The sequence below is a fragment of the Camarhynchus parvulus genome, chromosome Z, assembly GCF_901933205.1.
Source record: "Camarhynchus parvulus chromosome Z, STF_HiC, whole genome shotgun sequence".
Classification (NCBI taxonomy): domain Eukaryota; kingdom Metazoa; phylum Chordata; class Aves; order Passeriformes; family Thraupidae; genus Camarhynchus; species Camarhynchus parvulus.
In genome coordinates, this window is record NC_044601.1 from 10587468 (window position 1) to 10659410 (window position 71943).

The following is a 71943-nucleotide window of genomic DNA, read 5'->3' on the forward strand; positions in this document are numbered from 1 at the left end:
CTAGATATCCCTAATACAATTACTACACCCACATAATTAGCATAATAAATATATAAGCCTGTCAAGATGATAGTCTAATCCACTTGCCACTCTGTTATTTTATAGTGAATTCCAAGTATTCTTGGCAGCTGTTTGAGTGTCAATCAGGCTAAAGAACTAACAACAGAAAAGCAATTGCTCTCAAAATAAAAAATAAAAATTGCTCTCAAGTACAAACCCTGCATAAAAGAAATTCTAGTCCCTTTTATCAGTAACCACTGGGTTTCATTTTGATCTCATAATAACTTTCCATCAGTGTGTGCAATAAAATTGAACAGTAGGTTCTTCTCTGCAGACTCCAGTGCTAACATCCATGGTGTCCAAGGGCTGATAGGAACTCCAATGGGAATTTCCATGCTTCTGAGTGCTGCTGAAAATTATTTCCCTCATCCAAACAGTACCACTGCTTCAAAGTGAGATGTCTCCAAATTTGAAGGCTCCAACCCCTTTTGCTGACCTTTTTTTCAGACCATGAGGCATGCAGACATGAGAGATTACAGATAAATCCAAAGAAAAACAAGATACAGACCCTCTTCTTCCTGCAGCTGGTAGTGGCTGAAGTGGTTACAACCACCTTGCTGCATGTAACTACTGCCTCCATGGTCACTGCCTAATATCTCACTGTCTAACTAGCTGATTAACCTGCACAGCTGCTCTTTACCATCATGACAAACAGTGCTGAACCTGCTTCAGTGTTAGTCCTCTGCACAATAAATTGAGAAAGCGTGGTAGCAGTTTCACAGCACAAGTAAACCCACAAATTATTTCTGTACCAGAAGAAACAATACTGCCAACAGGAGAAAGATAAAGCTCCAGAGTGCCTGTGGAATAAGATTGAGGGTGAATTAATGAGTTACTGCAAACTGGAATCTAAGTAGAGGTTCATCTGCTCCAGAGACGTGCCTGCAGTTGGTTCAGCCTTCACAAAAGGTCCACTGGTGTTCTCAATTTATTTGTGATACAGGGAAAGCCAGTGGGAGATCTGCATGGAGAAGTCAACTCAAAGGAAAATCTCACCCTAATGGCAAATAAACACTACAGCCTAGGATGCCTCCCATTAATTCATTTCTATTTCATGTCCACAACCAGTGGGAAAAGACTGCTTTTGAAGAATTTCTCAGGCATAGGTCACTTATTGTGAAATAAGTGTGAAATGCTGCCTTTCATTAAGGGTAAGGTCATATTACTGCTTGTCAGTGATGGTGCTAACTTCCCTTACCTCTCCATTACCAGCATGTGCTCTATTTGATCCCAAGCCCCTCCAGGCTGTGCTGCCCTTCTGGGGCTCTGCTACCTGTGTAACAACTCTTCCTAACCCCTACCAGCAGCTCAAAAGCTTGCCTCTCCCTTCCATCACCTCTGTTATCCAGACTGACAAGCATCTGCCTGGAGTACTGCCCTCTGCATGCCTCCTCTCAGTTCAACACAGACTAAAAAAGTTGCTTTTTACACCTTCAGGGCCTTGTTCAGGCCATTTCTGTCAGTGTTCTCTTGTTTTTGAAAAGCCTGTGCCCACCTCAAAAGATTTGAAACAGAATGTGCTACTTTCTCGCAAGCACTATTTCACCCCTTGCTTCCCTAAATAGTTCTTTGGGGCGAGATTCACCTTCACATCCTTTATCTGCCATCAGTCATAGAATCTGGGTAGGACTTGTAAAAATTATGGCAACGATAAGGCAGCCTGAATTGCACACGGATTTCTAAGACAGTGGGATGACCCAGGTAACAAGGAGGGTGTATGTACTCACTGCATGTTAGTGCAGAGGTTGAATTGACTTACCAAGAGCACTGACTCGAGTCTTTGCCTCAGTGTTTGCCATGAAAACCACAGAAACTCTTCCCAAAATAAGCAGACAAACCTGAGTACCATGCAACAGGGACTTCTTTTGTGGCTGGAGAGGCGACACGCACATAACCTGACATGACAACACATGTGCACACTGATACTGTTACAACAGGTTCTGTAACAATCAGGGTCCTTGAACCCAGAAGTGTGAACAGAGAGCAGTTCCTGGGAAATAGTGGACAACCAAAAAGAGCTGAGAGGGGCAAAGCCATGGCAGCACACAGCTGGAGCAAGTGCACCAGGGAAATCAAGTTACTTGGAAGCAAGAATCCAAAAGTAATCATTGTATGCATTTGCTACCAAAACATCTTTCTAAGTTTTTGGCTTCATTTCACATCTCTCTCAAATCAATCCAAGTTTTTTTCTCTTTGCACAGGAGAGGTTTGTATGCTGACTGAGTCAGCATATAAACTGTAGTAAATGAAGTTAGCTAACTGTGATGCTTCAGTCTGTACACAGGGCAATTACCCAAAATACTTCAGACACAGAATGAAAAAAAAATCACCAAGCACTGGCTGTCAAGGAGAAGCACTATGAAACTAAATGATGAGAGTGCTCTGGGGAAGAAATTCCAACCCTCAATTCTGCAACTGCAAGAAAGAACTGAAGAACCAAGCCCTGCCAGATTTTATGGAGCTGAATGAGCTGAGCTAGAGAGCTAGAGGAAATACCAAGAATCTGTTTATTTATTATATTCCCCATATAGTGAGTTGTCATAAGTTCTTGAACCACTCAGAGGAAAAAAAAAAAATCATGGCTTTTTTTATTCCCCCTCATTCTATTTCAAAATTCAAATAAATGGCCAGGAAAAAACCCTTATCCTTAGCTGTTTAACAGCCTCTGGAGTTGTTTCCCAATTATTCTGGGGCTTTTACAAGCAGAGCAAAACAGCCACTGTGCAAATGAACCCTTAGCCCTGGGCAGAACTGCTTCACACACTAACCAGCAAACACAGAAGTCAGAATGAGTAGTTTAACACGATCTGAGCAGAAAAGAGTAGTGAAACTGACACAACCCCTCAGCATGAGGTCCTTTAGTTTGCATGTGAAGCTCAGCACTTACATATCTGGACTGCTGAATGAAAAGTTTAAAAACCAAAAAAATCTCTTTTATCTTCAAAGTATAGACTTAGGTATCAGGCAGGAGTGAAAGTGAACAAGCAGCATATTTTAAGTTGTAACCACCTAAGCAAAAAATAGCAAGTGATTTTTTTTCCTCTCCTTCTCTCTCTCTTTTTTTTTTTTTAATGGCTCTCCATGCAGAGCAAGCAAGTTACTCTGTGCTGTCAAGAATGCTGGATTCCTACTAGCAACAGTCAGCGGTTTCTTTTTAGTTGCGAAAGCGGCAGGAGACTCTGGCTGTCTGTGTGTCAGAGCATGAGCAGGATGCAGGCAGAAGCAGCACCTCCAGCCCTGTGTGTATGTGTTGCATGTCCCCATCCCCTCATTCCTGCAGGGAAAGGGGTCTCCCTCTTTCCCTCTGCCTGGCAATGCCGTCTGCTGGCCGTGCTGCTGGGAGGAAACGGTGAGGAAGTCAAGCCTAATGCAAAAAAAAAAAAGAGTTAGAAGATGGTTCTTATTATAAACATCAAGCTGACAATGTGGCAGGCTAGAAATTCTCTGGCCATTACACAATGCTAGGAAATCTGGAGTTTAACTGCCATGAAGTCAGCCTGACATAAGTATCCCCTTCTGCAGAAAGACAGCCTGTATACAAAGAAAATGCCCTGGGAGATCCCACACCTGCAGATGGAAGAGGTTACAAGGTGCAGGGAAAGGGTCTCTTTACCAACACAGCTGGCTCAACTTTAAAGTTTATTTGTGGCAGGCCTCCTCCTGTATTACCTAAGGAGCACCAGGGCAAACACAGGTTAATAACCCATCAAAGGCACGCATTAACTGCTCAAACACTGAATTGCAAACTACCAAACTCACCATGAGCCAGCAGCGTGCACTCACAGCCCAGAAAGCCAAATGAATCCTGGGCTGCATCCAAAGCAGTGTGGGCAGCAGGTCAAAGGAGGCAATTCTGCCTCTCTCCTCCTCCTGTGAGACCCTCACCTGCAGCTCTGCATCCAGCTCTTGGTCCTCAGTGTTAGAAGGACATGGAACTGCTGGAGCAAGTCCAGAGGAGGCCACCAAGTTCATCAGGAGCACCTTCCCTGTGAAGTCAGGTTGAGAAAGTTGGGGCTGTTCACCCTGGAGAAGTTTCCAGTACCTGAAGGAGCCTACAGGGAAGGGACACTTTGTTGGGAAGTGTAGTGGTAGGACAAGGAGGGATAGGTACAAACTGAAAGGGGGGATGTCCCGATCCGACCCAGGGGGGTACAGATGGCGGGGTTGATTTTTAGGTGCAAAAATAACCAAAAAGGCACAGAGGATTTACGGCAACAAATCAGATACAGTTTTATTGAAAATCACAACAGAATGGCGTTGGTGAATGGGGGGAACCGGAGAGAAGAGGAAAAGACAAGGAAAAAGAGGGAGGAAGGAAAAGGATATGGGTTATAGCTACCAAAACCGTGGTCTTGCTTCTCACGGTCCAGCCGTCAGAAGTCCAACAGGGTACCAGGTCTTGGGGAGATCTCGAGGGGACGGCTGTTCTGGGACCTTAATTATACTGTTGTTCGTTGGGGGAAGGGAATCAATTTCACAACCGAAATCATGAAAAGGGGGGAAGAGCACAGAACTCGGGGTACAGATACACAGAGTAACCAGCAGAAACCATTGTTTTCGTGCTTCAGTGCTCGCGCTTCAGTTCTGGGCAACCTCACCCCTCCCAACAGCACCGTTCTCTTTCCCCACCACCGAGCTAGTGGGGGGCAAGTTTTGGCAGTTCAGTCCCAGTCTTTATAAGAAGGTACGAGGGGGTCTGGTGGTACAGGGTCTTCTTGTCTTGATCCTTCGATGAAGAAGCCCGCATCTTTGTTTATTTGTCACGATGGTTGAAAGCAGGCCAGGGGGGGGTCTCCTTGTTGGAAAGGGGCCATTTGCACAGTCCAAAGCCAGCCAGGCCGAGAGGTGGGGAGTCCAGATCCATTGTTCAGAATCAGGGGCAGAATGTCCCATGAAGTCGACAGGTAACTACCTATGGAGACAGGTAGCTAAGAGGCACATAACTTCTCCACCCTGCACTGGCTCAACAGTTTTTTCGGTGGTCTTTTTGGCAATCGTGAGGCAGAAAAATGCCGGATTTCGGACAGACTCTCACACGACCCCGTGACTCACGATTGTCTTGAGGGATCTTCATTGGCAGAACTCTGGAGTGCTGCTGGTGATCGGAACTCGTCGCATTTCGGTAGCATAACCCGGAAGAAATAAAGATGTCAGGAAAGAAGAGGGGAAAAATAAAGAGAGAAGGAAGAAAAAGAGAGAGAAAGGGAAACAATAAACAAACATAATTAATAGTGATTATCATAACAATTGTCACAAATGGTTGATTAATATTATAACAATTTCAAAATGATTTCAAAAAATAGTTGATTAATTTAAACATTATCATTTGTATATCATTTGTATAATCAATTTAACAATTTTCAAAAAATGATTAATTGATTATAACAATATTATCAATTTAGAAATGTATCACAAATAATCAGAACAAGAACAACAAACAAATATAACAGTTTCAAAAGATGATTAATTAATTATGACAATATCATTTATAATTTTAGAAACATAGCAAACAAATCATAAGTATTAATTCTTAAGATTATTTTCTAAACAATTTACTACAGATCAAAAAATAATTGTAACAAAGTCACATTCAAGAATCAGAATTGCTCTAAAGTATATGTGATTAATTCATAACTGCTTTGTATCAGCTGTTTTGGGGATGTCCACTGCGTAGAGGACATCAGCTAGGCTATGGGCATTGATTATAGTCGTCAATCTCTTTAGCTTTCTCATCATGTTCCAGTTCATCACAAGTAGGGCTGCTGAAAAGATAAAACTAAATGCAATCAGAATCAAAAGGACAACAATGGGATGACACATACTGTTCAGGACACCTGTGGCAGTAGGGGACCACCCAAATAGGCTATCCCACCAACTGTGCCTGGCATCTTGTTTTACCCTCTCCATGACTCGGTGTATTTGTCCCACATCATGATGAACAGTCACCAGAGTCTTCTGTCCGCTTTCCTTGATCTTCTCGAGGATTTCAATCAGGTCCTGATGTAGCAGTAGTTGTCTTACCAGGGTTAGGTTCATCCCAATAGGAGTAGGCATCAGTTTGTGAAGCAGTGTGTAGTTGGATTGCAATAGGTAGTGAGAAGTGACTGGAACTCCATAAGAGAAATCACATCCTGAAATCTTAGTAAAGTTACAAGCACAGAAATTTAAGTGATGCTTTGTATCTACTACAACATCGTCTACAAGCACAGCAAAATGACAGATATTTTGCAATTGTCTTGAGCTATTATTGCATTGTTTTTACAGATGAACTCTTGTTGTTCTCGGGCAATACAAAATTCCAAATTAGCAGTTTGCCATTTCTTAATAATTTGATGGGCCCATTCTCTATGTTCAGAAAGATAGAGAATAGCTCCATCGTAACTCAGTTTTACTATTATAACAGGGAAAACTAAATGTACAGAAGCATTGTGTACAGTTAAAACAAAAGTAGTGGCTGTGTTTGAAACAGGGTCATAGGTAAAGTTCACCAGGTTCCACCAGGATTGGAATTCTCTTTCAAAGTCAGTGGCACTGTCCCAGACTATTTTCTGAATTTCTGTGGGGAAAGTGCCTTCCTACCAAATTGTGATCGTTTATGTTTACTTTCTCTCAATTTAGGAATATGTTTGATAGCAGCCACTGGTGTGTTCACAAAAGCCGATAAGAATGACGGCAGTGGTTGCTGTAATTTGATCAAATCTTTAATTGTGGCAGCCAATTTATTCAAGTTCAGTTAATTTACATGTTATGTGTAATATCATCACCTGGTGTTACCAGAAAGGGAAGGGAAAACATTATTTCTGTTGCCCATCTCTAGTGTTATCTTGGTTTATCAGGTCTTCGTGTCCCTCGGAGTTCTTCTGTAAAAGCAAACACAACAGACTCTGCCAAGAAGAGGCAGAAAGGGTTAGAACAGTGGAATTGTCAGAGAGGTTTTGAACAGCAGTGGTACTTCTCCTATAGTGACAGGAGGTCCACCAAAAACAGGTTGCCCAGTGTAATGTGATGGGTTCTTGAAATCATCTGGTCTCTGTAGTGAAGAAATTATGCTTGGGGCTGTTGGGCAAAAACCAGTGATTTTGGGGCACTCATTTACCCCCCATCTATAGTAAGAGGTGTTAGAAGTCCATTTAATCTTTTCACCTTCTGCCCAATCCTGCACTCCTTTGACAGGAAAGTGAGAAATATTATCAGATTGAATTTCCTGTGGTTTTAGGAAAATCCCAAACCATCCTTGCATTGCTTTAACAGTGTTATCTCCTGCAGCTCTTTTAAAAGCATCGGCCTGGACTGGCCCAAATATGAACATAGCATAGGACTTGGTGTAAATACAGACAAGAAAATAATTTTGTCCCTCACTTTGGAAAATACACCAAACAGTTAACAGTTCCTCAACCTGAGCACTGTCTTCTCCCTTTCTGTTAGCAGAAGCGGGGGAGAGAGGAGGGGTTGCTTTGATCACAGAGACAGGTTTGTTTTGGCTGCTACCCAAGGTCCCAGTTTCTTGGATCGTCCAGTTCTCTTCCACCTCCCTGAGAGCCAAGCCAACAACAAACAACTGTTCCCAGACACTGCACCTTTTCTCAGTATCTTTAAAACCATGGGAATAAAAACCAACAGGCTTTGTCAGACCCTCAGGACTCCACAGCCAAATGTGTACTGGAGGCCGTGAGGAGGTAAATCCCCACTCCACCTGAAAGGGATCTGTAGCATGGATAGGGTCCTGTGCTTGTTGTGCTGTCACTTCAAAAATCAGCAATTGCAATGTTTTCTTCTGGGAAGAAGTCCAATCCCATTTTATTCTTTTCCTCAGCAAGTCAGAAAGGGGAACAAAAGGGTCATTCTGGTAACTAGGAAGTTTATCTGGTCTTTCTACAGGAGACATAGCTACTATGGTTTTCTGAAGGAGAATTGCTGTAGGTTTAAGTGTTTCTGAAAGCCCTTGAGTTAAAGAGATAATTTCAGGCTTTACAGGTGATTTCATTGGTGACTCAAAACTAGGAATTAATTTCTTTTCATGAATTATTTGCAGGCAACCGGCTTTGTGAATGTTTTCCTGGAGTTGGTCAGGGGTACTGACCAAAGCGTCTCTCCTTTCCAAGGGGTTAAGCCCCTCTGCCGAATGAGCTGTGTGCTGGGTTAGGGACCATGGGATGCGCCTGTCTGCTGCTGTTAAGAACACCCCATGTCCCCAAAGCCCACCGGCTTCTTGTTCTGACAAAAGAATCTGATCTCTCCCAGTGAGAGACAGTTGGCATACGTATTCTGTTTCAGATTTTTGGGGGAGAAGCCCGTACTGCTTTGCAAGTTTTGTTATTTCGGTAGCAGTGTACGGGATTTCTTCAGTGGTTTTGTGCGGGTTAAGATCTTCATTATTGATATAGCTGCATTCTGTTTTAATTAGAGGTTTCATGTTATTACAGCAGTGTTTCCCGCAATTTTTCATCAGAGTTAATTCCTTTTGAGGGCAATTTTGATTAATGTGAGGAGTTTCTTTCTCCTCTGTTTCTTTTGAGGAATCTGCATTCTGTGAGTTTTAACATGTTCCTCTCTTAAAGCAGCCCGTAACAAATTGTTTACTTTTCTTTCTTCATCCAATTGTTTTTGCAAAACTTCAACTAGGTTTTGGAGGGAGTCTATGATAGCATTTTCCCCACTTTTTCGCTTAAAGCGAGTTTCTATGGCGGCAGTGAGGCAGGCTCCCAGAACTGAGCAAAGAATGTTCTTATTTTTGCCCATTTTGAATTTTGATTCATGTTGCAGAGAACATACTCTATCAATGACACTTTCCAGATTAAACCAATTGTTCTCCGCCCAAGTTTCTCCGCCAGGTGACGGCTTTGCATTGTATTTAGCAAGCAACGAGTAAAAGTCACCTTTTACTTTCGGATTTAGATGTTCACTCATTTTGTACAAAGGGACTAGGAGTTATACCAGAGAGTTGCTCTGCAAGCTTAAATTACACAATGATATAGATTTTCAGTGTCCCCTTCGTCTCTCTGGATACACACACACACAAATGTTTCCTTTTTGAGGGGTTCAGTACTTACAACAGGGAAAAAGCTACTCAGCCAGCGCTGTGCCACCCCTCATCCCCGTGTGTAAGTGGAGGGACGATTTTGTCTAGAAGACACTGTTCGGTTTCTCAGGTCTGTCCCTCCCTTTCTAGACAACTCAGTTTTACACAAATACAGCAGTACAGTTTACTCAGTCTCAAAAAAAAAACAAAACAAAACAGCAGTTCAATTTTACTCAGTTTCACAAAAAATACAGCAGTTCAGTTTTACTCAGTTTCACAAAAATACAGCAGTTCAGTGTTACTCAGTTCCAGCAGTCCAGTGTACTCAGTGTCAGTAATCCAGTATACTTAGTTCATTCAGTTACCCCTGTTTTGCACCAAAAAATCTTTTGTGACAATTCCGTAGCCTAAATGCCCAATCGAGCTTGAGATTTGCCTTTTTAGGTGTGTGTAGTTTGCGAGAGACAGCCTCTCCTGTTACAGACTTCACAGACCCTGCAAATCTCTTTGGCTACTGGAATCCTGTCCGTGACGCCAATTATGTCCCGATCCGACCCAGGGGGGTACAGATGGCGGGGTTGATTTTTAGGTGCAAAATAACCAAAAAGGCACAGAGGATTTACGGCAACAAATCAGATACAGTTTTATTGAAAATCACAGCAGAATGGCGTTGGTGAAAGGGGGGAACCGGAGAGAAGAGGAAAAGACAAGGAAAAAGAGGGAGGAAGGAAAAGGGATATGGGTTATAGCTACCAAAACCGTGGTCTTGCTTCTCGCGGTCCAGCCATCAGAAGTTCAGCAGGGTACCAGGTCTTGGGGAGATCTCGAAGGGACAGCTGTTCTGGGACCCTAATTATACCGTTGTTTGTTGGGGGAAGGGAATCAATTTCACAACCGAAATCACGAAAAGGGGGGAAGAGCACAGAACTCGGGGTACAGGTACACAGAGTTATCAGCAGGAACCATTGTTTTCGTGCTTCAGTGCTCGCGCTTCAGTTCTGGGCAATTTTCCCCCCTCCCAACAGCACAGCTCTCCCTCCCCACCACCGAGCTGGGGGGGGCAAGTTTTGGTAATTCAGTCCCAGTCTTTATAAGAAGGTACAAGGGGGTCTGGTGATACAGGGTCTTCTTGTCTTGATCCTTCGATGAAGAAGCCCGCATCTCTGTTTATTTGTCACGATGGTTGAAGGCAGGCCAGGGGGGTCTCCTTGTTGGAAAGGGGCCATATGCACAGTCCAAAGCCAGCCAGGCCGAGAGGTGGGGAGTCCAGATCCATTGTTTGGAATCAGGGGGCAGAATGTCCCATGAAGTTGATAGGTAACTACCTATGGAGACAGGTAGCTAAGAGACACATAACTTCTCCACCCTGCACTGGCTCAACAGTTTTTTCGGTGGTCTTTTTGGCAATCGTGAGGCAGAAAAATGCAGGATTTCGGACAGACTCTCACAGGGGAGATTTAGAAAATCTCCCCTTTTTAGGGGAATCACCCCTATTTATCCCAAATTTAGGTTGGATATAGGGAAGAAATTCTTTATGTGAGGATGGTGAGACACTGGAACAGGTTACCCTGGGGGAGGCTGTGGATGCCCCAACACCCGGTGGTGTTCAAGGACAGGTTGGTTAAAGCAACCTTGAGTGATCTGGTTTAGTGGGAGGTGTCGCTGCCCATGGCAGAGGGATTGGGATTAGATAGTCTTTAATATTCCACAAAACCAGAACTGGTGGAACTGAGGTGCTATAAACCCACAAGTGTGTATCAATAAACTTGTGTAACAACTTACAAGTGGTGTGTCCTGTGCCACTCATTTCCAGGACATTGAGAGGCAGGAGCGTGTCCAGAGAAGGGAACAGAGCTGGGGAAGGCAATGGAGCCCCAGGAGAGGCTGAGGGAGCTGGGAAGGGTCAGCCTGGAGCAAAGGAGGCTCAGGGGAACCCTTGTGGCTCCCCACAGCTCCTGCCAGGAGGGGACAGCCAGGGGGGTCGGGCTGTGCTCCCAGGGAACAGGGACAGGAGCAGAGGGAATGGCCTCAGGCTGAGCCGGGGGGTTTAATTTGGATATTAGGAAGAATTTTTTCGCAGAAACGGTGAAAAGCATTGGAACAGGCTGTCCAGGGAGGTGGTGGAGTCAGCATCCTTAGAGGGATTTAAAAGATGTGTAGATGTGGCTCCTGGGGACATGGTTTAGTGCTGATCTCAAAGGTCTTTTCCAAACTAAATGATTCCCTGATTCCCTGAAATTTCTCATGAATTCACATAACTCCTGAACCCAGTGACTTTTAGTCATGGAGTCCTTGATACCCCAGGAATGGCAATTAAATATAAAGAAGTTAGCAAGGCAGGGATTTCTCCCAGCTGCTGTGTGCACTGAAAGGTGCAATTTGGAAGATTTGTGTTTCAGTAACATTATACATCGTGTTTCTCAGTCTGGGCAAGCCTTTAGCATTCTCACCACACCACCACAGAAATTCCACATTCTGAGGAGAAGAAAAGCCTCAGAAAGCTCCTGACCAACAGCCTCAGGCTGGGCCGGGGGGGGGGGGTGTAATTTGGATATTACGAAGAATTTTTTCACAGAAATGGTGAAAAGCATTGGGACAGGCTGTCCGGGAAGGTGATGGAGTAATCTTCCCTGGCCGGGCCAGAGGAGATTTAGCTGGATACGAGGAAAAATTTCTTCACAGCGTGACTGGGCATTGGAACGGGATGCCCAGGGAGACTGCAGAGTCACTGCCCCGGAGGTGCTCAGGCAACGACTGGACGCGTCACTCAGCGCCACGGCCTGGCTGACACGCTGCTGTCCGCTCACAGGCCGGACTCGCAGACCTTTTCCGCCCGCAATCGCTCCGTTCCTTCTCCCTCTCCATATATATAAATAGATATTTTTGTATTTCTGCGTCTCTGCCCGCGCCCCTCCTCCCGCTCCCCCCGCCCGCGCCTGCGTCGTGCCGGGCGCCTGAGGCGGCGCATGCGCGTCCCACCCTCCCTCCGAGCCCGGCACCGCCTCCCTCCTCCTCCTCCCTTTCCCGGCCTGTTCCCCGCCACCTCTTCCCGGGGAAGGGACGAGGGCGGCCGGAGTGCGGCACGTACCCGCCGCCATGCAGATCACGCTGAAGACGCTGCAGCAGCAAACCTTCCGCATCGACATCGACCCCGAGGAGACGGTGCGGCCATTCCCGGGCTCCCTCCCCGCCCCCGCCATTTCCTTCCCCCCTTCCCCCCCATCCCAGCCACCATTGCCGGGACGCGGCCGTGGACAGGGATGCGGGGATCTGTGCCCTCCCCCCCCGGGAAAAGGGAGGGACGGACTCCTGTGGTGGTGGCTGGAGATTCAGTGAGGCGTTAGGGCCGCGGGGGTGGTGCGGTGTCCGCCCGGGATGATTTTGGGGGATTTAGGGCCGCGGGGAGGGGGTGAGCTCAGGCGGGGGTGATGAGGGATCCCCTTTTCCTTAGGATGCTGGTGGGTAGGAGTGACTTCCCATCGCCGAAGGAAAGGGGCTGCCGTGGTCAAACCTCCGGCGGAAGGACTTTTTTCCCCCCTTGTTTTTGAGGAGAACGCCGCGGAGGTGGGAGGGGGAATAGCTCCGAGGTGGAAAGGGGAAACAGCCCGGGAGGTGGGAGGGAGAATAAATATCTCACGTAGTCCTGGGGAGGAGAAAGCGCTTTAGGAAGGAAAAGTTTTTCCTTTCGGGAAGCGGGGTGCCGTGGGTTAGCAGTCAGTGGGGCGCAGGTTTATAATGGGAGCGCTGGGAGAGGGGATATTGCGGGAGCATCCGTCTCCCGGGGTGGGGCTGGGAGTCCAGCAGGAGGAAAACGTGGTGGTCCTTCCCATCCTTCCATGGATTCCCGCAAGGGAAAGGACGGGAGGGTTGTGGGGCTTTTCTGCCAGGGCAGGAGCGTGATCTGGAGAGGGGCTGGTGTTTGCTGCCAGGTACATCGCTGTGTGCCCGGGCAGGTGTGTGGGGCTGGGAGGTTTTTATTGTTTGGCTTCATGGGGCAAGCGGCAGTGATTAATCAGTCTGTACTTAGGAGGGGAGGGAGTGCAGCAGAGACTCGGCTGACCATCTTGCGGTGTGTGATGGGGTTCACAGCAGCCTCCTTCCCCCTCTCTGGCACCTTTGGATGCTGTGAGCGAGCAGGAGACATGTTTTGCTTCCAGGTGAATGTTTTCTTCTGGCACACAGGAGCCCGCTGGAAAATCCTCAGGGAAATGCAGTAGGAAGGGCCCTAAGTGAGTTGGTAGGGTTGGAAGTTGCCTTGTCACTTGCCTGAGCAGAGGCAGTTGTTTAGATAGCCAAGTCCAGACACACTCGTGGCCTTGGTTTGAAAGATCTGGGGAGGCTGGCAGCTTTCCTTTCCAGCCACCTTTCCTGTGACAGGTGGGCAGTGAAGCTCTAGAAACTATGTATCTACTTTTAAAAGGCTGTTGGTTCACACTCTTCCATCTTAAGAAAAATAAAGGGTGACAGTTGAAAGTTGGGCTAAGAGCTCATTTGGGTTGCCATTGGAATGAGGGACATGGCAAATGCCCTAGGAGAAGCAGGGGTCAGAAACCTTAAAATAATTAAAACATAAGTCTTTGCTGTTACTGAGAAAACTCTCTTTTCTTTGTTTTTTTTTTTTTTTTTTTTTTTTCCCCTTCTTGCTCTCTGCATTCAGTAAGGTCCTGGGAAGTAAATTCAAGGAGAGGACTGAAGGAATGTTGCCAGTCAAAGCCCTCACCAGTTTATGAGACAGCAGAATGCAATGACTGGAAGTTGGATTGTGGGAAAATGAGACTGCGCCCTCTGTTTATAAATGTAGCTGCTACAGTAGCTCAAAATAAAAATGTTCCTCATGAGCATAATTTCAGCTTTTGGCCAGGAATGGGTGGTAAGACAGAAGAAATCTGGTAGAATTTGAGGAGAACTTTGTTTTAAAGAGGACAGGAGAGAGACTTGATCTTATTAATTATTAGCTGTAGAAGTGAAAAATGTTTTTAAATTTCCATGGCACACTTTTTAGAAAATTACTAAGAAATTACTGTTGGAAATACTAAAAATCGTAGAACTTAGTAAAGAGAAGTTCAGCTTTGAGCCTTCAGTTACAAACTGAGTCTTAAAATCAGAAAACACTTTGAAATACGCTATGTTGAGCAAGTGCCTCACACGTGTGTGCTTTGAAGTTCTCAGTCAGATTTTTTTGGAATACACGGATTTTAGCTGAAAGTGCGCTGGTTTCTTAGATTAATTTCCTGAGACCTTGAAACGTGTTTCATGGAGTTTGGGAAACATTACTTTTAGTCTTTGGACCATGTGTGTGTTTCTCAGATGTAGGCTTGTTTACTTGGATTTCTGCCCTGTGCTGTGACAAGGCCAAAATTCACACAGCTGCGATAGGCTCGGGAAACCTGTTGCTCCAAAGCTATGTTCTGGTTCTGTAAAATTGCTTTTGTTTTCCTAACAATTTCTCCCCTTACTCTCAATACCCAGTTAATCTGGAGAGACTTGATGTTACTGTGCAAGGCAGAAAGATTTAATGCTTGTAACTGAGAGCTGTCATTGATAGGAATATTTAAACCAACCTCCAGCAATAATTTGAGGCAACACACTTCCCAATAACTAATTAGCCTTGCTAATTAGCTCTGTGCACAAGCAAATGGTCTTTTTTTTTTCCTATTAAATCACACAGTTGAATTTTAAACTTGCCTTCTTTAGTGTGACTAGTTTTGGTTTGGTTGTGTTTTAAAACATTGGCCAACTGAGTATTTTGAGTGAGTGAAAACTCTACTTGAAGCTATTACCTTGCTTGGCAAAGATACTCTCAGGTACCCTGACTGACTAAAGAAGATGAAAATATTTAGCTTCAGGCCCTATTATTAGGGAAGGCCTGTTATCAAATTAAATTTTTGCAAGCCTGGCTGTTTTTCCTTAGGTTTTGTGATGTGCCCATCAAGCTCCAGACAGGGGTGGTTTTCCCATTGTGGCCATTCTGGAGTTCCGAGTGGGGCCACTCAGGGCTTGACATTTACATTTAACCAGGGTAAATGAAAGCATGTATCCATCTGCACAGGCTGCTGCTTCTTTTTGTCTGCTCTCTGTGAGAAAGTAAACATGTTAAACATTGTGTTAGGAGCGAATAATAAGCGTTGTATGACACTGGTGCAGACCTGTGTGGCCACATCTCTTGTCTGAGGTGACACTCTAGGCTTTTAAATGTGGCATTTCTTTTGTAGTTATCACTATGTAGACACAAGACAGGGTTTTAAAAATCTCCAACAAACATTCTTAACTTGGAAAGCGAAACACCGGGTAAAAGTTAAGTCTGTCCCGTTTTGTTTTCAGCTCCCCCCTGCACTGTTAACCTAAAAACCTGATTGTCAAAATGCAGAGAAGTGCAAGGAATATTCAGGATGTCAGCAGTCTTTTGGCTGCAGTCTGTGTGTCACATAATATGGGCTTTCACATTTCACTGTTCCACCGCAGCACTTGAACACCCAGGCAAAGCCAGCTTGCTTAACACCGTGTCAGCAGAACACTCAGCTGTGGAAGTCTGAGCTTCTGCCGTGTTCTGGTGTGTCCTCAGTATGTGTGTGCTTTATGTGGAGGTTTCGGGATGCTAACGTTACTGTGTCAGAAGAATTAACTTCGTAGCAGTTCTGGAAAAAATCAGGGACTGCTGCTGAGTGAAATGGTGAAACCTGACTCCTGGGCTTGTAACTTGTGAATGAGTGTGAACATGCCCTTAAAAACCTCCTTCCTACATGTGTTTTAGTTAATCCTACAGCAGTGGTAGGTAAGGGGATTGTTTTTGTATTTCCCTGGGAGTTTTATCATTTTATGGTTAGAGGAAAAGTGCTCAGTTCAAAATCCAGAGGTACCCTTTTAGGTTATGGATGTTTTTCAGGTCTTGGTATTCGTTTTTTAATTACTCTTTGGGTTGTACAGTAGGTATCTTTATCCTCTTCTGGAGAATTGTTTTGTTGTTCTTGCTTCTCTTTAGGATTTTATTGTTGTGTGTCTGTGTGCTGGCTCAGGCAGAGGAGGTGTGAATTTGAAGGGCTTGCACTTGCTGCTTGTGGTTTGATACATGACTCTGCAAAATTGTAACTTCAGAGATCACTAGAATAAAAGTAGCTCTATTTCCCCACTGTTTTCATATTTTCTTCGCAGACTGTAGCATTTTGGAATTTTGGTCTCTTACAATTTGTGATTGTTTAATTAACTATCTAGGGGCTTTTTGCTGCTGCTCTTTGGTGGATAGTCCTTTTTTCGGATTAGAGTTAGAATTTTCAGGCAAGGAGGTTGTTCTGATTCTTGGCTGAAGAAGGCTAGGCTTTCACAAGTTCAGGAATATTTTTCTGAAATTCTAGTGAGTGTTTTAGATAAAATTTCCAAAGAACTTTGGGCAGGATGACACATTTTTTTAAAATTTAATAAGGGAAAGGATAAGATAGCATAAATTACTTAATACAACTAAAATTATTTTATTCATATTGGAATATGTTTTTACATATTGCCCATTTTTCAAATGCTATGGCTCTGCCCATAATTTTTCAACTATCTTATTGAGAATGTTCTTATCCAGTTTAGCTGTCAGCAAAGAAAAGTTAGCTTTGTACTTTTAATAATTTGGCAGTATTGTGTGCTGTATTTCTCAAAATCTAAACTTCTTAAGGTGGCCAGTACACTGAGAAATTAAATATAGAGATTGTACACGCTTAAAGATGGTTCTATACATATATTTAAGGTGTATTTTGCAGTTATGACTGGAAAGCAAGGGTATCTGTCCTTGATATGGATACCAACAGGCTGGAAGGTGTTCCCTTTAAAAGTTGGTGGAGAGTACATTGTAATTAAAAATAACTAATATGAGCAGATGATCCTGCTGCAGGCCGGAGTCCCATTGCTGCCCTTGTGTGTAAATGTCTGTATTTACTGACAAACCTTTTGAAAACATTTTCTTTGAATTCCTGAAACACAGAAAAGGTTATCTGTAGGTGTGAGGTGGGGGAGTGTAAATTTAAAGCACTGAGGGGTACGGCCGGCAATATTTTCTCCCACCAAGGTTTGTGTCTTTGGTCAAGGTTCCTGTGGGTGGAGTGGGCTCAGTGAAACAAATCTCTCTTTATTTCACAAGACATGGTGATGTGCAGCATGTCTTACCTAGAGCCTGTGAGGATGGCTGTCCTCTGCGTGCTGCCCTGCAGGGAGCACCAAAGGAATGGGAAAAGGAGAGGGAAGGGCTTGCCGTGGCTGTGAGCACACAGACTTATTGTCTGCACACCACTCTGGTTCTCCTTCTCCTTGTCTTTCCCTGTGTTTTTGTGTCAGAGGCATGCAGTGTTGGAAAAGGGTTTTTTAAGTGTCTTTTTAGCATTGATGGAAATGGCTTGTCAGTTTTCTTTATACTCAAACAACTGTGGTCACTTTTAAACTTGTAAATCACTTTGTGGGGAATATGCCTACTGTAAAAATTGTCTGCCCAAATCTACAGGAGGATTTTTTTTTTGGTGCTAATTAACAAGACCATGCAAGAGTCACCACTCAGAATGTAAGCTTTATTCCTAAAACAAGGCTTTGTGGCTTCAGAGGTAGGACTGTCCATCTTGCTACTTTTCTTCAAGCTGCAGATAGCTGAAAGCCCTGCTTTAGGTTGACTTTTGTGTTCCTCTGCTAGTACAAAGCTGCTTTTAGTCACCTTTTTGCATCAGAGAACTGGCCCCGGTGTCTCCTCTTTCAGGCAGGGCATACATCAATTTTGAAATGCAGGGCAGAAGTGTGTGGAGGCCTGGAGGCCAGCATTGAGATCAGAAATTATTTCTCTTGATCTCTGGTCAGTGCATAACGATTACTAGACTTATGAATTTCACTTGTGTGTAGATGAGCTCAATTTTGTAGAGGAAATTAGAAAGGTAGAGGTAATTGCAGAGAAAGTAAATGTCAGGGCTAAATTTGGATTTTTACCTCGACAATTCCAGATTATTTTTCTTCAGAGGATGCTGCTTCTTTTTTTTGTACGCAAACTTCAGCAGCAGTAAATACAGCAAGTAAATAAAGGAGTTTATGAATGCTTTATCCTGTCTGTTTTTAAATGCTGGAGTAATTCTAGATGCCTTATTTATTTGAGTACAACTGTTTGTTTTTTTTTTTCCCGGGCACTTACTAAGCTCGTAAGCCTGACTGGATTCACAGGGCTCTTCCTCTCCTGTGGTTCTTCCCAATTACTGTATCTGTTCTGCCTTTGAGACCTGAAGTAGGGCAGTGATCTGTTCATGTAACCACCATTATTATTGCCTTCTGATTAAATATGACTGTCCTGTTTAGAAAGAAAATATAAGAGAACACTGTAAATGGGGTTTTGTGCCAGAAAAACCGGCTTTTTTGATTTTATGATTTGTAGAAAGGAGTAGCTGGAACCAAATAGATTCTTACCAGTAAAAGTACTGTAAAGCATTGACTTATGAGCTTAGTAATTTCTTATCCTCTGCGTGTTTTCAGTAGTAGGCACAGTATTTGTCATTAATCAGTTGCTGATCACGGAGTTTGATTAAGGGTAGTAAAACCTGTTGCACTGGTCATTTTGTTGCTTCATTAGCAGGTTTATTGTCTGTTACAGCTGCATTGTCCTCGCCTGACTTTGAGCAGTATCTATGTAGCAGTATAACATGTGGTAAATATATTTGCAAGGGCAGGAGGAGGAGAAAACTCAGGAATATTAAGCCTGAATTCTAAACAAATTTTCAGACTATGATGCCCTCCCTCAGGGAGGAGGAAAAGAGCAAGCCCTTTGGAGTAAAATCTTTTGTCCTTGTCTAACTATGACTTTTCTCAAAGTCTGGGAGAAACACGTTAGCTTACTACAGAAAAAGATGAAGAGTGATAGAGAATTATAATGTAGATTTTAAAAAAACCCTCTGTGCAGCATTTATTCTCCAAGAGAAGCAATTCAGTAGAGCTAGGTTCGTAGTGAGGGTCTTTCAGAGTTGGTCTTGGGATCCATCACTTCAGAGTCCCTTAATTCCTTTGGTAGGAATTTGAGTACAAATCAACAGAAGCATGATGTCATTGAAAAACACAAGGTTTAATATTAGTACCTGTCTACCTAATTGAGGGTCAGACTTTGGTAAACAGCTGTCAAATGAGCAGCATGGATTAATTGGAATTGGGTTCATTAAAAGGTGAAGCCCTGAAGATCATAGATCCTGAAACATCCAGAGAGAGTAGTGATGCTGTTCTGCTTCAAGCTGTTTCCAAGGGCAATGAGTTTCTACCTTTGGAAAGAGGTGCCTGGAGCCTGTGGGAAACTGTGACTCTGACATGAAAGGAAACTAAAGAGACCCGCTTGGCTTAGCTCAAAGTTTTGATGAAATTATGTAAATGTTTTACACTGGCAAGCACCAGTGGATGTGGGAAGGCTATGCATGCTTGAATGATAACATCAGCACAAGAACAAATCAGTATTAATAGTCTATGAATTAACTTGGGGTGGAATCTAAGAAAAGACTTCCAGTATCAGAGTAAACTTTGTAGCAGGCTCATGGTAGAGGTCGCAAGCAGCCTTGTCTGTGGGTGCATCAGATTCCTGATGGACATCATGGTGTGGAAGATAGGATTGTGGCTTGATGTCAGAAGAGATCTTTTCCAGCTTTGTATTCAGTTTCTCCCAGCATCTCAAAAAATTCAGCAATTTGTCTTGCCTATGTAATTATACATTAAAACCGATGAAAGTACGCTGTTCACCTTTTCATTAGGATTTATGAAATGAATCTCTGAATAAACTGATGATTCTTGCTTTTTCTGTGTTAGCATTTATGTGAGGAGGGAGAAATGAAAATTGGCGTGAGAGGGAAAGGGGGGAGGGTGTGTGATCAATGGGAACTGCTTGCCTGGATGGAACCCAGCATGCCCTGCTTGCTTAGCTGGCAAAAAGTGACTACAAGGAACAACTGGGAAACACAGCACTGGTGATTTCATGAAACCCATTTTTAGATGCCTGTCTGAGATGCAGTTGATGACTTGTATTTCTTTGGAAGACCTCAGTTTTTCAATTAGGTCAGTCAGCTCTAGGTCTTTATTAAACAGATTGTATGGCATAATATATTCTCGAGGACATCGTGTTCAGTTTCTGAGTAGTAGGGAGAGTTTCACATCAGAGTTCGTAGGGGACAGAAGAAAGTAGTCTTGGCTTGTAAGTGTGCTGTTCCTGAATCTTTAGGGTAAAGTGTTTGTAGATGAGTTGATGTTTATTCTTAAAGTTATTGCCATAAAGTACAGGCTCTGTTTATTGTGCTGTGAAATTTTATAAGGGTAGAGGAAAAGTGGGATTTGGTGAGGTCTGAAATACATTTTGAACCCTAATCAGGTTGAATAATGCTAGGAAGCCTGAAGGTTTGGTTTATGGATCTGTATTTATGAGTAAAATAAATCATAATCTATGAGTGGTTTCCCAGTTTGATGGATCAATGTGCTGGGTGTCCTTTCCCAAAATTAATTTTCACTTAATAACCAATGGTGGTGCTAGAGTTAGGTTCTCAGCAACCTAATTTGCTAGAGGCAAAGTTTAGGATGTTGCTTTTTTCAGCCTTTCACTGCACCAGCAGCTGGAAGATGCAGTAGTCTTTCCTGGAAAGCATTGAGAGGGCTTCTCTCTCTCTGTTTTTTTAATTCCTCCTTGAAAATGGAACATCTATGGTTTAAATCTAAATGAAAGTGGATCTTACTACTGTCTGACATACAGGTTGTTGCACTGTTTTGCATTTTCCTCTCTTAGCAGAATTAATGGCACAGCTATTTCTCACTATGCCTTCAGTCACTCCAGTTAAAACTACAAGAGGAAATTCTATGCCACTGAAATGTTACTGCTAAAATTGATGTATCTGATCTATTCCTTTTTTTCCCTGAGAAATTAGTATTGTATCCTCTGCAGGTGATGTGTTTCTGGCCTCCTAGGCTAGGCAGTGATGAAAGCCAGAAGATAGGAAAGCACTTTTTTATTTTAGCCTGAGTATTTTCTTGAACTTCTGTCCCTAATAGGAGAATGATGAAGTCTGCAGCTGACTGCATTTTCTTGCAGGTTCAAGCTCTAGCAGTTAAGAGTTGGTTTAAGTCCTTTTGTTTGTTCCTTTGAATAGGTGTGATCCAATCAGTTCATTGTATTCATTTGAGACGGGACAGATTCCCTTATCTAAATCACTATTCTTTATAAAGCAGTTAAGCAATGCTCTGAAATGTTTTTGAATGTAATCTTGAAATTATTCGACTATTTGATGTATTTTCAGTTTTAAAGGAGCAACTTGAATGACATGACAGAATTTTAAATTTGTGATTAGGAGCCCATGGTGGATTACTGTCAGTCACCATAAGATATTGAGTGTCTTTGGATGGCAGAGGTTCACAGTAGAGTGAATGTCCATTTAAATGAGAGAGCCATGTAAATGATCTTCCCCTTTGCAAATGAGTGTCCCTGGGCATAGATAGCAAAACACTGTAAATTGGCTCAGTTATGTTAACCTTAAATTTCTTTTAGATTTTTGTAAGCTGTCAGCTGGAGAACTGAAGTAATTTGTGTTCCAATTTAGGATATAATCTGTTCTTAAACTGACTGATGTATGTGGCAAGAATACAGGCAGAGAATAAAGACCAGCACTGAAAAGTGTAACGGCCTTTTCTCCTCAGATTTCCAGTCTTTTCAAGAATTAAGAAGTTAATAGTGGCCCCTGTATTGGCAAGCTTTAGCCAAAGATTGTCTCTGTTCTCTAGGAGAAAACCTGTAGTTGGTTTTTATATTCAGAACCACCATGGTTCTTTAACCTCATGGTGTTATTTGCATTGATAACCGTTTCACTGAGGCAATAAATACCAAACTGCTTCATGTGGATCCAGTTACTGCATAGTAATTAGTACATGTCTTTAGTCTGTCCTGACCTATACCACCACAATAATAAAAATTATGTCAGTATTAGTACGCAGAGAGGGTTTTTGGATTGTGGAAGGGGCCTGTACAGCTGAAGCACAGCCCCCTGAATGTCCAACAAGGCTGAAACTGCCTGTGGCTGCCGAGTTAGTTTTCCTAGGTGTAATCCTGTGGGACACGGGGCTGCGTACTCTTGGTGATGCTCAGCACATGAAGGATGTGGACCTTTTGGAGCTGGTCCAGAGGAGGCCTGAAGATGTTCGGAGGGTGGAGCACCTCTCCCATGGAGACAGGCTGAGAGAGCTGGGGTTGTATAGGCTAGAGAAGAAGGCTCTGGGGAGATCTTGGAGAACCTTCCAGTGCCAAACAGAAGATTCTTTATAAGAAAGATGGGGACAGACTTCTTAGCAGGCCTGTTAAGAGTAGATGGAAGGAAGAAATTTTGTACGGTGGGGGTGGTGAAACACTGGAACAGATTCCCAGAAAAATTTATTTTCTCATTTCCCTTGGCTCTGTGGTGTAAATGGAAGTTTGCCTACGTCTGGAGATGAATGCCACCTGCCAAAGGGATGAAAGCTTAGTCCTGTTTGTTGCAGACTTATGGAAGGGAGTTTGCAGACTTGTTTTGGGAGGTTTTGGAAGACGGGAGTGCCTCAGATTGCTTGCAATAAATCAGTCACAGCACAGTAATAACAAGGGGAAATGCTGCACACAGGTGGTCAGCAAAGGCAAATTAATTGTTGGATCCTCCTACAGTAAATATCTTAACTCCTTCTCATGGATCCAATTATTGTGCAGTAAATCAACATGTGTGTTCAGTGTGTCCTGACCTGGATTGGTAGCTGTTCAAACATTTATGTTTGAAAGAACACATCTTGATTTTGTTCCTTGTGGGAAAAAGACTGTTGTCTGGAATAAAACAATAGAAAATAAAGGAGACTAACTAGACGTTTGAAGCCAGTACCTTGATTTATGCAGTGGACATGAAACAAACTTTATGTTCTCCCTGAAAATAGATTATGCACATTAGTCACATTGCAATATTTCTTACAAATCTCTGACAAACGTGGTACCTGGGTATAAAAGAAGTAGTCTGGAGTCATTATCTTTGAGTGATTGGTACAAGAGTGTAAGAATACATAAGGAGAGTGGTAAAAAGTAGACATTTGCAAATATAACATGCTTTTAACGTGATTCAAGGGATTTGCCCAAGTGCCTGCAGGACTTTAACAGAAGGTGTGTGAAGTATTAGGCATTATTAAAGTTTAGGAAAAAAATCCTTGATGGCTTATCAGTGGTGAAGGAGATTGTTCAGTAGCAACATGAGTCACTTCCATCCTTAAAACTGGGGAGGAATGAACAAGTTCATATTTTTATTTTTCAAGAATATATGCTTTAAAAATAAATGTAGATCCAAGGATAGGACAGGCTGTTGTAAAGTAAACGCATGAGAATGATGATGCTTTCAGCAAACTACTGGCAAATTTGACTATCCTCAGGACTTATGGGTAGCAGTGAGCTGCTCTTAGTTTTGCTAGAGCTTAGTGGGAGAGCAACTGCCTGGTTGGACTCTAATTCCAAAGCATTTGGCAGGTGCTAGGATGGCATGTATGGTACAAAATACCAAAAGCATCCTTTCTTCATCTGCTGGGTAAAAAGAGCTGGCTCCCTATTTTTGTTTAGTTCCATAGAGGGAAGCAATATGGTGTGTTCTGTATCCTTGCAGAGCTTTATAAAAGAGGTTTTTTGAATATTCAGGAAAAAAAACCCCCAACCTTTAGAAGGTGGTGTTAGCTTGTGGTAATAAGCTCATAGCAGATCGGTTGTCTTTGTTTTCTTTATACTGGGAGTGTCTGCAAAAAAGCAAGAAGAATTGACTGTGTGTGCAGGCAGTTTGTCTTAAAACGTGACTGCAGATGTGTCAGTGCAGGAATGCTTTTACAGGAGCTTGCTTTACCTCCTCAGGGTAGCATTACAGAGTTTTCCTAGAGATCTGAGACCATTCTCATATATGACAACAACTAGCAGTGCCACTTGAGCTATTGGTGCTGTGAAAGTGTGGGTGATGCATCAGTGCAAGCCAGTAAATGTATAGGCTTAGAATTGCTGTGTGAAGCTCCAGAAACTGTGGTGGAGAGGGAGGAGTTGAAAACAATTTATGTAAGATAAGCATCTGAACATTTTGCACAAGTCTTTGCGTATGGGGACTTCAAGGTTGGATGTCATGGTGATCTTCCAAAAAAAAATACCCAGGAATTCCCTGAAAAGTGGTTATGATGATGAAAACCTTCCTCTCTGTTTATAGCAGCTGTACCCTCTGCATTCAGGGAAAGAACAGGGCAAATGGGTCAAGAGATGAAAACATTTTTGCTCCCCAAATTTCTTAATTTACTTTTTCACTGTGTTGTGCACTCATACAAATAACTTCTCATGGAAGAATTAATTACCTGATTTGATTCAGCACAGGAGACTATTTGGGAAAGGACATGTTGCTCTGCAAAGTGGTTACAGTGACATATTCTGAAGGCTGATAAACTTGACATAATCAAGGCATGATTGAAACTACTCTTCAGTATTTAAAACTTGAAGTATACTTAATTAGGTTTGTACCGTGAACTTTGTTTTCATTAAGACTGTTTTTGTGCTTTAGGTGAAGGCACTGAAAGAGAAGATTGAATCAGAAAGGGGGAAAGATGCCTTTCCAGTAGCTGGCCAAAAACTAATTTATGCAGGTAATGGATATTCTGAAGATAACTTATCGGAACATGCTTTATTTTATGTTGTTGTTTGACTTGGATGTGAATGTTAAGTCTTCTAAGAATTCTAAGAACTGAAGTACAGACAGGATAAAAACCCTCACAAACACAAAAATTAACTCAATGTCAAAGGGAACTCTTAATTTTGAATTAGAATTTTTTAGGTTTTAATGTATGTGTCTGTCATCTTTTCTCTTGTAACATGATGTCTTAGGGATATGCTGGGTGAAGAGGAAATAGCTTTTTTTTTTTTTACAAGAATTCAGGATTTAAGCCGGTCAAATCTGCTGTTCTGGCTTAATTATTTTCTTTTTCAATTTATGCTCTGTATAACTGAAGCACTGCTGTATATACTACAGTGAATTAAAAGCTAGATTATTTATTTTGGATTGACAAAACAAACCCACCACCAAATCCTTGCTGTACAAAGGTGCTTTCAATACTTTTAAGCTCTTTCGCTGGAAATGTGCATTATGTACTAGCAAAAGGCAGGGTAATGTCAGTTAAAAACATGAAATTAACTTTATTTGAGCTTTTTTTTACTTGCCTTGTTCATTCTGGTGCTAATACAGAAATCCATTTTTTTGTTTTCACTTCATCTCAGAACTTTGGTGCTATTCCAGTACTCCCTCTAGTGGTTTTTTTCCTCTAAAACTGGGTTTGAAAGAAAATTTGGTGGACTTTTCACTTCTGTCATGTACTGCTTTGTAACAAGTATTGTCTCTTTCACTTGTGATAAACCAAAGCCGCTGTTAACAGTGGAGAGATGCTGATGGGAGAGAAGTTGTGAGTCTCTGTGTTTGTACAGCTCCTCTGGATTACAAGTTTTATGTCCCTGGTACTTCACTGGGGGGAGTGCACGTCAAGAACATGAAGGTGGAAGTCTCATGCACAACCAAGAAATGTGAACCAGGCAGAAGGTTTTGTGCAATGTGCGCATTAAGAGTGCATGGCACTCATAATATTGTTCTTCTGTGATTGCAAAAATCAAAGAGTGCATAAGATTCTGTGGCATGACTCAAGTGTTTTGTGAAGTCAGAATGTATCTGCAGTATTGAATAATCCTCACAAGCAGTAGGAAATATAGGAAATAAGATTGAGAATATATAATCCATCCACAAAGATGGATTATCTTTTTTTTCTTTTTCTTGGACAAGAGATATGAGGGTATATTGATGACATTTTTACTTTTATTAAAATGAGGTATAGAATTTTCATCGTTTGGTAAAGCAAAGTGATACCCCCAGCTGACTTTGATTAGAGAGGCTCTGATTGTCCATTGTGTTGACATCTGAATTAGGGTGAGCTAGAAACCCTGAGAATGGTGGGTTGTGAGAAGACAGGATGTCTGTATGTATACTTTTATAAAGTCTATATATTATATTGCAAATACATTCATTAAAGACTTCCCTGAAGTGCCTATAAAAAATGTGAGTAAATCCTTGTAGGTTCTGAGTCAGATGCTACAGGTATTGCTATTACTGCACTACATGTAATACTTCCTTGACTGTTTGACCTGCATGACTGGTGGAACCAGTCCTTTGTGTTCTGAGTGCCATAAAGTGTATGTGTTGCTCGATTTCCTTGCAATCATCAGGAAAAGGATGTGTCCTTCTGGTTGCAGTCCACTGGAGAGGTTATGAAATGGAAGTAGTCTGTGGCACATCTTCAGAAAATTAATCAGTTTAAATTGTAAAATATTCCCTGAAAACTCTGTAGTAGAAATCAGTGCTATAAAACTCACTGAAATACAGACTTGTTTTTCTGATTTGTGGTGCTACCTCTAAGTCAGCTTATTCTAAGAAAAGGCAAGAAGTATGTGGTTTACTATGTTCCTAAGTTCTTGTAGAAGTGATGCAAACTATTTTGTCACAGTACCACCTCTGCTTATGAAACATCAAAAGTTGTAGTATAACAGATGTTTCTGGGTTTCTCTGATAGGTTTTTCATCCTTCTGTCAAGATGGCAAGTTATGGAATGGTTCTAGCTTTTTCTAATGTTTTAGCCTCGCAAATTGTTAAAGTTGCAAGGTCACACGCTTGTTATTGCAGGTAATGCTCTTATCTGAAGAACAAATGGAAGATAAGTAGAAAGGAATTTCCCTTACTGTGTAAGCAGACATAAGTTAAGCTTTTTGTGTGTTAATGCCTTTCCTCTGTATTACATGTACCTTTGTTAAGGATCTTTCCAGATTCCAGTGAGTCTTTCCAGATTTCATGCTTTTATTTTAAATGGCTTTAAAACATCTGCAACACTTAGGACAGCAGCCCTCAAGCTATCCAGTACTCTGTACATCACATGAGGAAAATTGTAGCTCTGCTGCCAAAGCTTAATGTCCAAACTGCTTTGTGTTGGGTTGTTTAACATTTATTTATAAATCTGCATAAAACATGTTTTCATGAGGAAATCCCAAGATCACTTATTGGTTTGTTAAACAACTTCTTAATTTCTGCCTGTTTAATTTCCCAGGTAAAATCCTTAATGATGAAACTGCTCTTAAAGAATACAAGATAGATGAGAAGAACTTTGTGGTGGTTATGGTGACAAAAGTGAGTAATCATTTCTTTTGAGTAGGAAGCTTCATTAATTTGATTCTATTTTTTCTTGTGATGAATAGTTGTATATATCCATTCTTAAAACCAGTGGAATTTCATCATAAACAAATTCAGATCCACAGTAAAAACTTGTGTGAATAGATAAAAAATATTGCTTTGTAGCCTTGGTTTGCCTAGGCTGATTTTTATTTTTGCTCTGAGCTGAATATTTGTATCAAAGAAAAAGATTTCTAATGGCTGATTTTACTGTTTATTCTTTCATGTCTCTCTGTTATTTTTTCCCTTATTATTAAAAGGAAGAAGGCAATCGAGGTAGTTTGTGGTTAAATCCTCTGTATGGATCTCTTCCAGCCTTGCCATGTTGCTTTTCATAGTTCATGGCTTTTTCTCCTGTCAAACTCAACAGCATAAACCAGTAGAGACAGGATACATCTGGCAGTAAACAAACATGTGGGTTTTGAAAGCCTGCAAGTGCAATTTATAGGGAATGACTGTGACACGTGTTTGAAGTATTTCTTCTCTGAACCACTTGTCAAGCTGCTTCCAGGAATCAAGCCACTGATTTTCCAGGCATTCCAGACCATTGCAATCTGAATCAAACTGGCTTCATCTGTGTTTTGGAATATTAAATTAATTTTGAAGCTAGAGTTCCTCTTCCTGACAAAGAAAACATATATTCTGATGCCCCTTATTTATCTCTGTTAATAGTAAACATAATTAAACCGGTGGGCTTGTTAAAGATTACTGTTGTTGCTGTCTTCCTGAATGAACAGCTTCCTTGTCTGTGGTTTGCCACAGGGGCATTTATCAGTACAAGAAAACAGGTGCAGATGAGATGTCAGAGTCCAGTTTTTCATTTTGTTGATAGCAGAAGGTTCCAGAGAAGTTGTGCAATTGCCATTCCTGGAAGTGTTCAAGAAATGTGTGGCTGTGACACTTAGGGACACTGTTTAGTGGTGTGGGTGGCTGTGCTGGGTTAGATTCAATCATTTTAGAGGTCTCCTCAACAATTCTATGATTCTAAAGGCAGATCTCCATGAAGAACTGCTAAAGTCAGTATATTCTGATAATAAAGGACCTGTACTTTGGGCATTTCTTCAGTCTTACGATCTTTTTGCTAGTCTTGGAGCTCAATTGCCCTTTACTTACTCTGTTGTGGGTAAGACATGCCCAGTCATGTAGGCACAGATTGCTAAGTTTGTCTGATGCTCAGACATTGTTGCATTAAGGGTTTAGGAATCCAGCAGAAAATAACCCCCCTTGCATTCCTACTGTGTCAGTGTTCTTCTCTGAGTGCTTATTAAAATGTTATTTGCTGTGCCCATCATGTTGGAAGCTATTCATTCTTAAGCTTTACCTTTCCTTGCAGACAAAAGGAGGAAGTAAATGTTTTCTTCTTCAAGCAGGCGATGTCTGAAAGTGTGCACCTCGAATAAGTAGTTTTGTTAAAGTTCAACTATTTCTCTTGGAAAGGCAAAGATTGGGGTCAGCTTTGTCAACCGTTGGGGCTATTTCTATATAATGGGATTAATACTGCATCCAAGAAAAATTCAGGTTTCCATTAGAGATGTGAAGATTATTTCACAATTGCATACAAGTATTATTCGCTCTAAATATTCTGCTGTAAATTTGGTAGTCCTTCATTCTGCTGTATCCTTGGTGCTTACTTCATGAGCTGAAGTATTTGAGATGTTATTGTTGTGCTCTGAATGCAAAGATTGCATAACTGAAACATGTTGCAGGTGAAGTTTAATTTTTTTTCTCATCGTGTGTTCTAGCAAACAGCATTTATAATGAAATGTGATTTCTGTCTTAATCACTTTTTTCCACATCTGAGTAGTGAGAAAAGCTTATGCTTGTTCTGCAGATGTTTTTTGGCAGCTCTCTTGGTTTCTTCTGGAAAATGTGCTTTTGTAAAACACAGGATTGTTTTTGTATTTAAAATATTGTGGTCTGTGAATATTTAGATCTTTGAATTTCACTTCAGAGTGTGAGCGCTCAGGTGTGTGAGTACCTCAGTGATGCTCTCAGTTGCTTGTTTAAACACAGTGAAGGGCAAGAGAGGATTAATGTCTTGCAACATTTTAATGTTGTGCTTGATGTTGAGGCAGCATAGCAAACACAAGTGGTCTTAACAGAACTTAGAGAGCTATGGATTATGATCTTTGTTCTGTGCCTGAACTCTTTTGTCCTCCTGTAGCCCAAAGCAGCAGCTGGAGCGACTCAGCCGTCAAATGCTACTTCCACTGTTGGCTCAACAACTGCAGCTCCCACAGCAGTTGCTGCACCAATCCCTGTTCCTGCCCCTGTGCCAGCTCCTGTCCCTCCACCACCAGCAGCAGATGCAGTTGCTTGTGAACCAGCACCTGTGAGTGCTCCGAAAGAGGAGAAGACAGAAGAAAAGCCACCTGAGGCACCAGTTGCTGTCAGTCCATCATCAATTGACAGGTATGGATAAGCCTTCAAAAGTGGGTTCCCGTTTCTGTTGCTTCTAGTTTTGATTTTAAGTTTTTATTATGGCGTTAGGCCAGTCACTCTCTCCAATGTATATAATTTTTCTTCTTTCTTAACTGTAATGTCAGTGTCTGACTCAAGTATGATATTACTGACTGGAAGAAGAAGCGCCTCTCCTGTGGGAAGTGTGGTCTTGGGAACAAACCTGTGGAGAGGAGAGTTAAATGACACAAGACTTGAGCTCCTGTTAGGCATTTCAGAGTTGCTATTCTGCAAGTTTCTTTTCAGACTGAGGATATTCACCTGCAATGGGCATCTACTGCTCACAAAGCTCTTGAAGTCTGAAGAAGAATGTGTCCTGTCCTGCTCATAACCCTCTGATTGTGCTTTTGATAATGTTGGTCAGATTCAAACCATAAATTCCTTATTGCTGTATGAATCTCTTAATTTCTGCAAAGAGCTTTTTCTTCCAAAATGTAGGATGTGGTATTGCTCTTAATCATGTAATGCCTTAAAGCTACAAGGTTGGGTTTTTTTTTTCTCCCCGAATGTTCTTTGACCTATCTGCAGGTAATTAATTGTGAGACCTGGGAAAACTTTTCACCTACATTTTCTACAGTTGAGAAAATCAAGTGGAAGTTAGAGGTTTCATCCCTGTTGTATGCTGTAGCCTTTTTCTGCTTAAGTTGCTGAAGTACTGCATGGGATTAAAATGTTGTTAACTGGAATCTAATGGCCTCTGAAGTGCTGCATAGCATCAAATCTTCATTTTTCATGCTCTGGGTTTTAATTATTTGTGTGTTATTTCTGGGAATACTGGTGCACAAGACAGTATTTTTAAAGTGATTGTATTTAACCACCGTCGAATACTGATTTGATGATAACAAAGCAAAACTTGCAATTGCCTAATGTCTTGAAAAACTCATCACAAATTTCTTGCACTAAATACACAAATTGATGTTTTAATTTTGCAGTTCTGAGAAATTAGTATCTTTTAGAAATGGAATGCAAATGAAGTTTCATTTATCAGTCAAATTAACTTAGTTGTTTAAAAATACTAATGAGTGGGGTTATTTTCTTTTTTTTCCCTGCTCAGTTTGTCCAGTGGGTTCAAAGATCCATCTGTCATACTGAAATAGTGTTTTTCAAGTACAGATTGCAGTTTTGTGAAACTGCAGTAAGGGACCCTCAGTGTACACACTTGACAGGGAGGAACAAAATAATTTAACATAGACATCAAAGTTATCACCTGCCTTGATTTCAGTGAATACTGTTTGCTTCTGATTTGCTTTAGAAGCTAAATTACTAAGGCAAGATTTATTGACCCAAGGCCAGGCCAGCTGGCGTCCTGCTTTGTCTTTGATCTTCTTTTTATTGTAAATCTTAACTACTGACAGATTCTAGTGAAGCATTCTTGTTGGAACAAATTATTTCTTGCATAGATCTTACAAAGATCTCTGTAAGTGCCTTGCTGGATTTTTAGACATCTTCTGAAAACATTCAGATCAATCTGATGATCTTTCACTTGCTGGTAGGAGTTGCCAACCCTGGTAGCCTGATAAATGTGAGGCTTCTGCAGATCCATGTCCTCAAGTCTATCATGTTATCAAGACTGTGTATTCCCAGAATATACGCACAATATGGATATACCTATAAATATATGTCTGGCTGCTTAGGTCAGCTCAGGCAGGGAAAATCCCAGCACTCATGCAAGATACATCAGCCACATCCACTTCCCCTCTGGCTGTTTAAGAGCAAACCCAACTACTGCAAAATGAATATGTACAAAACACAAGTGAAAAATAAGAATTTCTGTTTTGATAGCTGGCCCCTTAGAGTTCACCATGTTTTTGGTACCAGGGCATGGGGACTGCCTGAGCCCTGCCACCCTGTTCAGGCCTTGATACTCAGATTCCCATTGCATATGCACACACACACAGAGGACTCACCCAGGAACTGGCTGCAGTCCTTGGCTTTCCCACTTCCACAGTGGTCTCAGCGGTTTTTGGCTCCACAGGTGTCTGGATCCCTCTATCTCACAATTCCCTGTCCCTGTGAACACTTGGAATTTCACATATGTGCATGTAGAATGGAGACAACATTATGAAAAATTTTTAGAAGTAGAATTTAGTAAAAAGACAGGATGGATGGGCAGTGAGGTGCAGAGCACAGCCAGGCAAGTGTTTTTATTTTATGTATGACTGGCCCTTTTTCTCCCCTTTTTGCTCTCTTGACCCATGCTTTTCTTCTGCATGGTGCCTTAAGCTTTCCTTTCCCTGCCTTTGGTTCTTCCTCTAGATTTCTTCCCCCCAACACTTTTTCCTGGCACCCCACAGTGAGTTGCACCACCCTGTCGGCTGTAATGCCCTTGAAGGAGTCCTGCTGACCCACCCTGGGTGTCACCCTGAGACCAGGGGGCTGATGCTTTAATTTTGCAGCCCTGGAAACTGGGCAGCCGTGGCTGTGGCTGATTAAAATTGGTATTCCTCTGCCTAGTGTTGTGCCTCTGTGTTCCTTGCTGTTCATGGAGGTGAGCCTTTAATCCTGTAATTTAACAACTTTGATAACTTGAGATGGAGTAATTGCAAATGTTAGCAGTTTATATTCCTGGGAAAGCAGTATACTGAGATTCTAATAAGTGCTTGCCACCAACCTCCTTGGGTCCTCATTGAGGTCAAGCTGGTGGCTGTGGGGAAGCAGTTAGTGAGACTGCTGTGTGCTTTTGAAAATCCACCTTGTTCTCCCACCCTTTAAAGCATTCAAGCAAGCAGATGGCTAATCCCTGAGCAGATGGGCAAGAGCCAAACTTCTGGGGGGTAGTGGGGGAAGGTTGGTCTTGTTTTAAAAATGCTAGCATTGTAAGTTTGTAAAATCTATTCGCACTATAGGACCGAAAGAGAGCTCTTTGGAAAGCTTTGTTGGTTTTTTAGAAACAAAAGGGGCTATTAGAGTTACAGCTGCTGCTGCTTTTTTTTTTTTTTTTTTTTTTTTGAAAAACAGGAAGTTTTCCAAAGTTTTGTAATTACCATTGCACTTGTCTTCATCTTGCAGTACAACAGGTGATACATCTCGATCAAATCTTTTTGAGGATGCTATAAGTGCACTTGGTAAGTGGAGAGTTTTTTTTTCATGTAGACATTATTTTGGTGCAGCAGAAACATGACAGATTAGCAGATGTTGACATTTTCTTCTGTATCTGTCATTATTAAGGTTATAAACAAAGTGCTCTTCTCTAAGACCTGAAGTTGATATCTTGGAACCAGCTTCAAGACCTGAGGCTGATATCTTGGAACCAGCTTCAATATTCTTCTTTACTGAAGAATACTTCCCTTTATATATTTTTATTGTGTAAAAGGAAGATCCTTGCACTCCTGCTTTTTTTCCCCATTTGCTTTAATTTCTCTTTTAACTATTCACTTTGAAGTAGCTTGAATAGAAGACTAGATGTAAATACGTATGTGCTTTTCACTTTTGCACACCAGAGTGCAGGGCTGGTAAAATGGCTGCCTTTATTATTCACTTGTTCCAAAATTGAAAGTACTTTGCTTTTTGACACATTAAGATTAGATAAATTCACCAGATCTGCTGCTGTCTGGGCTGAGAAATGAATGCCTCCATGTATTTGCAGTCAACTTACTTTTATTTTGACAGTTTAAATAATCTTTGTTTCTCAGTGAAATAGACAGAATAAAGACAACAGGAAGCTCTGCCCATCATCTATGCTGATTTGGGTAGATAGGAAATTATTAGGCAAACCCACAACTCCTTACTCCTACTGAAATTTTTGGGTTGTTCTGGAGTGTAACAAATTCAGGTACAGAAATAAGGTAGAGGTGGGGTTTTTATTCTGTCTTTTGTCTTTAAATATGAAGCTCCAATTTGGTACAAAAAGTGAAACCAAGTAAATAGTTTCACTTACATTTTCATGTGGATATATGTGGATATATTGGAGGCAGGTGCTGTGATTAAGCAGCTCAGGGTGATTTAAGCAGCAGTAATATTTGACATGACTTAGTGGTAGCTAAGATTTAGTCTGTCCAGCTGCAGCTTAGATGTTAGGTGTGACATACCGTTTTAAATTGTATGATCCAAAATAGCTGATAGAGACTGATAGCAGGAGACAAAAATGTAACACTAAAACTAAACTGGCTGAACTGATTGCTAATACCAAAGGTGGTTCCTTAACCATTCATATTATCTTAGTGGCCAAAGTGATGTCATCACCAACACTTGTGTTAACAGTGCTGATCAGCAAGTTAAGTGAAGCTGGTGGTCTTGATTCAAATCTCTTCAAAATTGGGAGAAAAAACCCAAAATCTTTCAAGACCATCACCTCATGATCCATTTTGTGTGGGAGTTCTTTGGTTGGTGTCTGATGGAGTAAACCCATGTGTCCCTAACATGTTTGGAAATAAGAGGTATTGAGTGTGATTTTCTGGGTAGGCATACTGTAAGTGTTGTCAGCCAATAAATTTTCAAGGGCAATAGGCATGAACTCTCTTGTTCCTTTTCTTTAAAAACTGTCCTGAAGGGAATTTGCTTGCACAAATTGATGGAGTATGTTTTCACATCCTAAGTTGGATCCGACAAGTATTCTAACTGTGGATTCTCAATTACATTGTCTGAAATTAATTGACTTTGCTTTAAAAACAGGGATAATTTTCTATGATTTGCTGTTGTTTTCAGTTAAATGCTGAAAAGTGATGTGGCTTTGTGTGCTACGTGAAGATCTGCATGTCTTGCTGTCCTTGTGCAACCACATCTTTCACAGGAGCAGCCTAAGATTTCTTTAGGGCATAGGACAAGAATTGTGGGGAGTGTGATGAACTGGATTTCAGTGTTAATCCAGCTTTAAAATGTTGCTTGAAAGATAAAAGCAAAGAGCAGAATCAATTCAGCATTGACTTCAAACATTTCCTCTAGCGCTAAGGACGGATAGGCCTGAGTCTCTGTATCACGACATTGCTGGTGTGCAACTTCTGAATTATTATTCTTGGTCTTGCTCTTGCACAAGTTATGAAGTAGACTGTATGGAGTACATCTTCAGTAATTCTGTTTTCCTCCGTTGGCTTTTAATTATGCCTTATGTAGCAGCCTGTGCTACAGGAGCTAGCCAGCCTTTTTGCATCTTTTTCCTGTGTCAAATCTTCTAGTCTCTACCTTGCTTATATTGAAAAAGCAATACAGAAGTGTTCAAGTAGTAACTAATGACGTCAACAGGTGTTCTGTCTGCTTGGTTAGTTTCTTAGGAGTAGTAAGGGTAAACTAGTGCTGTGTAAGGAAGAATGTGAGCAGAAGTAGCAAAATCGTTGTGTTGGGACAATTATTGGCTTGGCTTTTTTCCTTCCCTGAAGATATGTATAGAAGTATATATCTTTAGAGCAAAGTTAATGTGATTTTTTTATTTCACGTTTGAAAAAATGCAGGTAGATGTGACATGAATGATCTTGTAGTTCTGTATGAAGACATGAAGAACTTACCATTCCTTAAACTCAGGTTGGCACTATTACTTTGAAGCCCAAATAATAAATACTCAAATTAGTCGAGGCTTTTAAACCCTTTATTTATGGATAATGCACAAATACCCTTGGGCTAGGGCTGTTTTATTGTTTGTTCTTGAGTATACTGCCCTAAGTCATACACCCACTGATTGTTTAGAAGCACACGTTAAGAAACAGGCGGTGGGGCTGTATTAATGTTGGCTTGAGTTAAACACCTTCTCCCTAAGGGAATAAAACATCATGTTTTCTTTGGTTCTTTTAATTACAACTTCCTTGCCTTAACAGAGTAGCTCTTGTATTTGTTTCCTCTGGTTTTTTTAAATATTATTATTAATTAGTTGTTTTTTTTGTGAAGACTGTCAGTTGTTTAGCTTTCCTGTCACTAACTTGCTAGTTGCAGAGTCAGTCAGTAGTAGGATTTCATTAAGATCAGGAATACCTTTATCCAAGGAAGGAGATGGTATTTTAATGCCTAGGTTTGTTTGTGGCTTTTTTCCTGCCAGGAAGAAAACCTTGACGATTTGCCCAATTACAATGTATGGTAGAATAGCTACTCTTCTTTTGTAATTGTACTACTTGCTGTCTGCATTTGAGGCAGGAATATTAAATGGATTATGAAAAGAGATAATAATTGTCCTTACAGTGACATTAATGTAGTGAACATTTGCCCTTAAATAGTTCCATATACAGTGTGTGTACCTTTGGCTTGATTGCTGCAGGTGTTGGACAGTTTTCATTTATTTTTGCTGTAAGAGGTGGGGGATTTGATGTGATTGATGCCTAGTCAAATTTTAAATTGAGTGAGATAAAAATTAAAAATTAAATGAGATAACTTGGTTTCCTGAACCCCCACTGAAGTCCTGACTGAGTTTCCTAGATACAACTTTTAAGTCTTCTGCATGATTTGAGTTGGTCCATATTAAGTTGATTAAATTACTGTGATCATCATCACCAGCATGCAGCAATATATAGCAATATCTAATCACTAATTGTCATCTGTCTAACAACAGCATAGCAGAAAGTCTTTATTTGGAAAATCCTCAATGGCTAATAATTTGACAGGCAGATTTCAAATTAATACATTTCCAAATGTAAGCTGCAGGAGATTTCTCTTGATTACATCAGGAATTGAATATTAGCTGTGAGGATGCCCTTGACCTTAAATGAAAACTTGAAGAGAGAACATTATTTCAATTACAAGTACAGAAGTATCACAAGTACTGCTTTTGTCAGTAGAAGTTTACATTATCTTCATTACCCTTCACTATTTCCAATCAAATTCATAATGAAACCACTGAATATATTTGGAATTAAAGCCACAGAACCACGGCATGTTTAATATGAAGTACTCTTTTCAATGAACGACTGGAATTCAGGTGGAAATTACACTTACCCATTGAAACTTTTTTTTTGTGTGTGTGTGTGTGATTATTTTCATCTTATTCCCCTAAAATGGTGGTCCTGTGACTTGTAGTGACCGGTCAGTCCTATGAGAACATGGTGACTGAGATCATGTCCATGGGCTATGAGCGGGAGCAGGTGATTGCAGCACTGAGGGCCAGCTTCAACAACCCTGACAGAGCAGTGGAATACCTTCTGATGGTGAGCACTTACCTTACCTGCACCTTTGTTTTCCATTTAATACCGTTCACTTGAAATTTGGTGTTATTTTGAATGTTACTCAGTCGCTGAGTGTGACATTTGCCGTCTGGAAAGATGAGATAGAAATTTTGACAGATACGGTGTGTTATAGAAAACATTGAAGTAATCCCTAACCACCTCTACCACTTTGCTTTCATTTTTTGTTGATTGATATGGGTATGCCTGTAAAGTATGTCCAGTTACAGTGATAGCTTTAACTGCCAATGCTTTTGTGTCATCTCTTAGTGACACCATTAGTTGATTAGTTGTACTTTTGTATCTATATAATCACCATTCCTTAGGTTCCCATTCACTGATTTTGCTAACAATGCAGTGTTCTTAATATACTTCACAAACAGAAAGGTTTGAGAGGGTTTTTTTTGAACTCTGCTTAATTTAACTGGTGTTTTCATTTCATCAGTGTTTTAGAAAATAAAGAATTTTCATTTGATAAATAAAGCTTGAAGAGTTAAGCAAACTTCATTGGCATGAGAGGAAATAGAAGTGTAGTTTCACTTCAATGAAAACCCTGGGTTTTTTTGAATTTTTTCTTATTGTATAACTTAATCTGACAGGTGAATTGTAACCACGTAGAATCTGTCTAATTTGTTGCTTAATCAGTATTTCTGGTACATTTAATTTTTGCTCTGGCACACCATTTTTCCCCTGATGAGGTTTTTCCTTTTAGCAGATCTGAACTTTATTAAAATCTGGCAACCAGATATCCTGACCTAATCCTTGCAAAATACATGTGGATTGAATTTCTGATTGATTGATAAGAAATCTGGCATCTTTACCCTCCAATTATAAAACTTCAATTTTGTTAATGAAGTTTTCCTTCAGTAGTTACAAGTCCCTGGCATGCTTCCTACTTACATTAATGTTCCCAAGACTGTAAGCTTCAGATTTTAAATTGACAACAAGTGTTTTGAGTTCAAGATATGAAAAGTTTAATCCCCAACTCGCATTAGGCCAAGCACGGGTGAATGCAATAGCTCCCAACTCTCTGTCATAAGTCCTCAAGTTCAAACATTTGTTTTTCATGTTTTAGAAATGTTGGGTTTACTGTTCATCTAGTCTGTAAATACACCATGAATTCAGTACCTACCCTAAGTGTTTGGCCTACTGTGTGTGTGGCAGTCCTACACGGTGTGCAACTCTTGTGCACTCAGTTTCTGGCATTCCCCTCCTCTAGTTTATTTCTGTTCAGGAACTCCAGAATGGAGATAGAGTATCCCCATGATGGAGCTACATGGCACATCTGCCAAATGCATTGACTGCTGTGAGCAGTCCTTGGATTTTTATCCTTATTATAGTATCCTTATAATTAAATCCTTAATTTTTAGTCCTTCAGTAGGTCCTGTATCTAAAGTGGGTCCTTCTGGTATATAAGATGTCCTTTTATGTGTCGTGTTATCCTTCCCTGGAAAATACCTTTTTTTTTTTCTTCCTCCTGCTGGAAAAGGGAGTAGGGATGAATGGTCTTGCTCTTGGAGGCCATATTAGATGGCAGACTTTTTGCTGTCCTTCTAGAAGAATCCTTTTGCTGTAAATGGTCTTTATAACTGTTCTGGATCTGCTGGGGTCTGAAGATGTTCCTTATTCTCCTGCTGCATCACAAAAAGGTTCTTTTTAGCTACTATTGATGTGATCTGTTGAGGACGCTGTTCTTTGACCCTCTCTCTATATTACTTGTATCCAAACTATTATCACCACTATCTTTTATATAATCTGCAGATTAGGATTAAGACATTGAAATCTGTAAGTGTAACAACACTGTCCAGGTTTAAAGAACCTGGGTGCAGCAAGGGTAAGGTGGAAGGACTTAAACCTTAATTAAAGCACAGCTGTTCCTCAAATGAACTCTGAAGATTCTGATTGTTGTCCATGGTTCAGATGGCAAGTTCTTCAGTTTTCATAGCATGATCAAGGAGGATTATAGATGTAATCCTGTGGTTGTGGAAGGAGTTGCAAAAGATAATCTTTATTTTTATATGCACCAGACTCATCTTTGGAGATATTTCCATTCAGATCTCTTTCAGCCAAGGATTTCCTAACCTCTAGTTAAGAAGGAGTTTTGTCATCTCTTCAGTAACATGCCTCTTTGGATATTTTTAGGGAGCATTTCTTTAGTGTGAGTATAGTCAAATACTGAACATAATTCCTAGAGAGGTTGTCAATGTCCTGTGCCTGTCAGTGTTTCAGAGGCACGTGGACAATGCCCTTTAGGCTTTAACTTTTGGTCAGTCAGTGGGACTAGATGATCATGTTAAGTACCTCCCAGCTGGAACTATTTTGTTCTCTATTCTGTGCAGAAGCTGGACCTGATGTGGTTATTGCCCTGCAGAGAGCAATGTCAGCTAAAAACTGCTGTACTGCTCCGTTAAACAGTAAACAATTTTTTCATCCACCATACGGCAACAGTGGCCTTTTTTGCTGTCCAAGCAGTGTTTGCATTCAGAGTGGCTTATGTGTGGTTTAATACCATGCTTTAATCTGTTGTGTGGTTGTGTGAGCAAGGTCCATACGCCTCACTGGCATTGTCTGATTGCAGCTCTACACAGTCTCTGTTATTTGGAGAGGGATACTTCAAGCTTGTGTTCAATAGTTAAGATGATGTTCAAGATGACAAAAATTTCTAAGTAAATTTGTTTGAACTAGTTTACACAGTCCTTCCATTCAAGAGCAAACTTAGGAGTTTAAACAAGCACATGTTGTTTGATCTGGACACAGATTGCAGTGATGACGTGTGTCTGAGAATAGGTGAAATCAACTAGTAATTTCATAAGATTAACCCAAATTGTTACATTATACTTGGATTGCCAGAAATGACTGATTTGATGGGAAAGGTATTTAATCAGTGCTCTGTAAGCCACTGATAAGGGAGAGTTACATCAGAATTATACCATGAATGGAATTCTCCTCCCCCTCAGCAGAGGGAGGGATGTGTACCAAGCTTACTGAGCCATGTGAGGGTAATGAAGTGTGTGACAGGGAAATCTTGCTTTTATTCCCCTGAGTGGTTTAAATGTGCACTTGATGATCAGGTGATTTATACCTTGATGTGTTTTTTAATTAACAGGTTAGGCAAAGAGCATTGCTTGGAGCACTGTCCAATTCTCCCTTTCTATATGTGCCCTCTATATTAGCTGTATATTTGTCCTTTTTGTTCAGGTGTAATGATGAACATACCATGTGAAGATCATGTTACAGCAGGACTTTTAATCTACATTACCTACCAGTGATTTTTATGGTAGGCTTGACAAACCTCTTCATTGTCTGGTTACCCTGTAGTTCTGTAATATTTCCACCCACTCAGTTCCTTATATTTTGTGATTCCCCAACACAAGTGGGTGACCCTCATTTGGGTAACTTCTCTGGGCTGTTCCAACAGATTTGTTAAAATATTCTTTGTGTCTGTCCCATAAGTTTCCAGGCTTCAGAAAGGTAGATTAAAAGGACAGACTTGGTGCAGGAGTTCAGTGCCAGTGAGGAAGGCAAGATGAGGGTAGGAAGGATTTCGATGCAGGAGAAAAGTAGCAGAGTGAGGTATCATTGTTGTATAATCAGCATTCTAGTTTATTGTAATAATGGGTTTTAGCTTTGTCCATTTCAGCCCTCTGAGCAGTCAGTTTCTATATAAAGTTGCTTGCACATAAAAAATAAAAGGGAAGTTAACTTTTTTTTAACTTGCTAAAGCTGGGTGACATACAGATCTTTTCACTTTTAAGATACAGTAAATGACAGCTTTTCATTGAGGAAAAAGATCCCAAGAGCTGTGTTCTTGTATCTCTTCTCAGTTCCTTGCCAGTTGTATGGAATTGTTAACCGTAGCATTTTGTACTGCAATTTGTTGCTGTAATGTCACTTTTGCACAACAATATAACATAGTGTAACAGTGTATTTAGTTTAACTTTTTCATTCATTTGAAATATCTTTAAACAGGATTCAAAGCAAGTCTTTTTAATCAGGTATAAAAAGTATGTTTTAAAGTGATGCAGGGCATGCTTTACTGCCTTTTTATACAAACCACACATTTTTCCTGCCAAAAAATAAAATTAATCTTTCCACAATGTTCTCTGTCAGTTATAAATGTGTAACTCACAGGGTCTTGCCTTGTATTTGCAGTGAAAGCATTAAGTTTTTTATTTTTTCCCCTTCATTCTGAAACCCAAATACTGCATGCAGTTGAAACGTGTCTGTCAGCATTCTGTGGGTAATGATGTGAACTGTGGCTTTAGGGGATACCTGGAGATAATCAGGCTGTGGCTGACCCCCCTCAACCACCAAGCACTGGTGCATCTCAGTCTTCAGCAGTGGCAGCAGCAGTAGCAACTATACCCACGACTACTAGTTCACTAGGAGGTAAGAAAGGCTGTATTGGAGAAGATGTGATAAACAATGTGCCCTTAACCAGTCTATTTTTCAGTCAGTTTTAAGTTCCAGGTGCTTTTGAGCTCTTCAGAGGGAATTGGGTAAGAGCTGTTAACGTGGTAATTCCAGGTGTGGTATTTTCTTGGGACAATGACTTGTTGTATGTCATGTGCAAAGTTTTCAAAAAATGCAGTGAACTTGCATAATTTCTTTAATTCAGTATTCTGGATTCTGAAGTGCAAGACCACAGATGAGAAAACACAGATTGTGTTTTCTCTCACTTAAACTCTGATTTTCTACTCTGTGACTGACTGGGGACTGTCCACTATGACTATATTAATATATTTCCCACACAGAAGCTGGGATATCGAGGGAGAAACCTGAAATTAAGCCATGAAGTGTAGCACTAGAGAGATCTATAAATGACCTAGGACTCTTCATTCAGCAGTGCAGCACTTTGACAGTGGTTGATGCCTGCTCAAGAGAAGGGTATTTATCATGTATTTATCTCCCTCTTAAAGGGAAATAGATAAATACACGAAAGAAGCCTAATGAAGGGGTAGGAGAGGTCTGTCTGGAAATGGTGCTGAAGATACAAGAGACAAGACAGTGGATTGGGTAGATGTGTCTGACTGAGATGAACCAGAGATGAGACATCCAGAGGAAAGTGTTGGAGATGAGGACAAGGCTGTTGGATCTTAAGACTGAGTGGAAAAGGAAATGCATTGTTTAATCTTAGAATAAAGAAGTTTTCCATAAAGCTAGAGGAAGCAAATTCTTTTATTCTTCAGTGAGAGGTGTATTATCCACTTTCATGTCCTGTTTCGGTCTAAAATTGCAGTGTAGGTACGCGTTTTATTAAGATTCTCAGTAACTTAAAAAAAACCATGTTATTTCACTGATTTTTTTTTTCAGGACATCCACTTGAGTTTTTACGAAATCAGCCTCAGTTCCAGCAGATGAGACAAATTATCCAGCAAAATCCTTCTCTGTTGCCAGCATTGCTACAACAAATTGGAAGGGAAAACCCCCAACTACTGCAGGTGGATCTTAAAACAAGAAAATAATGCTTGCTAATTCTGATTTAGCTTTTGCAAGAGCATCATATGTTGATGTTGTCTGGGATAATATGTTACTAGCAGTTACAACATTCTATTGCTGGCTTTTCAGCAGTTGTTGCTGTACAGAATGTATTTTCTGTGACATTGGAAACAAATTTGAGACTTCATAATAGGTGCAGAGGGGGCGAGGAAGCGGGAAGGATCACTGCAGTTGAATTGAAACATAAAAATTGCATTTTTTATAGTTAGATATAACAGTATTTTCTGTGCACTTTTTGCACATCCCTTTGACTTCTTAATTCTCTGAAAATAAATATTTTTACTTGTCTGTTGGCACGTTTAAACTTCAGTTACTTAAATATACATGTTTCTTTTACTGTTCTGTGCATCACAGCAAATAAGCCAGCACCAGGAACATTTTATTCACATGTTGAACGAGCCAGTTCTAGAGTCTCGCCAAGGTTTAAGTGGCAGTGATGATGGTGCCAGCACTGGAGGAATAGGAGATGCTGGGAATGCTCATATGAACTACATTCAAGTAACACCTCAGGAAAAAGAAGCTATAGAAAGGGTGAGCCTTTTTTCTTTGAAGTTCTTATTGCTGTTGGGTGTTGATTCCAGTGCATGCTTAAGACCTACCTAACTTAAACTTTGTTGAGCTCAGGAGTTCTTGCATCATATTTGCTATTTTCATACTTGTTTCAAATCCTATCTTCTCTTGCTTTATGGCAGTTGAGTCTAAAATATCTTAGATCTGTCTTACTGAGAAGAGGCAGAGCATTTTAAGTGATCAGAGACCATCCTATGACAATTGATGATGGAATGGGTTTCCTGCAGGATTTATTCAGGAAGTAATCCCACTTGCAGAAGCCTCAGCCAGTGCTGTTCTAGATCATGCCATGATAGGTCTCCAGGTACAAAGACCTGGCTGCTTGAGCAATGTTTGCAAAGTAATTGGAAAATAAGAACACTCATAGTTAACTAGATTAGTTGAAGTCAATACTTCACCCTGTTATTTGTCTGTCCATGACAATTAGTTAATTATAGTTTTCTAAAAGTACTTCTAAAAGCATGAAAACATACTCTGAGGTGGTATATTGCATTCATAAATACTGTGTAACTGACCAAATATGGTTTTGCATAGATGACAATGCCTCTGAGATTTTTTTCAGGACAGATTGCAAGAGTTTTGTCATACTGTGGTAGTGGTTTGGTATTCCTAAGACAATGCTTTTTCATCTGGCAAAACCAAAGTTTAAGTAAGGATCATTAGAAGATACCTATTTGAATATAGGTGTCAGTTCTCTAGATCTTGAGGAAATTGGCAAATAATAAAATTAGTCTAATAAAACTATTTGTCCATGTACTTCTTCACAGATCATCATCTTTAGTCTGTTGCATTTCCTTTTAAATTTTATGCAGGAGAACTTTATTACCTCTACAGCCTGTTCTGAAACCCAGCAGAGATCCATATGCTTCTTTCTCTTTCCATGAAAGATAAACCTCAAAATTTAAGTGTCTTAGTGTTGTAGCTGATGCCTTCGTGCTGTCTGTGGGCTAGAAATAAAATCTGAGAATGGCTGGTGAGGGATAATAGGACACAAGTTTTTCTCATAGTTATTTGATCTACCCCATACATGAAATGCCTTGCAGGTGCTGTGAGGATTTTAAGAAAATCTCCAAATAGTGGAGTGTACTTGCCTTTGGCTAAAACAAGACTTCATTTGCTGAGTGTCCCTAAGTGCTGGCTAAACCCTTGGCACGGTACTAAGTTCTTCTCTGATGTTCTCATGCCCTGTTGTTGCAGTGTTCCAGACGTTAATTAATTCCTTGACTTCTGAAAACCAGATTGCTCTCAGCTTACTTGTCTTGGCTGCAGTGTGTAGTTAATTTTTTAAGATAAACAATTGAAAATATGGCCTAATGTGATGTGCTGGACAGCCTACTAAAGATCACAGGCTGGGAGCTTTTGTTCCATGCAATTTTTTGTTAAAAGTGCTTTGGAGCTTTTTATAATTGCTTAAAATGAGCATTGTTTGAAGTTGTTTTTTTTTCTTTTCTGCAGCAGTGCAATGTGCCGTTACTTCATGACAATACTGTAACCCAGGTCTGTTTTAGGCTTACTGTGTCACTAAAGAAGTGACAAGTTTTTATGGTGGTTCATTAGACCTAATCCAATCACTTTTTCAAGTGAGGATCCTCTTTACTGAAGGCAGAGGCAGCACCTTATTTTTCAGTTGCTAAAATCTGCATTGAGCTAGGCAGCAGTGCTGTTTTCAAGAAGGCAGTAATTGCTTAAGTGACATCTCAAGACACTGGACATACAAAGAAGCCTAACATGCAAAATGCACTTCCTAAATATGTTTCTTTTCTTCAGTTAAAGGCATTAGGATTTCCTGAAGGACTTGTGATACAGGCATATTTCGCTTGTGAGAAGAATGAAAACCTGGCTGCCAACTTTCTTCTACAGCAGAACTTCGACGAAGACTGAGAGAATTTTTTTTTTTTATTTCACACCTCACACCAGTGCATTACACTAACTCTGTTCACTGGATTGTCTAGGATATTTGGGCTTACATTCATAATGCTTGTTGTATGGAATATAGGGGGTGGGTGGAAGGGAGAACATAGGAAACAAAGCAAAGAAAGCAACAAGTTTTCAATGTCTGTTTTAAATTAGCAGATACAGAAAATCGCACAGTGTAAAAAAAAATATATATACAACCAAAAAATCAGCTTCTGCAGATAATTAGTCCCTTCTGTAAACTGTAGGTTAACTTTTTCTAGGTTTTCACTCTTACTGTACTAGTTCCAGAAATGTAGTGTAATGCACTGCTTCATGTTCCTTTCCACTTAGTATTGACATTGGAAGTAGCCTGTGTGACGTAGATTTTACAGTCTGTATTTCATGGCAACACTGGATAGCAGCTTTGTGAAATCTAAAAGATCTGAGCAAATGTAATCCTGAATGCCAAAATAGGGGTATTCGGGTCTTTTTTCTTCAGCTGTGTTAAAGTAGCACAAGAAACACAGTATTTTTGTCTAATGCTGAATTAGAACAGTGTTGGCTTTTTTCTTTTTTTTTGCAATGAAAACCCATTACAGTTAAAAGTGTCCTGATTATTGAGAAACACCACCCCCTCCTTTGTCCCCCTGAAATGATCTGAGAAACTATATACACACAGAAAAAAATTATTATCCTGTTTACATATTTTTTCTTTGGGAAAAAAAATATAGATACCTAATTACTGTTCTTCTAATGTTATCTTGCAGTAAAAGTTTTGAAAGCAATAGATTGCATGTTTGGTTTTGTTATATGCACTCTAGTGAGTTGAATATTCTTTTTCTGCCAGCAAACAAAATGCAAGCTTCATTTTTGTCTGCTGCAATGAGAATTTATCAAATCAAATTTCACCTTCCCAACTTTGTTGAACCAGCTTTTATAGTACAGCTATAAGTGTTCTGTTCTCTTGAGTAGATTGTAGTGTTCAAGCTATTTCTGTTAAGTAAGGACTTTTGGGGATTTATTCACTTTATAAGGATGAGAAGTTCAAAACTTGAGATATCAAGCAAACGATGAATTTATTCCAATGTAAAAAATTGACACTCGAAACTTTATATTGAAAATAAACTCTGGTTACAGAGTTTTGAATCTTACTTTTTCATACCTACTTATCATTTATTTTGTTTAGTCATCATAAAATGTTAACAATCTTTTTTTTTTTATACATGTTTACTTTTAGAGGTAATTTTGCCCATCATTGCAATACTATGAATAAAAACAAATGTAAATTTAATCTAAAGCTGTTCTGTGCAACGTTACCTGAACACAACATGGGGATAGTTTGATTTTTCTACTGTTGTAGTCCAATTACCTGGATTACAAATTTACCTCTGCAGTAACCAGGAAAAAATATTATTAGTGGTACAGCACTGAATTCCTGTACTACTAATGATATTAATGATTTTAATGATTTAGTGGTACAACTAAAAAATTATTTTCTGCTGAATTTGTTTATCAATGGATTAACTACTTAGCTACTACTTAAGCTCAAAGTACAAGTCAAGTGTCTTGAAAAACGAGCTAAAAAGACTGAAACATTTGTATTTCATTTCTTCATTGATTGGCCATAGTCTGTAAAAATATCTGCACAAAACAATGAAATGTATTAAAGCCTTTTATTTTTTTTTCTATTCTTATACATCCTGTGATATTTTTCCAGATAGTGTGTATTTTAATTATTCAGATTCTATTCTTTAAAATTTCTTAGGTGAATGTCGTCTAAGTGATCAGTAGCACAACCCAAATCTATCAATAGGAGATGTGATACTGCTAAATAGGAAATAAAGTCTTTCATAATGTTTTCATTTTAGAGAAGTTAACATTAATACCTGAGTCAGCTAGTAAACATCATCTAAATAGGATTCTCAGTTTGTCTTTGAACTGGGAGAGATGGATTTTGGTTTGACACTGCATGCCAAAAGGGGCTGTTTGTTATCTGTAAAAGGACCAGCTGTCAGGTACTTGAAAAACACCAAATTGATACAAGGACTTCTTGAATGTACTTTTACTACATAGCTGATACCTAACTAAGACAAAAGCTTTTAGTTTGTGGGAGTCTTCTGTACTGATCAAACTGCTCTGAGAAATAACCATTCCTTCTCTAGGAGGGTGGAGAGTAAAGCAAGAATGTCTGGGTGTTTCAGTCCACTCCCTCCAATTTTGATTTTGAAATGTTTACTTATTATAAATGTATTTGAATTAAAGTCTGTTGAGCTTGTTCTTTGTAAAAAACAAAAAAAAAAGCAAAAAAAAAAAGCTAGTAGCTTTGTTCATTTGTAACTTTGTATGCCGAGTGACTGAGGGATTTATGGCTGCTGTGTTTGAAGCCTTACTAGTCATGCTGTTCCCGTTTTTCTCCAGCAGTGAAACAGTGTTTTTGTGACTTCTGATGAACAACAGGTGTCTGACCTTACATGCTAGCAAAAACTGTTACCTGTCCAATAGCGGGATACTTGCCAGGGAGAATCATGTCTCTCTTTGTAGTAGCTGCCAAAAGGGAAGAATACATGGAATTCATATGGTGTTGAGGAGGTGTGACCTGAGCAAGCTGCCTAGGTATGTTGTGCCTCGTTTTCTACCAAGTACTACCAGGAGTTGTCTGCACAGAGTGCTTCTCAGCTTCTCTGCTGCAGATCTCTTAGGGATTTGGGGATCAGTTTCCTCAGGGCTTTCTGAACAGTAGCTGAGAAAATAAAAAGTATTTCTTCCTAAGTTTTGGTACTGTAGTCCTTACCTTTGTTGTAAAACTTCTGAATATCTGCTTAGACAAAAGCTATTTATGATGCACTTTTATTTGGGATTAAAAAGTTACTCTGAAGTCATATTAATTCTGTAGTTGTCTGTTCTTAAGTCCTCTCTACAGATGCATTTTGATGCTGTGGTTCATTTACCTCGTCCAGAGCTGCCTGATGAATCCAGCTAAAACCCAAGCAATTTACTGATTAAATGCCCTGTTCTTACCCCACACTAACAGAACTTCTTAGGAATGTGAGATAATCACTCCTGAAGCCAGATTGTGACTGATTTTGGAGTGTTGGGTTGAGCTTCACTTCAAGAACGTGCATGAATGAATCAAGCAGGGACACAAAGCCAAGTCCTCAAATAATGCATGCAGATTTGTCACCCATGGTTTCATTGGATATTTCATTTGGTTTTATAGAGTTTTGGAGGCAGCCACACCTTTCTTTTTTTTCCTGATTTCTCTTAAATCCAGCTCTGTGCACAAAACTAACCTAGAATTCAAAAATACTCTCTAGTTCAATGGAAACAATAAGGTGGGAGTGGGGAGAACAGCTTTGTCAGTATCCTTTTTATTTCTTCTTCCCTGCCTGGTTTGGGATGCTAGCAGTGTTCAGCACCCCATCCTTTAAAAACATTATTTTGACACACCTACAACCACCACTATGTGGTTATGAAGTCACAATTTAGAAAATTTTGTGTCTTCACTGAACCATCCAGAAAAGCAGGCTTATTCCAACTGTGATTAAGTGATGTATGGGAAAAATTTAAGTTTTCAGTTACCACTGAATGCATGACTGCTGGTGATTCCTGTATCTGCAGACTGCAGCTGATGTTTGCTGACTTGTAATTGTCAAGTGCCAGTTTTGTATTATATAATTCTTCATAGAACATAGGACCTGTGAGGGGGAGGAAAAAAAAGGTTGTGAAACTTCTCAGTTTCTGTCAGGACTCAATTTCTTTCCATCTGTGCAAGAGAAATAAATGTTAAACACACACAATTTAACTCCAGTTCTAATCAAAGCACCTTTTCATGAAGACACCAGCATCTCTGGCATTTCCTGTCCAAACTGCAGTGAAACTAATAAAGATAAATACTTGCTCTTCAGTAATGGTAGTAGTCTGGAATAACTTAATGGTTGTAGAGTCTGAAGATCTTCCCTCCACGTCATCCCTTTGCTTTGGCATTTTCCAAAATGGAAAATTGGTGAGCTGTTACAAAGCATTATCTGCTGTGTGCCTCCACTTTCTGAAGGTGTGGCACTAAAAACCGTCCTTAAGGTTTTGTGTTGTGTGTGTGCTCCACGCAGTTATGCCTCAGAGACCTGGAGTGCAAAGTGTCTTTCAAAATAGGTGTCTTCTCTATTTTTATATGGCTCCACACATAAATGTGAGTACTCTGTGGGGCTGAGGGCAAGGAGCAACATCCTTGGAATTCCTGTTGCCTGAGATAAGAGATTTTAGATGTGATAGACAGAGGAGTAACCAGATACACCAGCAGGCAGCTGTTTGCCATCCCAGGGGAAGGGTTGGTTGCTGTCCTTGTAATGTGAAGCATTTGACTTTAAATGTGCAACAGCCTAAGATTAAAAAAAAAAAAAAAGGCAATGTCTCCCACGTGTCTCTGTGGCTGTATCTGTAGAATTGCTCAAAGTCTTGTCAAAGTCAGCCACGTATATTTAATTATATATTTGAATTAAACTTGTTTCTTCACACCCCCACTCCCTTGTCTTTACTCTAAATCTCCTTTTTTCTTTCTTTTTCACTTTCTTTTCATTATTGAAGAAAGCATGCCACCTGCAAAGGGAGCACTCCCAGCTTCTGTTGGAGGATGGAAGAACAGTATTTCAGAATAGGAAAAGGGGCAGGAAATAGTCTTCAGAGTGGGGTATGAAACAGGACAATAAAAGTACTGAACATCTGGGATAGAGATCTCCATAGGGAGGTTGAGGTGAGTACTGTGGACCTGGAGTTGGCAGTGTGTGTGAAAGGAAATGCCTGGGAGAGTTGCAAGTGTGATAAAAGAATGGAGTGGTGTGACAGGGCCTATTGGGGAGTCAGAATGAGCAAACCCTTGGTGGGATTCTGGATATACAAATAAGAGATGGATGGAGCATTTGGGAGCAGAACTAATGTTTACCTATAGGGACACTTCCAAGACAAAGAAATTACTTGTTTCTTTTAGCTCATCTAGTAGCTTTTTGTGTAGTGCTTTGGTTCTAAAACCAGTTCTGAGGGAGATGATGAAGAGGTTACAAAACAATGAGGGCAGTAAAAAGAAACAAACCAGTGTGTACCTTGGCAATTTACCTCACAGACGTGATACAGTACTCTTGGGTAGTCTGACTGCACTGAGGTCCTCCTGCTTAAAGGTGGAAAGGGAAAAAAATTCATTTAAATTAATTTAAATTTTATTTCTATGAGTCCCTGTGTTGCTTAAAGTGATAGAAATGACCTGCCTAAAAGCATGCATTTCATATTAACAAACATGCTGCTTGCTTCCCCTGTCCCCATGTTAAAATATCAAATTTCCCTTTGGCAAAGTGCAGGACTGTGCAGGACACTGTTGGAGCAAAGCTGCAGAGTCCATTTGGACAACTGTTCCTGATGGGATTGTGCCTTTTGAGCATGAATGTAATTTCTGATCCATGAGTGTCCTAAAATCTGACCTGTGGAAAGCTGAAAATAAACCTGGGAACACTCATTCTTGGAAGAGCAGCAGGGCTAAGATGCGAAGTTCCTGGAATATATTAAACATGACTGTAAGTCAAGAAAGTTGTAATTTTTTTTCAGCTGCAGTAAGAAATTGTTGCTAAATGTGTACATAGCTGTATTTTTCACATTTCATAGAATTTGCAGTAAGTGGCTCTCTGGTACACAAACAAAGGAGATAGAATACACAAAAAACAATTTTCTAAATCTAGTTGAAGGGTGCCTATGTTTCCCTCAAAACCTGTGGCAAAGGGTCATTCCTGAAGCACTCATTTTGCCATGAACAAGGGTGATTTTGCTCCCAGGCAGGGGCAGCAGGATGTAGAGCTGTAACTGCTGAAATTAACTCTTTGCTGTGGGAGAGGCTTGTAAATTCACCCACTGCTCTTGGTAAGAGGGGGGAGCCTTGTGATCCCAGTTCAGAATTCCCTTTGCTCCAGGATTTTTTGGAAATGACCAGTTGCTTTCCAGATTTATCAAAGTGTGGCCTTTGTCACTTGAAAGTCCCTGCTTAAAGGGGAGGGTAGCTGGGAGCTGAGAGTGCAGGTGGGGAGAACAAGGAGGATCCCTGATGAAGGGGTAAAGCAGTTCTTGGGAAGAGTCACAAAACTAAAAATAAGTTCTGGCAGTGACTCTCTCAGGACACCATTGTGTCTTGATTCTTCCTTTTGTTAGGCCAAGTATTTTCTAAATCCCTGGCATGATTTAGATATTTACCAAATGTCTTTATTATATCAAAAGTCACATTGCACTGGGTGCAATAAAAAAAATGGACATAAGTTTGTGGTTAAGACATTTATTTCCATCCAAGAAGTGGAACTAAGAAAATGGCATCCACATAAAACAAAAATTCATAGACTCCATATTGCTTTCCTTCTAAGCATGTGTCTTCCCTCCCAAGAGGACAGGAATATGTAAAGTGTCTTTAATAACAACACTGATATAAAATTCCAGAGCATAAACAAAAAGTAGGGTTGATAATCTTTCCATACTAAAAAAACTGGTTAAAATTGGTTGCTAATCCATTAATCTTATTTGTAAATGTTTAAATATTGGACTGCACTTTAACTAAGCACCCTTATCACAAAATTCACCCAACACCAGATAGAACATGGGGTGCTGGACAATTAATTTAACAGCAAAATCAGCACCTGTTATTTAACCATTCTGATGCAAAATGAGGCTGGGAGTTGAAGCCATGGTGGTGTGCATGCTGTCAGGTGTCAGATATAAACTGGTGTTTTTAGAGGAGACAAACACCCTGTTGGAAGGTAGGGTGGCAAGAAAAATAGGTTTGCCTAATGGAGCTGCTTCTAGTGCAGAATTCTGCCATTTTTATATTTGGACTTTGAAAGTGAAGCCACCGATGCTACAGTTTTGTTTCCTTGCTGCACAGCTGAAGGCTGTGGTGCCTTTAGAACGCTGTGTTATTCCCTAATAAGCCTTATCATGCCCTAATAATACCTCCTGAATGCCTTGGATGTGGGTGATTAAGCCTGTGCTTACACAAATAGGTGCCTCAGTGGTAAGATGTTATTTGCATGATTGTGGTTTGTAGGTGGAAAAGCTGCAAGTCTGTCATCAAATTACTTGTTCCAGCTGAAAAAAAAAAAACTCACTCTGTGTAGCTCTCACATCATCATCATCATCATGGAGCAATTAGTGTTATTTTGCAAGGGACTGGAATTCTGTCCCTTTTCTTCTCCCTGTTTTTTTGCTTTATGGTGAGTGTGCTGGTTTTGTCTGGGACAGAGGTGACAGTGGGAGGATATAGTTTGGATTTGTGCTGTAAATAGTGTTGATAATACAGGGATTTTTAAAAAATTTTATTTATTTATTTATTTATTGAATTAATTAATTTTTAATTTTTTAAATTATTTTTTATTGCTGAGCAGTGTTTGCACAACGAGGCCTTTCTCTGCTCCGCTCACCACCCTGGCAGTGAGGGGCTGAGGGTGCTCAAGGATTTGGGAGGGGACATGACCAGGACAGCTGATCCCAACAGATCCAAGGGGCATTCCAGACTGTGTGACATCATGGCCAGCTTAGGAAGTGATGAGGACACGAAGGAAAGGCAAGGGACACTCACATTCAAGGGTTTTGTCTTCCCAAGTGATGGACCCCAGCTTTCCTGGGGATGCCTGAACACCTGCCTGCCTATAGGCGGTGGTGAAGGAATTCCTTGATTTGTTTTGTTTGTGTGTGCGTGGATTTTGCTGTCTCTCTGAGGCTGTTTTTATCCCAGCCCAGGAATTTTGCAGGTTTTTACCCTTCTGATTTTGTCCCCCATTCCCCTGCTCAAGGGAGTGAGCAAGTTGCTGATGGGAGCTGAACTCTGGAAGTGAGGAGAAGAAAAGCCAATTAGAACACTGAGACAAATTTCAGTTTTCTGTACACTCACCTTTCCCTGGATTCTGCTAATTCCCAGCTCTGTGTGTTTATGGACAACCCTATGCTTTGCAATATTTTTCTTTGCTGGGAACAGAAGCAGGGTCATCATTTTACACTGGCCTTACACAGGTGGAAATACGGGTTTCTTATTTTTAACCCTGCTCTCCCTTCACCTCTGACCCCAGCCACAGTGTTGGTTGTCCTCCTGTTTAACACTCAGGTTTTGTAATCAGGAATTGAGCCACACTAGGGAGATGGAGAATGAGTAGCTCAGTTGTCAAATTAAATTAGCACTTAGAGAAGTGTAGGCAGAGGTCACACAGAGCTGACCAGGCATCTTGCATGGTTGGCTGGCAAGAAAACTGGGGAAAAAAAAAGAGGGGAAAAAGGGGGGAAAAGTGATCAATTCTGCATTTGGGGAAAGAGAAGGGGAAATGCTTGCCAGTCTGGGGAGTTCTGTGGGAGGCTGTAGTGCTGAAATCCCAGGTTTGAGAGTCTTAGCAACACACCAGTGAGGTGTCTGGAGAAGGGAGATGCCTGAAGAAACCCTGAGGGGTTTATAAATATACAGAAACTATGTGTGGCTGGCAATATTAGGGTTGGGCTTAAGCAATTTCAACTCAAAGCTGTGTCACCTCTGTCAGGCAGACTTTGAGTGTGCCAGAATCTCGATGGAGACTGCTCGCCCAAATCTGAATATGCAAATCTGAGGGCAAGAAACACCTCAGAGAGCTGGTGCAGGGCTGGGAAAGGCAGTCCTGTGAGTTTGGTCCTGTGTGTGGTGGTGTTTGAGCGTCCCCAGGACAAGGAAAGAGATCAGAATCTTGACTCCATGTTTCAGAAGGCTGATTTATTATTTTATGGTATATATATAATATTAAAAGAAAATTATATAAATATATTTATTAAAATAAATATATAATAATGGTATATATTGTATTAAAATATATTATTTTATTATAATAATGATACATTAGATATTAGATATTATTATATACTATATACTATTATAGTATACATTACATATTACTATTATATTATATATTATACTTATTATGTTATATTATATTAATAATCATATATAATTTTAATATTCTATATTAATACATAATACATAATATATAATGTAATATATATTATTATATATTATATTGATATATTTATATTTTATATTTTAATATATAGTATATTATATTATATAGAATATTATCATATTTTATTATTAGTGATATGTTTTATTATTATTATTATTATTACTATTATTATTACTATTACTATTACTATTACTTTTACTATTACTATTACTATTACTATACTAAAGAACAAGAAAGAAGACATCAGAGGGCTAGCAAAGAAAGGAATGAATAATAAAATCTTGTGACTGACCAGAGAGACCAACACAGCTGGACTGGGATTGGTCATTAATTAAAAACAACTCACTAGGTAAACAATTCTCCAAATCACATTCCAGAGCAGCAAAACATGGAGAAGTTGAAGCTTCCCAGCTTTCCAGGAGAAAAAATCCTGCTGAGGGGATTTTTCAGAAATTATCACAGTGATACCTGTGCTTAATCATTGGTCTGCTCATCAGATATGAACAGCTTAAACAGTGTTAAGGACCAGTAATTTCACTTGGAAAAAGTCACAAAGAGTGTGAAGGTGGTAGGATGAAGGTTTTGGAAATTTTTCCCATTCTGGTATTTTGTTAAACTAAACATAACCTTATTTACATGCTCTATTCTAAGATTTTCTGATCTGTTCTTTCTAAGTAAGTTTGCAGCTTTAAATGAGTTGGAAGGAAACTTTCCATGCTTGGTGTCTGCCTGTGATTTTTTTTTGGTTTGGGGTTATTTGGGATTTTTTTTGGGTTGTGTGGTGTTTGGTTTGGTTTTTTTTGTTGTTGTTGTTGTTGTTGTTGTTGTTTTTGGGGGCAGAGGGGTTTGATTCTTTGTTTGTTTTTAATGTCTCAGATAATAACCGATTTTACTGTTTTGGGGGAAATAGAATTGGGGGCAAGGAGAATACATTACTTTTTCAAATTTCAATTTTCTTTCAGTGAGCAGGAGCACTAGGTATCTAGATGTTACTGAATATGGTTCCTATTTTCCCCCACGTTTCTTCATGGGGCCAGGAAGATGAAAAATTATGAGGGCTGATTTTTTTTTTTTTTTTTTCCTCTTTGGTTTCCAGTGCTAAGTGCCCAGGCAGACTTTCTGTGATGCTGAAAGTCTTGGCTGTATCCCTTGTGCCCAAGCCATCAAATCTGAAATCTTCCATGTAGCAAGTTAATGCTTCTTTTGTGCATTCAATTGTGCATAAACATTCATCTGACTGTTCTGGATATCCTGGTTTTGCTGTTCATGCACAGGTTTACTGTAGGCATGGAGAAGTGGTGGTTCCTGACTCCTGTGACAGAGCATGTGGAATCTGTAGGCTTGGAGGTTGGACCATTGGAAATGAAGAGAGCAGATATTGCATCAGGCTTTGGTTAAAAAGGCAGTTTTTGAGGCGCTTGGAGTCAAAACAAAGGCAGCTGGAAATCTGTTGTGCTCCATTTACAAGTTTGTAAAACTTGAGCTCTCCATCAGTGCCATTGTCAATAATACAATTTTTTCCTTACTTTTGGCTGATGCCAATTTTTTTTTTTTTGGACATGCCCTAATTCAGTTTGTCCCACCTCGTGGTCCTGCCTGTGCAGATCACAGTGTGTGAATCACCACAGATTTCAGTGACCTGGACTCCCAGGCTTGTCTTGAAGAGAAGACCTGTGGAGTCCTTTGGGTGAATTGCTGGAGAAATTTCACAGTGAGCTCAGGGAGCACCTGAAAATTGTCTGCTGAAATCATCCTGCTGGGAGAAGCAGGGAAATCTCTTTTTTCAGGGTTTGTTGGGTTTTCCCAGCCATTCTGGTGGGCGTGGAACAAAGCAGATGCACACAGCCAGTGCTTTCTCTTCCTGCCTTCTGCTTGGGGATGTTTTCCTGCTTCCTGCTCTTTCCTTCCACTCTGGGGCAATTGTGCTGGATCTGTAGGATTTACTTTCTTGGGATGAATTTGTTGGGGTACCTGAGTTCAGCTATTAACACTGGTGATTCAGGGGGAAGTAGCACCCTGGCATTTCTAAGCAGAACTAATTTTCTTTTTTATGAAGTTTCATCTTTGGGTGGAAGTTTGCAAGAGGTAGAAATCTCTCCCACTATTTTTAACAGCTGGGACTGAAAATTTTGCAACAAAATTAGTCTTTCACCACTAAAAAATGTGCGAATGTGCAGTGACTGTTGCATCTTCTTGGGATTTTATGCTTTATTACTTGCTTATTCCAGTTGTCTGAAAAGGAAAGTGAGGCTCTTGTAATCCTGAACCAGTCTATCACACCACAAGGTGTAAATCAGTCCTATTTATCAAGATTTTTAGGAGCCAGAAGGTCAAAGCTGCCTTTCATCCATGAAAATAATGCATTTAGCTTCATGGGACGTGCTTGCTAAAATATCCCCCTGATCTTTCAAGGCAGAGCTGCTTTCTCCATGCCACTAAAGCATTTTTTTCACTGATAAATGACAATGTGAAAAGGAAGCTCCACGTGGAAGCTTCTCTGAGGATTTATCTGAACTGTTAAGAGCAGGTTGCGGGTGAGAGGAGGAATTCCCATTCTGGAATGGGACAGCACCAAGAGAGGTACCCAAAACTCTGTTTCACTTCAAAGAACATCCACATCATTCTTGTACAATAACTCCATGAGCTATTCCCTCTTCTACATTGACAAATAGTTCAAACAGTCTATTTAAATCTGGTAAACTTAGAACTGGAGCATTTGCCAACCTTTCTTTTAGGTCTTCTAAATTTTTCTCATCATTTTCATGCCAACTTATGGGCTCATTTTCAACTAATTTATCATATAGAAATTTAACTAATTTTGTGTGTCCATCTATCCATAATTTACAATACCCAATTCATCCTAGCAATTTTCTCACATCTGTTTTTGTTTTTGGTGCTGGCAATGATAGTATTCCCTGAATTCGGTCAGCATCTCTTATATCCTCTCCCAATTATATGACCTAGATACTTTACTTCTGGTTCCACAAATTGTAACTTTCTTTTAGATACTTTTAACCCCTTTTCCCCTAGGAAGTTCAGTAAATTAACAGTTGTTGTTTGTACCTCTTCTTTCTGTTCCCTGGAAATTAATAGATCATCTACATACCATCAACATCACCATCAGCACCTTTTCATCTGAGAGAAAACTGAGGGGTAGAAAGCAGCACATGCTTCTCAATCCTGTCCCCATTCTGATGGCACAGGCTGGGCTGTCTCAGGCACAGCCCTGAGCTCGTTTCAGAGTGCTAAAAGGGTCCTGGCAAACCCAAACTGAACAGGTCTTACTGCAGTGGGTGTGGAAAGAAATATTCTGGTCAAGAGGGCACTTTGCTGTGCTCCTGAATGGAGGCCCTGCGTTTCGAGTGCCTCCTTGCCCACTCTCTGCCCAAATCTGAGCCTGAGCAGACTGAAAACAATCCTTTTGATGCCTGAAAATAACCTGAGAGGCTGAAAATTAACTCGCCTGCTTTTTAGGCTTTTGTACACTGTCATGCAGCGGCTTGTTTCCATGGTGCCTGTTTTCTGCACGGCTCCCTGATTTGTGTTAGCAAATTAAAAACCTTGGATCTGCTTTCTTCTCTTCCATCCTGGACCCAGTGCTGAAGATCACCTTTGAAGCAGTCACTCTGATAATAAATGGAGTCTCCATGGTGACTTGCCAGGTGTAAGTGATGTAATGAGGCAAGAAGGATGTTTTTCTCAAATTCCCTGCTCAAAATAAACCAGGTGCCCCCCAGATCACCTGTTTCACTGTGGTCTAGCCTTGTGAAAAAGAGAGTAAAAATGGGGGTGTGATTCACATCAGCTGGTCCAAGGCAGTGTAAAGGACATTGTCATGTTGTCCTCTCACCCCTGCAAGTCTCCTGTGATCATAATGCAAATCTGGCTCACATGAGGAACAATTTGTTCTTGCCTCTGAAAGAGGAACCATCACCTGTGTGACCTTGGCCAAAGTGGGGCTTTGTCACAGACATATCTTATGAAAAATCCTTTTGCTAGGATTTTTTTTTCTCCTGAGAAGCTGAGAGGCCTCAGAGGAAAAGAAAAACAATAATATCTGCTGCTGTGGAATGCAACAGCTGCATCTTTGATTGGTCCCATGTGGTTGTTTGTAATTAATGGCCAATCACAGTCCAGCTGTCTCAGGCTCTCTGAGAGTCACAAGATTTTATTATCATTCTATTTCCTTTCTATTCCGTTCAAGCCTTCTGATGAAATCCTTTCTTCTATTCTTTTAGTATAGTTTTAATATATCATTTTCTTTTAATACAATATATGTCATAAAATAATAAATCAGCCTTCTGAAGCATGGAGTCAGGATTCTCATCTCTTCCCTCATCCTGGGACCCCTGTGAACACCACCACAGGGCTTTTTGTGAGGCTCCTCAGCTTAAATGTAGGTTTTGAGCATCATGTTTCACACAAAGCTGGAGGGTTTTCCATGCCCAAGTGACAGCAGAGCCTTCATGGGGATCCAGGTGAGGGTTTGGTGTCTTCAGAAAATTTTCAGTTCTCTGGGAAACTTTTGGGACCAAGTTCTAAATCCTCAGTGGGATCTGTTCCCTGTGTGTTATTTTGGACACCTTCCTCCACACTGATGGGCCTGAGCCCATCCAGCATTTAGATTAATAGATATTACTGAACTCTGCTTTTATTTTGCTGATGGATATGTCAGCTGCTGTAGTTTTCCTAAGTGCCTTTCCAAGTAGGCCTTTATTATTTTTTTAAGTTTTAAAGACACTGTGACCTTCATGCCAAAGCAGGGAACAATTTGTACTGAATTACATTACATTTTTACATTACATAATTACATTACATTTTTTATGTTACATAATTACATTTCAGAGTTTTAAGATCTGTAATTAAAAAAAAAAAAAAAAAATTCAGGTTTCCCTTAAAGGAAGGGCTGGAAAAGGACTTTCCTCAAGGGCATGGAGGGACAGGAGAAGGAGAAATGGCTTTAAGGAGAAGGAGGGCAGGTTCAGGAGGCACTGAAACAAATGCAGTGAGCCTTGGAAATTTCACTTCTCTTGGGCACCTCTTTCCAAAGCCAGAGCCCTGCAAGGAGGGCTGAGAATAAATAAGATTAAATCACTGTTCAGTGTGGCAAAAGGAGACACTAATTTTCCTTTTGCAGTGGAAAAGCAGAGGATATTGTGAGGGCCAGAGTATCTGCTGATGTAAATTACCAGAGTTTTACTGGTCATGGGGTTCATATCCCATTAACCCAGCTGGGAATGTGTCCCTGGGAGATAGTTTAATGATTTACACCAGCAGCATGGAGGCAGATGAAAAAGCAAAATTAAAAAAGCAATATGCTTAGGTCAATACGTGGGGCATTAAAGGCCTACATTAAAAAAATAAAAATAAAAAAAAATTAGAAGAAGTTTTTACCTTGTTGCTGGTTTGGAAATGGGTTTCTAGTAGTGTGATTTTATGATCAGGTGGCCTTTTTGAATCTGAGGCTTTTTGTTCGCAATTACTGGCTTTACAGATGAAATAAAGTTAAAAATAGCACAAACTGGAGCCTTGCTCCTGCAAATGCTCAAGTGTTCTTGTAAGCAGGACCTCAGAGTTCAAAGGGGTCTAAGGTGCTTACATGAGCAACATGAAATGCAGAATTTATGTGTTTTAATTCTCTGTTTTCCTGAGTTGTTTTCTCTTGGTGCAACTTGGGGGGCTTCGTTTTGAAAACCAGAGCAAGGGCATCTGGAAATTCCTAGGGTAATCTAATTACCTGCTAATAAACAAGCTTTGGTGGTTTTTTTTTTACCCTTTTCTTCCCCACCTTCCCATTCCCTTCTCTCCTTCCCTCCACACAGTAGATTTCTTTGCTTTTAAAATTTTTTCCTTTCCTTTTCCTTTTCCTTTTCCTTTTCCTTTTCCTTTTCCTTTTCCTTCTCCCCTGAGTGTTTGTGAAAGGCTCAAATTACCTTCTGCCCAGGCGACAAGCAGCCTGGTCAGGCCCCAGGTCACAGAGGGGACAGGAGTGTTGCTCATCTCCTCCTGGGTGTGTCACCCAAAACGTGGGGGTAAGTGAAACTCCCTAACGCTGTTTTTTTTTTTGGGAGCTGGCATTCCCTTTTTCCCAGGCTGGAGAGCACGAGGGAATAGCTCCACCTAGGTGCACACGGCTTTCAAAACTTATTCATGCACTTTAGGCAAACAAATCACCATTCATGGGTTTTGAATTACATATTCTCTCTGTTAATTAGTGTTTTCTCTTCTGCTGGTTATTGTTTTCTCATTTCTCTTGCTAACTTTCCCACATTTTTCTTGTGTCTTTTCATTATCTTTCTTTCACAGGCAGGGAGTTTCCAGCAGATGTTGAATTGCCTTTGATAGTCTTTTCTTTATCTTCTGGTCACTCCACCATCTCTTTGGAGAGCTGTAAATTCTGGATTCCAGGTGTCCAGGGTTTAGCTCCCCCAGGCTTTCTTCACTGAAGCTTATCAGGGTTTAACAAACTCAGAGTATTGGTGATCTCATAAACTCACTCTAAAAATAACAATCTGTGAAAAAAGCTACATTCTGCCTAAAGTGGAAAATTACACTGCTTGTGGATAAAATACACTGCTTATGATTAAGTGCAATAATTAATTTAAATTGTTAATGAGAGAAAAATTAATTAGGGAAGCAGTGTCATTCCCAAACAGGTGCAGGGAACATTCCTGGTGCTGGGCAGGAAACATCAAAGGCTGAAAGGGGCTGATCCCTTCTGAAGGTTGAGCTAGAACAGAGGCTGGATGGAGTTAAAGAATAAAGCAGGGATTTATTAAAAGGATCTCCTCAATGGATGCACCTTGGGCAGCGCAAGAGCCCAGCCAGGGCTGCACCCAAGATGAACCAAAATGGTCCCAAAAATGAACAACTGGTCATGGGGGTCTCTCACTTTTATAAGTTCTGGTCCATTTGCATTTTGGAGTTAATTGTCCAGTTCCAGCTTTAGCCCAGGCAGTCCCATCCTTCTTGTTTTTCTCTCTTCATTCCACTGCTGTTTATGCTCTTGAACCCGACGTTTGGATAATCTGTCCTTGGTCCCCAGCTAGAGAAGGAATTGTTTTGTCTCCCGGCTCTGTGCACAGAGCTCACCATCCCCTCATATGAAGCTCAGACCCACACACTAAAGCAGCACAGAATGTGAAAAATATAAATATAAAAGCCAAAACCTGAGTCGTCAGGGCAGTGTGTCTCCCCACAGCTGGGCTGGACAGAAACCTCCCCCTCTCTCTGCTATTTTCCTCTCACTGGTGCTCCAGCCCAGCTCCGTGGGGCTGGAGGGAGGAGGGGTCCCTGGAATTGTGCCCTGGGCTGGCAGCTGACCAAACCTGTCTGAGCCAGGGCTGTTTGCACAGCTTTAGTCACTGCTGTGCTTTGTGTTCAGAAGCACCAACACTGCTCTGAGGGTAGCTTGGTGTGACCCAGCCAAGGCACATTACAGCTTGGCTGATCCAGCCCAATTAGCCCTGAATGTTAAAAGCAGCAGATTCCAGCAAGGCTGCTGTGAGAGGGGAGTTGCCTCCCCTGCTTCCCACTGAAGTTTTGTGTGTGCCTTTGTGTGCCATGCTGGGGGAGCAGCGTTTTGCTTCCTAAACCAGATTAGAAACACTGTTCTTGCCCCTTCCATCTGCTGTGGGCTGCTCCTTTCTGCCTGGCTCTGACACTTCCCAGGCCTCCCTGCAGGTTTGCATCCGTGCCTCCTGCTTCACAGAGGTGCACAGCAAACAAGTCCTTCATCTGACTCTCATTTAGGTTAATGAGAATCTTTCCTCTCACTTCAGTGGCAGCTGGAGAGAGTCTTTCATCTTTCCTTCTCAGGAACTGGTTGGTTGAGGTCCCTTTTTGTTCTTCTTTTGCTGGCCTTTGTCCCCCTCAGTCTCTGAGCACCTCAGTCAGCAGTGGATTGCTCTGCCTTGTTCTGGTGCTGTTATTCTCTTTTGGGGAATAATGATGTCTAGAGTGTTCTGCATGTCCCCATCTTTAACCAAGGCTAAGTGGCAGAGATGAAAGGACAGGTTTTCAAGATGTGCATGAGAGTCTGCTGTGGTTTTTTCAAAGGTGTTTAGAAGCTTCAGAAACCACCACTTTGTTCCTGCTCCTTTAAACCCCGTAACTATCCTGAGAGGACCCAGCATTAAATAGGTTGGAGGAGGTCATGGGGGAGATCTGCTGCAGAAGGGTCTGGAGAAGCATCAGTTCCAAATCTGCTTCTGAATGTTCCCGCTTCTAAAATTTGGACACCCCCAGCCTTGGGCTTCACCACAATATAGTGGCTCTACAAGCAGAATGCCACCAGAGAAGGATCCCACCTGGAAAAGCCACTCTCCTGAAGAACCTGGCAGTGGGTGTGGGCTGATTTCAGCCCTCAAAAGCCTCCCTGCTTTACCTCAGTTAACATTTTTCATTATTTAAGGGTCCGTGAGCTGAGGAAATCTAGACAGAGTAAAATTTCCAAGGCACAAAACATCACGGGGTGGCCACTATGTGACTCTAACTTAAGGTTTCAGAGGCAAAGAGCAACCCAGGGACTCGTTCCTTTGGCACAGGGACGTGACAGGGGCAAACAAAACACAATAAACCAAGCCACAACACATCTGCAAACTGCTGCCTTGTTGACACAACACAGCCCCATCTCAACCCAGAAAATTTTCTGCTTTTCTGGCTGCTCTGGGGTGCCCAGATATGAACACTACAGCAATTAGCTGTGCCAGCAGTTACTTGTGCCTCCAAAAAATTGAGCCCTTCATTAAGGCCTGGCCCAGGATGTCAGAAGCCAGCAGTTCACCCGGAATCTTTGAAGTCTCTGAATGTTGAAAGTCTAGCAGTAATAATGTGTAAACACATAAATGCTTCCCTAGGATGTCACAACCACATGAAGGGAAGACTGAAGTGTGTTGGTGAGGATGCAAGAAGCAGCAGGACAAAAGTTTAAAGATTCTGGCTGCACATCTTTGTAATAAACATCATTATTTTAATAGAAATTGCATCCCTTTGACCGAATTTTTTAATTTTCCCCCCAGTTACTCTGGTGCACATTTATGGCACTTGGGAGAGTGATTGAGTCACTCAGATTACAGAGGAGGATTGGTGCTCCCTGGGCTGGGCATGTGACTGGTCATTTAATAATACCCTTTGTATTAAAGTGTTGCTGAATGATTGCTTGAAAGGCTTACGAAATTATATCCTTGCCTCCTTGGCTGACAGGGAGGGAGAGATCATTAAAATAATCTCTGCAGCATGGCAATGATCAGGCTTGGCTCCACAAACTGCTGTATTAGGGAAGAGGCTGAAATTTAAAAAAAAACATCCCAGGAGCTGCCATTTTTCAAAGAGAGTTTGTGGCTTATAAAGCAAAGGACATTTGGAGTAAACACAGTATATAAATATATATCTAAATATTTATATTAATATAAATCTATAACAGAATATATAATATATAATATATTAATATATTATATAAATATTATATATAACACATAATTTATATATTATATTATATTATATTATATTATATTATATTATATTATATTATATTATATTATATTATATTATATATTTAATATCTATTATAACATACATAATATAAAATAAGTATAAATATATGAAATAAATTATATACATAAAAAGAATATATAAATAAATAGATATATTTATATATAAATAGGAACACTGCCATCCTGAAGATCTCCAGTTGACAGCAGACAATTGCTGAGCCTTTAACAAAGCCATCTGTTTTGTCCTTTGTCAAATCATGCTGATGAAAAGTGAAAAGTGAAGTTTTGAGTCTTCCCAAAAGAAACATTTGGAAGTTGCCAGTCAGACACCCACAAATTCTGCTAGCTGGCAAATTTACTGCTTTTACAGCCCTCCAAGATGGGGACAATGAGGTTTTTATACAGTGCTGAGACCAAAATTATGCTTAATGACCTGTGGCAAGCAGCTGTGGTGTGATCTCCTTCCCCTGTGCTCCCTGTTTGTTGACTTTGATGGAAAAGGAGCAGGGGAGTGGGGTCTTAATGCTAGATAATCCACTCTTTTCAGGACAAAACTCAGGAGCAGAAAAGGGCTTTGATCCAGAAAGGTTCTTCTTGAATTTTCTTTCTTTCTTTGATCCAGAAAGGTTCTGTTTGAATTTTCTCCTATGAGAGCTCAGAAGCAGAGGGAACAAAGCGTGCACATGAGCCTGGCCTTGGCTGCTCTCTCCTATGTGCAAAACCACACAGATGCTCACAGGCTGAGAGAGGTGGGAGTCTTCATCTGGAAAAAAAGAGGGCACGAGGGGGGACCTCAGAGCCCCTTCCAGCACTCAAACAGGCTCGAGGAGAGCAGGAGAGGAATTTTTTTTACAAGGGCCTGGAGGGACAGACAAGGGGGGTGTGGCTTTAAACTGAGAGAGGGAAAGGGTGAGATCAGATATTAGGAGAAAATTCTTCCCTGTGAGGGTGCCCAGAGAGGCTGGGGCTGCTCCTGGGTCCCTGGAAGTGTCCAAGGTGAGGCTGGATGGGGCTTGGAGCAGCCTGGGACAGTGGAAAATATCCCTGCTATAGCAGGGGGTGGAATGGGATCATCTTTAAGGCCTCCTCCAACCCAAACCATTCCATGAGTCACTCATGCCTCAGGCACAGAAGTTGGGTGATATCAGTGCTTACCTCCACCACTTGTTTCCTGTGTATTTTGGGGTAAGCCTTTTGCCTTTCCAGAACAAGGACTGATGTTGTTGTGCTTCTGAGTCTTGGGTGAAATCCTTTTAAGTGGAAAGCTGCGCTTTAGTTTTGTTGTGTGGGTGAGATGTAATCCTCAGAAGAATGAGCAGTCCTGTGCTTACTGCCCAGTGGCCATTAAGGTCTCCAATTAATTGCAAAGCCAGGTGGTGCTGAATAAAAAATGAAATCTGTGAGATGTTTCCAGGGCTGAGCCAGTGAAACATTACTTTTATTTTTTCCTGTGCATTCCCTGTGCAGCACAGGGGGTTGGACTTCATGGCACCATGAAATTTCTCTGACCACAGACACCCAAATTTCTGTGACCTGTTGGCTGGGGAGTGGTTTTTGGGAAAATTGAGCTTCCTATGAAAGTCTGAAAGCTTTTTTTTTTCTTTTCCCCAGAAAAGAGACATCCTAAGGGCATTAATTTGCAGTTTGTATCTGGGGCTACAGTTTAGGACACATGAAGGGAAAGTGAACAGCATTTTGCATGACAGGGTGAAGTCTGTAAGTAAGAATTTAAATCCATTAAATTTAGAAATTTACTATTTTCACTATGGAGCAGAAATTTTAAAACAATGTTTGGCTGGACTTTACCTGGAGGTACCAGACACACACTTCCGGAAAAATCTTAAGCCACAAGTGTGTAGATTCCTGAAAGTCATGTGTCACTTTTGAAAATGTAGGATTTGGTCTTCTGGGCTGTTCAGAATCCCCAGGCCCACACAGAACTGGGAATCAGAGGAACTGATCAGCATTGGCATCTCCTGCCAAGAATTTTAGGCTGAGTAAAGGTATCACCCTTCTCAAGAAGATAAATTATGGCAAGTACCACATATGAAGACCCAGGTACTTGATTTCTGAGATTTAGACATGGGATCCTTGTGGGCAATCCATGTAATTTATTGCAGGAGTCAAACATCCCATTTACCATGTCCATGCCAACCTGACCTGCTGTAGGCAGGTAATTTCTTCCTCTTCATATATGTAAGTAGTCTGTGGAGTTTTTTTGACTTCTCAAAGTATATTTCAGCTGTATGCTGTACATGACAGAATATTTCTTCTCAGCACCAAGTCCCGGCTGGTGTTAATTTCACCTGTGCTTGTCTGAACTCAAGCACTGAATGGTCATTAAAGAATTGGAAGGCATAAAAGGGAAGAAAATAAATTTGTGTTGTTTATTCTTAATTCTGGGGTGAAATAGGCCACTGTCTTTAGATGACAACATGCAAATCATGTGAATTAACCAGTTTTGCTTTGTGCTGGCAGGCACAGCAAAAAATTGATGTGTTTTATGGCATCTGATGGCTCCTTCATGTGCCAGTGTCTGTCCTGAGCAGTGCCTCAGCCACACTGGCTCCTGTTCTCCCTCTGCCCACTTTTCCCACAGCTTTCCTGTAACTCCCTAGCCCTCCTTGCTCATCTTTGTTTGTCTCCTGAGCTCCTTGGGGTGTGGGTGAGCTGTGAGGAGGCACCAAGAAGCATCTCACTCTGACTTGCACTCTCTGCCCAGGGATGGTTCCCATTTTCCAGCTCTACAAAGATGCATTTTTGTTTAACTGGTTTCTTCAGCTCATCCCCCTAAAGATGACCCATCCTCCTCAGGTTTTCCTGCCCTTGCAGCCTGTGAGTCATGCCCTGAGTTTGCCTGTGGAACTCTGATGTCCTTGTCTAGATAGCAGGGCAGTCAAACAGAGCAGTCAAACAAAACAAGATTGCAGCAAGGATTGCATCTGGGGGTGTTGGTAGCACAGACTCACACGTTTCTCATGATCTCATCAGCAGCTGCAGAACCTGGAGGACCTGCCACCTCCAGGGGAGAGTGTTTATTGTGTTTATTCACACCACATCTTCCCCCTCTGAAAGTTATGTCATGCGAGGCCTTACAACAGGCGTGGGGTGAAAACCACCCTGGAAAATCTGAGTGCATCAAGGCAGAGCAGCAGCCTTATTGAAATGAAGTGTTTGTTTCATCAGGTGTGCTGGCTGGTTTTAATTTCATCAGTTTAGGCCTTTGCCAGTGTGTCCCAGACACCACTGTGGCTCTGCTTCCTGAAGGAGGTACCACTCTGAAGCATTCCAGGGAGGAATTCTGCAGATTCTTACAGAGTTAGACCAGGTTTGTAGCTCCTTTCAGGTACAAATATCCCCACACCAGGCACTTCCCTTCTGCTGCAAATGCCCCTGGATCAGCTGCAGATGACATCCTGGTGTTCATCTGTGAGGATCCAGAACATCCCTCTGTCTGTCCTGAGCAGCCAAGATCCCTGCCAGGGGGCTCAGAGACCCTGGCACAGAGCCCAAAACACCTCTGGTTTTGATTATGACCCGTGGAGGAAATTACCAACCTTATATGAAGATCAGCAAGCCACAACAGTTTAGGTAGAATAATAGTGAAGTTATCCCAGGGTGGAAAAGTAGATTTTAGGGTTTTTGGTATGGGGGTTCAGGAGGCAAGATGGAGGGATCTGGGTGTGTCCAGCCTTTCTCTTCCTCTTGGCCTCCATCTTCTGCTGCGATGTTGGCACATTTGGATTGGTTTAGAGTAGAAGCTCACTGTCTAACGTGGGTGATAGTTGTTGGAAAGTAATTGTAAACCTTGTATACATAGTTTTTAGTATAAAAACATAACACCGCCCCAGGGGCAGGCAGAATGCCTGGAACTGTCTTGCTGAGTGGACCTCGGCAGGACAGGAGAGAGAATTTTATAGATAAGAAACAATAGACAACCTTGAGACTGAGAAATTAAGAGGTCTGACTCCTTCTTCGAGCACCGTGCTGGGAAAAGAGACTTTCTAACGCATCTTGGGGTCACTCTGACCAGCTAGAGATCCCGACATTCATCCACCCTCCTAGGCTGGCAGTCTCTGATGCCAGCACTGTCCCTGTGTGAGAAGGGCCTTGCCAGTCCCAAATTGCCCCTGTGGAATGTGTGGGATTGCCAGGGACAGGCTCCTGGAGGCGTTCCCCAGCCTGTCTGTCTGTCTGCAGGGCTTGGCTGTGTCTGCCTCTGTGTGTGTGTGTGTGTGTGTGTGTGTGCAGGGTCACTGGAGGTGCTAAAAGCCCTGCTCAATTCCATCAGTGCTGGCACATCTGAAATTCACCATGCAAACAGACTCTGGGCTCCTCTGCTTCTTTTTTTGTGCTGCTTTGTTTCCCAGCTTCCTCCAAGTGTAATTCTCTATTTCCAGCTCCACTGTAGGGGGAAAAAAAGCTGAAATGTCATTCATCGCTAAAGCTTAGTGAATTGTCACTGTGATATTTTATGAAAGATCCCTGCACCAGGATTTCTTCTCCTGGGAAGCTTCAGCTTCTCCCTGTTTTGCTCCTCTGGAATGTGATTTGGAGAATTGTTTACCCAGCACGTGAATTGTTTTTAATTAATGACCAATCCCAGCCAGATGTGTCAGGACTCTGGTCTGTCACGGGTTTACATTATTCATTCTTGTTTTAGACTTCTGATGTCTCCTTTCTCTTTCTTTAGTATTGTTTTAGTACATAATATAATATAATATAATATAATATAATATAATATAATATAATATAATATAATATAATATAATATAATATAATATAATATAATATAATATAATATAATATAATATAATATAATATAATATAATATAATATAATATAATATAATATAATATTGCATTACATTATGTTACTTTATTATATTATTTATATTATGTTATATCATATCATATCATATAAAATTATGTACTAAAACAATACTAAAGAAAGAGAAAGGAGACATCAGAAGTCTAAAACAAGAATGAATAATGTAAACCCGTGACAGACCAGAGTCCTGACACATCTGGCTGGGATTGGTCATTAATTAAAAACAATTCACGTGCTGGGTAAACAATTCTCCAAATCACATTCCAGAGGAGCAAAACAGGGAGAAGCTGAAGCTTCCCAGGAGAAGAAATCCTGGTGCAGGGATCTTTCATAAAATATCACAGTGACAATTCACTAAGCTTTAGCGATGAATGACATTTCAGCTTTTTTCCCCTACTGTAGAGCTGGAAATAGAGAATTACACTTGGAGGAAGCAGGAAAACAAAGCAGCACAAAGCATTCTTTGTGATCAGCATCTGGCAGCACCTGGGGCCAGATTCTCCCAGGACATCTTTTGGAAAACCAAAGCACTGATTTAGGTGCTGAGTAGCTTTGGAACTGGTTTCCAGAGGAAATCAGGGACCAGGCAGTCACTCTCTGGCTGTCTCTGTCCCTCAGGGCTCACCCCTGTATAACTCCTGGGTCCATTTTGCTACCCAGGGGTGACCCAGCAGCAGACAGCCCTGCAGTGTGAGAGCTCTGGCTTTTCAGACAGTGAGGTGGAAGGGCTGGTGAAACAGTCCCTTAACCACTGGAGAGGAAATCAGCACTCCTGTTGTGAATCAGCTTCTGTTTGCTCAACCCCAGGGGTCAGGAAGTGTGAAGAAGAGGGTCACTGATGCCTTTCTGTGCTACCTAAAAAACAGAGGACAGACAAAGTTAAAGGAGTAAAAATTGATTATATCGATTAAAGTACACTTCAGGTACACTTTGGGCAGACAAAGCCCCCCCAGGAGCTGCACCCAAAATGGATGATGGGCTTTTATACTTTTATAAGTTTGGTACCTTTGCGTTTTGGGTGTTAATCTTCCAATTACAGCTTCAGGTCAATGCCCCAGGTTTTGGCTTTTATAATTTTCAGATTCTGTGCTGCTTTAGTGTGTGGATCTGGGCTTCATATGAAGGGATGGTGAGCTCTCTGCACAGAGCAGGGAGACAAAACAATTCCTTCTCCAGCTGGGGACCAAGGACAAATGATCCAAATCTCAGGCCCAAGAGCAGGAACAACATGGACTGAAGAGAGAAAAACAAGAAGGATGGGACTGCATGGGCTAAAGCTGGAATTGGACAATTAACTCCAAAATGCAAATGGACCAGAACTTATAAAAGTGAGAGACCCCCATGACCAGTTGTTCATTTTTGGGACCATTTTGGTTCATCTTGGGTGCAGACCTGGCTGGGCTCTTGTGCTGCCCAAAGTGCATCCATTGAGGAGATTCTTTTAATAAATCCCTGCTTTATTCTTTAACTCCATCCAGCCTCTGTTCTAGCTCAGCCTTCACAAGGCATTAAGGTAATGAAGTAATTTACCCCCAAAAGTTTGCTCCCCCCCACAAAACTCACTTTTGTTCACATTTCTCAGGGCCTAAGGCAGGGAGGTGTCCTTAATTCCCAGGCCTGGGGAGGAGTCATTGTGTCTGACCAAAATGGGAAAGGAGTATCCAACACTCTACATGGAACTTAGAGTTATACACTAGAGAATTGCAGGTTAACAAACACATGAAAAATATAAAAGTCCTAAGGAATCATCACAGGAAAAGGGAGTATGAGGCAGGGAAGTAATCATTCAGGTCAGCTCAGCCCCCACCCCTGTTCTGATCTGTGGTCCAAGGCTGGTGGTGAGGAGATTCTAAATAAGACACCAGCCCAAAAGGATAAAGGGAGTCTGTGAGACCTTTACATTTTCTATTAAATCAGATGTGGACACTCATAAAAAAAGCAAAATGAGGTGTATCATCAGGATGTAATGTAATTGTAAAAACCCAATCTTTTAAGTTAATAATTAACAATTTTCAATTTTTAGGGATCATTGTAGAATTAGGAATTTTGGGTTGCTGTGCATTCATGAGGGTCATTATTGTATTGATAGTTTTTAGATTTTGTAAAAGTTTTTATTTGATAGGTTTTTTAAATCATAAGCACTGGGGTGTTTTATGGGTTAGTAGAATGATTTTTATTTTTTTAGATTTAATACTTTTTTGATTAATTTTTGTATTTGTTGTAGTCTTTTTTTCTTTTTTTTTCTTTTTTTTCTTTTTTTTTTTTTTTTTTTTTGAGAGGCCACTGAGGAACTCATGAAGAGTATTTGTGTTTTATGTGAGTTTAAGTTTTGGCTGTACGTTAGTGGCCCCTATTAAAAACTTGTTGTCAAAATCAGTTTTTATTTAATTTAATTTTTTTTAGTTTTATTTTGTTTTATATGTGGACACTTGTGCTGTGACACTGGAGCATGATCTGCATTGGGAGGAGCATGAGGCAGCGCATAGCATGGGTCACACTTCTTCCAGGTCCTGCTCCCTTCCATGAATTCCTGTCCTCTAGTTTCACTGAGCACATGTGTGGTTAGAGGATATATTTTAAACTGAATACACTTGATCCCATATCTTTGTTATAGAAAGCAAGAATTTGGCCAAAGCTGCAAAAATATAAATTAAACTTTTTTTTCCCTCCACCTTGGACTATTTAAAAGATGAAACTGGAAAAGATTTCAGGGTTCTGATACTCATGTGGCTTTTGATGTGTTTGATGGTAAAGTGTGTGGTAATCCCTAAGGAAGGTCTTGCTGTAATAAATGCACTACAAATAGCATTGTTCTACATATTTTGCCGTAAAAGAGCATTTTTCAGCCTTATATTTCTACCAAATCCTATTTGGATTTAGATTGAAATTCAATTTCTCAAAAATCCTGTCCTTCCACACCCAGCTTGAGTACCCTGTAAGTGATGTTTTTTCCCTGGAATGTGTGATAAATGGTAACAGAACAGTAAGGTTACCTTTCTTGGTGTCCTTGATGAAATCCTAAACATTGCAAGAGGTCTCCTCATAACCAAAGGGCTGATATCCCGTGTGAGACATGAATAAATGAAAATGAAATGGCAGCTGTGTGCTTGCATGGTTGTAACAGCTGGAGCATAACCCAGGAGCTTGGTGCTGGTGGGGGACCTGAATCCCTTTCCTTCCTGCATGTGTGACAGGTAAAAGTCCTCCCAGAGAAAGAATGGTGAAATAATTCTGGTTTTTCACAATGGCAACCAAAAAAACCCAAAAATTCTGCTTCTAATGAGCTTCATGCACTTGGATCATCTGAAGAATGCATGCCCCAGGCCAGAGTGCTCAGGGGGAGCACTCTGATTGTAATCTGTACAGTCTGTACAATCTGATTGTAAAGGGTGTGGGCACTGTGGAGAACCTGCAGAAAAGGAGGCTCAGGGGGGACCTTGTGGCTCTGCACAGCTCCTGCCAGGAGGGGACAGCCAGGGGGAACAGGGACAGGAGCAGAGGGAACAGCCCCAGGCTGGGCCAGGGAAGCCTCAGGGTGGACATCAGCAGGAATTTCTCCATGGAAAGGGTTGTTAAACCTTGGAAGGGGCTGCCCAGGGAGTCCTCACGCCTGGAGGTGTCTGAGTGATGCCTGGATGTGGCACTCAGAGCTCTGGGGACAAGGTGGTGACAGTCACAGCTTGTGGGCTCAGTGATCTCAGAGGCCTTTTCCACTCTCCGCTCAGCTGTGCCATCACAGGCAGTGATAAGGCACAAAATTAGAGAACAATTCTCACTGCCTGCTTCACGAGTGAGGTGACAGCACCA

The 71943-nt window shown here is 40.9% G+C and overlaps 1 protein-coding gene across 2 annotated transcripts; it reads left to right on the forward strand.

The window, feature by feature from the left end:
- The first annotated feature begins 12045 nt into the window (after window positions 1-12045).
- Window positions 12046-46515, forward strand: RAD23B (RAD23 homolog B, nucleotide excision repair protein). Of its 2 annotated transcripts, XM_030968301.1 has the most exons (11): window positions 12046-12241; window positions 16819-16889; window positions 24622-24703; window positions 27197-27276; window positions 29483-29730; window positions 32788-32843; window positions 36712-36839; window positions 41120-41243; window positions 42168-42295; window positions 42708-42884; window positions 44691-46515. In XM_030968301.1, exons 1-11 carry the CDS (start codon window positions 12046-12048, stop codon window positions 44802-44804), a joined length of 1404 nt encoding a protein of 467 aa, XP_030824161.1. In that variant the 3' UTR covers window positions 44805-46515. The 2 variants fall into 2 exon arrangements, with proteins under 2 accessions (XP_030824161.1, XP_030824160.1); XM_030968300.1 differs by lacking the exon at window positions 16819-16889 and having other exon boundaries at window positions 12054-12241.
- The last annotated feature ends 25428 nt before the right edge of the window (window positions 46516-71943 follow it).

Bases quoted from the DNA above. Each gene is read 5' to 3' on its own strand.
- RAD23B (XM_030968301.1), top strand. From the start codon at position 12,046: ATGCGCGTCCCACCCTCCCTCCGAGCCCGGCACCGCCTCCCTCCTCCT. The intron at 27,277-29,482 runs GTGAGTAATCAT...GTCCTCCTGTAG, and splicing joins TGGTGGTTATGGTGACAAAA to CCCAAAGCAGCAGCTGGAGC. The intron at 32,844-36,711 runs GTAAGTGGAGAG...TGTGACTTGTAG, and splicing joins GGATGCTATAAGTGCACTTG to TGACCGGTCAGTCCTATGAG.